A 70,777-nucleotide genomic window follows, 5' to 3' on the forward strand; every position below is an offset into this window, starting at 1 on the left:
TAGGTCAGTTCAGCAAACCTGTAATATGTCAGTTATGCAAGAAAATAATCTGTACCAAAAATTATAATTTATGAATCAAATACATAAAACAATTTCATATCTTTGTGAAGACAAAACCAAAATCTATCTTTCTTGATTTTTCATTGGGGGAAAAACAGATAGGCTAGCCATAAAACTGTTACAAAAGGATATGATACATTTTATTGCGTGGCAGCAACAGACAAATGTACGATTCTGACAAGGGTAAACAGTGAATGCCTTAAAGTTAATGTGTCAGCATTTTCAGCCGTTGGGAAAGAAGTACTCTTACAGGCAGCGAAATTCATTGAAGATTTACATTGCCAGCCCCACACAATGTGTGAGCTTGACTTTTGGTTGACATTACATTTACATTTAAGTCATTTAGCAGACGCTCTTATCCAGAGCGACTTACAAATTAGAACTGCATGCCACAAAAGGCCAAATTACTAAAAACTCAAGCATTAAGTTAGAGCATATTGAGTATAAATATAGTAATCACAACATAAATACTCTGTTCATTCATACACAGACTGTGGTGGTTAATGAAGACCAGGTGAAGCCTTCACATATGCAACAAGAGTTCATGTATTTTCAGGGGGGCCAAAATTTAACACAACACTCCAGCCAGACTTCCCCTATGATGCAGCAACTTGGGTTAAAGGTTCCTCCAGGTACAGTACCAGCGCTTCAGCCTAAAAAATACCACACAGACAGGAGAAATATGCTTAGTGTGGTATGCAGACATGGTCTGTGCTCATGGCTCTTTAAAGGACAGACATGCTTGGTCTCTTCAGGAATTAGTCAATAGTGTTTTGTAGTTTCAAATACAGCACCTCACAACACAATTCGTACACCAATGCCATCCGCACTCAAAGTATTCCTCCTCACCTTGGCTTTAAGCATTCCAAAGCCCACAGTCTCTTTGGCATACATGCACAGGAGTAGGTTAGCTACCCGTGTGATGGCCACCCTGCCTTCCTGCAAAGAGAAGATAAAAAAGGAATTGATAAAAATGCATGCACATTATATTTCAATTGACCTTTGATGGTAATACAACTTGCCAAGGTGCCAACTAGCCTAGGTCATTTTCTACCACTTTTTAACTGACGTTATAGGGCATACAACAGATTTTCTCTGGAGCCTCTGGTGACTGTGATACTCAATGGATAACCAATGTAAGGCAGAATGATGTAACAAACATTTGGTTCATGCATAGTAACTAGACAATATAGTCCAAGCTCTCTAACCATGCAATCCATCAGAATAAATTTGAGTTTGTCTTCGTTGAAAGCTTGATGCCCATTCTTGTCATAGGCCGCCCAGATGTTGCTTGCGATTGCAGCGGTCACTCGAGCGTCAGTGTCCCCGTAGCCAGAGTAAGCCAAAAGAGACCCCTCATTGTTTAACAATCTGCGGGGAGAACATGTAAATAAGTTAGCCAGGCAGAGTGTTAGCTAAGACTTACCTACATGTAGGTAGCTGTCGTTACAAGTCTTCTTAAGAACAACTCATTAGCTAACTTAGCTAGCTAGCAGAAAATAACGCTATATTCACGTGCCTCTGCCACTAGATACTTACAGTGTGCTTTGTACCCCGCTTGTATTTGCCTGGCTGAGAACTTGCGTCAACGCTTTTGGCCGCAACATGGTTGGAGTGAGCAATACTTCGCAGCAACTCGATTAATTTAGACGAAATTATCAAGAAGTGTATCTTATCATCCAGTTCAGTGACTTCTTCAACAACAACACAACCGCAATCCAGTCAGCTGACTCTTCTTCTTCTTCGGTGGGGTTTATCGGCGGTTGGCATCCAACGTTATGGTGCATTACCGCTCCCTACTGTACTGGAGTGTGGGCCAGAGACGGGGAGAAACTAAATCCAACCTGCCAGCCCAGTTGCTATTAAAAAATATAACATATTTGACTATATCTAATGAAGTTCTACTCAATATACTCTTTAAACTAATTTCCTGTATCCCTTTCTCCCTCATACTAGATCTCAGCCTCTTTCTTTCCCTCTGATACTGCCCACATGGTAGCAATACATGCTCCACGGTCTTTGTTTCCTGGCAATAATCACACTTTCCGGTTAGATTCTTTCCTATCACATTTAAAGTCTTGTTCAACCGGCTGTGTCCCACCCTTAATCTTGTAAAAAATAGCCTCCTCTCTTCTGTCCCTTCCTGATGTCCTCCCCTCCGCGACTTTCCTCTGTACTTGAAATAAATGGCTGTTAAGGGCTTGTAAGTAAGCATTTCACGGTAAGGTCTACACCTGTTGTATTCGGCGCATGTGACAAATAACATTTTATTTTCCCTTAGCATCTCTATTCCACTGCTCCTGCCATCTCTGCACCATCACTGCCCATATCAGGCTTTTTGCCTCTGCCTTGCTCATTAAAACTACAACATTCCCACTACTAAGTGCTTGTTTAGCCAGTACATCAACTGCCTTGTCCCCCTCCACCCCAACATGGGCTGGGACCCAAGTAAATATTATCTGTATACCCATCTGTCTAATCCTGCAATGGGTTTGTAGTACTTTATAAAGCAGGTCTTGTCTGCTATGTGAGCTAAAGGACTGCAGACAAATCAACACTGCACATTAATCAGAAAAAATAACTACTCTGTTTGTCTTGACTTCCTCCACCAACTGCAAGGCCAACAGTATGGCCATCAGCTCCGCCGTATATACAGCCAGATGATCTGTAATACGTTTTGTGACTGCAACTCCACATTCCTGCACTACAAACGCTGACCCAGTACGTCCTGTCCCTGAATCTTTTGAACCATCTGTGTAAATGGCCACAAAATCCTGATACACAGTATCCAGACGTCTATTTAACAAATCAGATGGATCAACACCCTCCCTATCTTTCTGTAGTCTCTCCAACACTTTTAGATCAACTACTGGAGGCGGGAGTAGCCATGGTGGATTTACAGGAATAGCTACCGTTGGACTAAACTCCCTTCCATACAGTCCCATCTCCTTCGCCTGGGTATTACCCACCCACCCCAAGCTTGTGTTCTGTCCTCACTCATGTTTCCAGCATGGCTGTAAAATCCCTTTCGCAGGATGAGACACCCCATGTCCCTGTAGGTTGACCCAATAATTAATTGCCAGCTGCTGTCTCCTAATCTGCACTGGCATACCCCCAATCTCCACCTGTAATGCAGCCACTGGGGAGGTCCGAAACGCCCCACTACATATTCTGAGTCCTTGTCCCTGTATGACATCTAGCCTTTCCAGTGAGGTTCGGGCTGCCGAACCATATGCTATACTGCCATAGTCTATTACAGATCGGATCAATGCAACATACATGGTCCTCAATGAGGAACGCCCAGCCCCCAACTCCTTCCCCGTTAGACAGTGCATCACATTTAGCACCTTCTTACACTTTCCCACCACTGTTTTAATGTGTTCTGCTCAGGTCAGTCTAGTGTCAAAGTATACCCCAAGGAACCTGAAGGACCCCACCCTCTCCAAGTTTTTTTCCATATAACCTCAAGCATACCTCATATCCCACCTTCCTCCTGGTAAAGAACACTGCGTTTTCTCTACAGAGAACCTGAATCCTCACATTAACGCCCACCGCTCTACCGCATCAATTGCTTCCTGTACCTTCCTGACTATCTATGGCACATTTCTTCCCCTCTTCCGTAAAGCCCCATCATCTGCAAATAACGACCTCCCAATATCCGGCCGTAACTGAGAGTAAACATAATTGATCATAATTGAGAACAGAGGACTAATCACGCTCCCCTGCGGTGAACCGTTATCCACCAGGTAGCTGCCTGATAGTCTTCCCCACCCTCACCTGGATAGACCTTCCAAACAGGAAATCCTTTATCCAGTTGTATGTTCTTCCTCCTACCACCATAATATCAAGCTTGATTAACAACCCCTCCTTCCACATCATATCATACGCCTTCTCCACATCAAAAGACAGCTACAACAGTCTCCTTGTTCACCTGAGCTTTCCTGACCTATGCTTCTAAGCAGAGCACTGGGTTCATAGTTGCCCTACCCTTCCTGAACACACTCTGATGTGGCGATACTAGCCCCCTGCTCTCCAGGAAGTAAGTTAGCCTCTCCGTAATCGTACATTCCATAATCTCACATTCATGTGAAGTCAGCTGACTCCTTCAACTTCCTAATACAAATCATAATGCATTATGAGAATGGCACTGGCAGTGGGTTCCAGACCATTGAAACCAGTCACTGGAATAATATATATATATATATATATATATATTCAAAGTACACCAATTCTGCACCAATTATAGTATTGATATCCCTTTCATGTTGCTCCTGAGATGTTAAACACTTGTCAGAGTAAAGGGACTGGGGGAGAATCTGTGTTAGAAGAACAGAGTTAGCTGCAGTTATTGAACAAAGGCACAAGATGGTATATCTAGGGCACAAAATGGCATATATCCCCATATTTCCAGACATGGGATTCCAACCAGTTAAAAGTTCTTAATAACTACCCCAAGTAAACTCTTTGCGGTAGGCCCGGATTAGTCTAACAATTGCATTGCTTTCAACTTCACAGCCCAAGCATAATTGATGAGACTGAACTAGCCCCAGTCATTTCTTTATAACTTACACAGCTTTCTTTTAGCCATAAATTTAAACCAGGATCTTCAAAGTTATATGAAATGATCATAAATTGAAGATCTAAGAAATCCATGCTTATTATACATTTTGTCATCATGGAGGAAAATGAAGGAATCCAAGCTCCACTCTGGTGGATGTTAAAACAGCTTAATGCTTAATTGCCATTAAGATACTTCAATGTTTATTACAGTTCACAATTTATATTTTCAAGCTTGGTCCTTTAATACTCTACCAAGTATGCATGGTCACCACTATAACTTTCCCACCTCTCAGACTACACACAACAATTCCCATACAAGTTGAACAAATCATCCATATCAAGTTCATATAACTTCATAACATACACAATGTAGACTAGTGTTCATCACGCCTGGTCCTAGAGGGTTGCAGTCAGTGTGAACAGGCTTAGTCTATGTCTACAACACCAACTACTCATCAAGAATAGCTGAATCACATTTGTTTGTGCTGGGTTTGCACGCAATTCCTGTTTTCTTTGCCAAAAGGGTGCGGATTGGTGTAAGCATGGGCTAAATGGAGTTTCCACCACATTTCTCAATGTAGTCCAGTGCTTTTAAATCTGAGGTGGTGAACAAGTGTGCATTTTGAGAAGGATTGAGAATCTGAATTCAGCATAGGACATAGGGTGGATCCCTCCAGGATCAGGAGTGAAGACTACTGGTGTAGACCATGCTTCTGAACTAAAAGAATCACCACCACACACTTGATCACATTTCTTGAAAGGTATTATTAGAATAGATAACAGAGTGAAGGGACTCCAAGAAAAAGGCAGAGCTGAACAGATGTTCTTTAACTGTAGGTACTACAACTAATACGTATGGGTTTAACAAAAACAATCTATGCCCTTAGTACACTTTTTGTTACTATTGATTTCACAAATGATTTGAATATATTGCTGAACCCAACACATACATTTTTATCAGGCACTACACCACTGCTTGTATGAAAAAACACAAAATGGTTAATGTAAAAGGTGTCTGCTTTTTTTTAATCATTGCTCAGATTAAAAACATTGAGGTCTTATCACTTAACCCATAAATCAGAGCCTAAACTGTAGAATAATTTACACTCAATAGCATTCATTGACTCAATGTAGCTTTGACTGCAGAGCTCACCAGCTACCTTGCTTGACCTTCCATTCTGAAAAACATCCCTTCCAAAAAAGCTGAAAGTGTAAGCAAACAGCTGAACCAGGGGCGCTATAGTGCTCAAACTGAGAATCCAACAGCCTATCTGTTTTGAAGGAACACGTCAAATGTCAAGAAATTCTTCCAAGCAGAAGGTAAGTTGAAGATGAGTGATAAAGAAAAGAGAACGTAACTTCTACAGCTCTTGTAATAAATACTAGTCAATCAGGCATTATAGAGTGAAATTAAGTAAAAACAAGCAGGTTCTCATGACAATGAAAGAATTAGGGATTCCTCTGACCTATGATTTCAACACTCATATTCCTCCAAATGTCAACTTGTTACCAGCTAAACACAATCCATTAGGATGAGTCAATTCGGCAACCTCATGCATGTCCAGCAAATGGGCACAGTCATTTCGGAAAGAATCTCCCGTAGTCAACAGAGGAAGTAGTGGTGTTAGTGGTGGTGTCATTTTGCAGCGATGTCATCATTCCACAGGGTTGATATGAGATCTTTCCAATAGAAACTTGAATCTGCACACCCACATCCCTCTCCTTCCCGCCTTCTTATCTTTCCTATGATTCACAGATCAGCCAAAGAGATGAATAGTAATTGGAATTCAATTGAGTCTATCTGAGGGGCTTGTCAGACTGTGTGATGAAGGACTGTGTTCATTTGTAATCTCCCCCTCCAGCCCTCACCCCCCCCCCCTCCCACCTAACCTCTCTCCCAGTAATCTCAGGGGGCTAAGGGAGTTAGGAGGGCTGGGAGCCCAGCAGTCTCTCAATGGCAGCGTTGATGTCTCCCCCCGTGGCGATGAGGGCCTGCAGGTTGGCCTCGCGGTTGATGAAGCCCATGGCGCTGAGCTGGTCCAGCTGCTGCTGAAACCGCACCTCCGGGGTTACGGTTTGGGTCTGCAAAGGGGAGCATAGCCAAAGTCATTTTTTAGATGAACCTGCATGGAAAATGTTGCTGGGGTCCTATTTGAGTGACTGTTAGGAGACAAGTCTCACTTCCAGTATTCATTGGCTTTAGGTCAATGAAGTCAGTAGAAACACAAAGCTAATGCTAACCCACTGGACAACAGCAAAGTATAGTTACCAAGTAGAAAGTCAAAACTTACCGATGAGCCGCCTCCTCCTCCAGCAAACATCTGTAACATCTGCTGCATGAGCTGCTGCTGTTGCTGGGATGGGTTGGTGGCAGCGGTGGGATTTGAGCCCTGTGTTGGGGGAGGAAGGTTTTCTGGGGCCACACTGCCTCCTGTGGTTGGAGGAATCACTGGGATCCCACCAGGAGCCAAACTAGGAGAAGAATCATAGTTTAAGTGCCATGATAATCATCAATAAAATCAAAGGTATAAAGCACGAGTCTGGCCAGTAAGCATCTACTGGATAACAGATGGTCCAGTACCTGGGCATGAGTCCGGGGGCTTCCGTTTGTAGGGTCTGCAGGCCCTGCTGGATCTGCATGAGAGCCTGCATGGCCCGGGGGTTAGTCATCACGGACAGTGACTCAGGATTCTGCATCTGTAAGATAACCATCTAGTTGGTTAATCCAAATTGTGTTCCATTTAGTCACAACAGTCAGAAACTCAATGCCTTCCATAACAAGAAAAAAATAAAGATGACAGTGTTATCAGTATGTGGAACTAAAATGTATAACTGGAGACAGAAATCGGACCTGTTGGAGAAAGACCGGCATCTGATGTCTCAACTGCTCCTGTAACTGGGGGTTTCCGGCAAAGAGGGGGTTGTTCAGCATTGCCTGAGGGAATGAGTAAAGGATTAAGCAATGATTCTACTCTTCACACAAAATAGCCTAGAATATTCCATTTATCAGTAGGATTCAGGACTTCTGTTTCTTTCAATAAGCAGAGAGGGCTGAAGTTGTGCAGACCTGTGAGGCAAGGTCGGGGTTCTGCGCCAGCGACTGCATCATACTGCGCATGTAGGGTGCAGACAGCATGTTCTGCATCAACTGGGGGTTCTCGGAGATCTGCTGCATCAGACTATGCATGCCAGGGCTACCGAACCCACCTGGACAGATTATAGGGAGTGGAGTGAGAGAAACAGACCAAGGATCAGCTAAGCAGGAAAACAAGGGTTATACTTAAGGTTGGTTTGTTAATACAGGTGTAAGGGGAAATATAGTTTTGCAGATTGACTAAAAGGTGAAAGTTCTTCTGAGGTAGTTTTATTACCGTTGCCCAGCCCAGAGGCGTTGATGCCCAGGGGGTTGGAGGCACTGGGTGCAGTCCCGCCAGCGGAGGAGGTTGTTGTTGTTGTTGTCGTGGAGGCGCCAGTCCCCCTGCTCTCTGAGGGGGTCGTTCCAGGGGGTCCCCAGGGGTTTGGTAAGGGCTCCCTGTTCTCTGTTCTGGAGGGCTGCACGCCAGAGTCCAAGTTGCCCCCCAAAGCAGAGAAGGGATTGTTTCCAAACTATGGATGGAAGAAAAGTGGACTAAGTCACAACCTGACTTGATTCAAGATGATTGTATTTCTACATATGGTATTCGCAGGAATAATAGCTACCTGCTCTCTAGCGGCACTGAACATAGGCTCCTGGATGTCTGTGTACATCCTCCGGAGGGCGTTGTAGCCCCCAGGGATGCTCTCCAGGTTGCTAAGCGCCCGGTCCTGGTTACGCATCATCTCTTGCATCATGGCTGGGTTCCTTGCCAACTCCATGGTCTGAAGAGAGGAAGGGAGTTAACGTTATGCATCTGTGCAAGAGCCTCCTCACATCCATTCCTCCCAACGTTTTGGGAGTGGTGCGGTCTAGTTTAAGGGTTTGAGCCTATGTACATTTGCCCTGTTACATAGGCCCCTTTTTACATTTAAACTACATTGCAAGCTAACTACATAAACAAGCAAAATGGATCTAAGTAATGTGCTCTTCAAGCGTAGGTTCTTTTAGACTGATTAAATAAAGACAAGACACATAATGATTCCCCAGAACCAAGCCTATGACACCTCTAGCAAAGGACCCATCTGAGCTCCAGACCTGTCTCATGAGCTCAGGGTTGTTGAGCATGTGGGAGATCTCAGGATTGCGCTCCATCAGCTGCTGCATCTGAGGGTTGGTCACGATCATCTGCCTCATCAGGTCTGGGTTGGACATCATGTTCTGCACCAGAGGGTTGTCCATGATCTGAGACAGCATCTCCGGGTTGGACATCAGCTGTCTCTGCATCTGCTGCTGCATCTCCATGAAGTTGGCCGAGCCCATGCCCATGCCTGACAGGTTAGATAGGTCACCAAACCCACCTATGCAGACACAAGGGGGCGGTGGATTAATGGCAGGATATACGTTAGTGCCTAGTTGTGTGGATGTTGAGTAGTTGTATGGCAATATGGCCATCTTTCTGTGAGACTGTTTAGTGGGGACTGGGTCACTAACTCAGTAAGTTGGGTGGCTGTGTGGAGGCTGGGGTAGGCCCAGTGCCTGGTGTTGTGCTGGCATTGGGCGCTGGGCTGGGGTTGACGCTGCTGTTGGCCTGGGGGTTCCCAGAGCTGGATGCTGAGGCCTGGGATGTGCCACCACCTGTGGCCCTGGATAAAAAGCGAGGTCATCAACAACCTAAATGTTCCTATTATCACACACACACAAAATCTTGTAACAAGAATAGTGGGCAAGAAATGGTAGAGAACCAACATCTTCTTACTTGGGAGCAGTCTTGATGACAAGGTGAACAGTGAGTCCGTCCTTGATGCCGTGTTGGTTCAGTGTGTCCCCATCCTTTAAGATTTTGCCAGCAAAAATCAACACCAGCTGGTCCTGCTTGGCATTAAACCTTTTGGATATCGCCTCTTTAAACTGTATGCACGAGACAGAATGAAGTGGCCGGTGAAGACACATGGGAATAAAGAGGATAGATACACATCCAAATGATTCAGTCTTGGAAAAAAAAGTTATCTTGACTTAGCTATCTCGACAGTTAACGTTAGCTAGCTAACTATGTGAATCTGCTAGCTGACGCTTTAAGTTTTATAAGGACCATGAAGCCAAATGTTAATGGTTTAGGAAGTCACCAAATACAGCATTAACCATGTCGCTAGCCGTAAGATTACGATCAGTTTCCCGATTGGCTTTCGCAATGGCCGGGTACTCCGTTGGCTAGCCGGTTATCAGCTAGCCTGATCGCGGCTAACGTTAGTTAGCTATATGAGCCTGACAGCGACAAACGTAACTGTCTCGTTTGCTGGCTCACAAGCTAACGTTAGCTAGTTACGTAGTTAGCTAACTCATGCTTCCTATAATATGTCTTTACACAGTACCGATTATGTACGAAAACACAAGTCAACTACTATTAGGAACCTATTTTCAAGGAAATGGACAAGCTGAAAAGAAATATTACTAGTCGGGAAATTGGGATAATTCTCCCACCTAACGTCGTAAACTAGCTAGCTACTAGTTAGCTAGCTAACTTCGATTTATGCTTGTTAGCCACAGCATGACTTGCATAACTGAATGTAGATATAAATGCGAATACCTGTGCGACAGAAGAATCCTCCGAGATCGCTATCTCCTCTTTATCTTTCGGAGTTTTTACCGTGACCACGATCATGGTCCCGTCTGAGGCAGCATTTTCAACAACGTTGGAATCCACAGTGGGATCTGTGCCGCTGTTCTCCGCCATCTTTACTCCTCTTCAAATTCACTACATCCAGAGAGGAAGAGGAGAAGCGAGAGGTTTTACTCAGCCCAAAATGTGTCCACGAAAATAAGATTGGTCAACAGAAATTAGTATTTTTTATTTGCTATGTGAGGATTATTTGATCAAATATAAGTTTCGTAATGGTGTACGGACGTGGCATTTCAGCAACTTTGGAAAAAAAACTACTTTACATCGGAGTTGTGCCTGTGGTCATAGAGATAGAGGACTCATCATATACACGTTCAAACATGGACATTGCCATTGTGGGTTTCCACCATTAAAGCGGTCAACTGGGTGGGGATTCCTATGAGTTGGGAGCAATCAGCCGATGAAGAAGAAGGGCATTTACTACTTTTAAATGGAGATAGCCTCAAAGGTGCTGCCCATGCTGTCACAGACGTTATAATGGCACATACACAAATATGAGTCCTCTATCTATCTCTATGACCTGTTGTTCACACTCGTATCGGCCCTTTCATTGGCTAGAATGGTTCCACCTGCTCTCGCCTCCTCCCGCCCGCGAATTTTGAGGACATGTATTTCCATTGTTATAGCGGTCACTTTACTATCTTGTCAATATAATAAACAATCTTTGCTACATCACAAAACGACCTAACAAGACTCTCAAGCTGAGATAAAAGCAGTATTACCTGAGGTTTTTGGAACGTTGACGTCTAGTGGTGTGGGGGTGTCATTGCATTTGACCAAAATGTATGTGTGCTACTCAATGATGTACAGTACCATTCAAAAGTTTGGACACACCTACTCATTCAAAGGTTTTTCTTTATTTTAACTATTTTCTACATTGTAGAATAATAGTGAAGACATCAAAACTATGAAATAACACATATGGAATCATGTAGTAACCAAAAGTGTTAAACAAATCAAAATATGTATTTGATATTTGATATTCTTCAAAGTAGCCACCCTTTGCCTTGATGACAGCTTTGCACGCTCTTGGCATTCTCTCAACCAGCTTCACCTGGAATGCTTTTCCAACAGTCTTGAAGGAGTTCCACATATGCTGAGCACTTGTTGGCTGCTTTTCCAGCACCCCATCACTCTCATTCTTGGTCAAATAGCCCTTACACAGCCTGGAGGTGTGTTGGGTCATTGTCCTGTTAAAAACAAATGATAGTCCCACTAAGCCCAAACCAGATGGGATGGCGTATCGCTGCAGAATGCTGTGGTAGCCATGCTGGTTATGTGTGCCTTGAATTCTAAACAAATCACAGACAGAGTCACCAGCAAAGCACCCCCACACCATCACACCTCCTCCTCCATGCTTTACGGTGGGAACTACACATGCGGAGATCATCCGTTCACCTACACTGCATCTCACAAAGACACAGCGGTTGGATCCAAAAATCTCAAATTTGGACTCCAGACCAAAGAACAGATTTCTACTGGTCTAATGTCCATTGCTCGTGTTCCTTGGCCCCCCAAGCAAGTCTCTTCTTCTTATTGGTGTCCTTTAATAGTGGTTTCTTAGCAGCAATTCGACCATGAAGGCCTGATTCACGCAGCCTCCTCTGAACAGTTGATGTTGAGATATGTCTGTTACTTAAACTGTGAGGCACTTATTTGGGCTGCAATTTCTGAGGCTGGTAACTCTAATGAACTTATCCTCTGCAGCAGACGTAACTCTTGGTCTTCCATTCCTGTGGCGGTCCTCATAGCGCTTGATGGTTTTTCGACTGCACTTGAAGAAACTTTAAAAGTTCTTCACATTTTCCGGATTGACTGACCTTCATGTCTTAAAGTAATGATGGACTGTCATTTCTCTTTGATTATTTGAGCTGTTCTTGCCATAATATGTACTTGGTCTTTTACCAAATAGGGCTATCTTCTGTATACCCCCCCCCCCCCACCTACCTTGTCACAACACAACTGATTGGCTCAAATGCATTAAGAAGGAAAGAAATTCCACAAATCAACTTTTAACAAGGCACACCTGTTAATTGAAATGCATTCCAGGTGACTACCTCATGAATCTGGTTGAGAGAATGCCAACCGTGTGCAAAGCTGTCATCAAGGCAAAGGGTGGCTACTTTGAAGAATCTCAAATATAAAATATATTTTGATTTGTTTAACACTTTTTTGGTTATTACATGATTCCATTTGTGTTATTATTTCATAGTTTTGATGTCTTCACTATTATTCTACAATGTAAAAAAATAGTAAAAATAAAGACAAACCCTTGAATGAGTAGGTGTGTCCAAACTTTTGACTGGTACTGTATACAGTTGAAGTCGGATGTTTACATACACTTAGGTTGGAGTCATTAAAACTTGTTGTTCAACCACTCCGCAAATTTCTTGTTAACAAATTATAGTTTTGGCAAGTCAGTTAGGACATCTACTTTGTGCATGACACAAGTAATTTTTTCAACAATTGTTTACAAATTATTTCACTTATAATTCACTGTATCACAATTCCAGTGGGTCAGAAGTTTACATTTACATTTACATTTACATACACTAAGTTGACTATGCCTTTAAACAGCTTGGGAAATTCCAGAAAATGATGTCATGGCTTTAGAAGCTTCTGATAGGCGAATTGACATCATTTGAATCAATTGGAGGTGTACCTGTGGATGTATTTCAAGGCCTACTTTCAAACTCAGTGCCTCTTTGCTTAACATCATGGGAAAATAAAAATAAATCAGCCAAGATCTCAGAAAAAATATTGTAGACCTCCACAAGTCTGGTTCATCCTTGGGAGCAATTTCCAAACGCCTGAAGGTACCACGTTCATCTGTACAAACAATAGTACGCAAGTATAAACACCATGTGACCACACAGCCATCATACCGCTCAGGAAGGAGACGCATTCTGTCTCCTAGAGATGAACGTATTTTTGTGCGAAATGTGCAAATCAATCCCAGAACAACAGCAAAGGACCTTGTGAAGATGCTGGAAAAAACAGGTACAAAAGTATCTATATCCACAGTAAAACAAGTCCTATATCGACCTAACCCGATAGGCCGCTCAGCAAGGAAGAAGCCACTGCTCCAAAAACGCCATAAAAAAGCCAGACTACGGTTTGCAACTGCACATGGGGACAAAGATCGTACTTTTTGGAGAAATGTCCTCTGGTCTGATGAAACAAAAATAGAACTGTTTTGGCCATAATGACCATCGTTATGTTTGGAGGAAAAAGGGGGCTGCTTGCAAGCCAAAGAACACCCTCCCAACCGTGAAGCATGGGGTGGCAGCATCATGCTGTGGGGGTGCTTTGCTGCAGGAGGGACTGGTGCACTTCACAAAATAGATGGCATCATGAGGAAGGAAAATTATGTGGATATATTGAAGCAACATCTCAAGACATCAGTCAGGAAGTTAAAGCTTGGTCGCAAATGGGTCTTCCAAATGGACAATGACCCCAAGCATACTTTCAAAGTTGTGGCAAAATGGCTTAAGGACAACAAAGTCAAGGTATTGGAGTGGCCATCACAAAGCCCTGACCTCAATCCTATAGAAGATTTGTGGGCAGAACTGAAAAAGCGTGTGCGAGCAAGGAGGCCTACAAACCTGACTCAGTTACACCAGCTCTGTCAGGAGGAATGGGCCAAAATTCACCCAACTTATTGTGTGAAGCTTGTGGAAGGCTACCCGAAACGTTTAACCCAAGTTAAACAATTTAAAGGCAATGCTACCAAATACTAATTGAGTGTATGTAAAATTCTGACCCACTGGGAATGTGATGAAATAAATAAAAGCTGAAATAAATCATTCTCTCTACTATTATTCTGATATTTCACATTCTTAAAATAAAGTGGTGATCCTAACTGACCTAAAACAGGGAATTTTTACTAGGATTAAATGTCAGGAATTGTGAAAAACTGAGTTTAAATGTATTTGGCTAAGGTGTATGTAAATTTCCGACTTCAACTGTGTAAGCCTAGATGTAAATCATTGGTCCTGTACTGTCAAATCTAAAATTGCAATGCTGAGAAAAAAAGTGGGCAAATAATTGTATATATTAAATATTATATTTAAAGGGGCAATCTGCATTTGCTACATACATTTTTGGACTAATGAATTAATGATATAAATAAAAAATAAAAAATACAATTTTATTTGTCACATACACGTGTTTAGCAGATCTTATTGTAGGTGTAGCAAAATGCTTGTGCTTCAAGCTCCGACAGTAATGTCTAACAAGTAATGTCTAACAATTTCACAACATATACCCAATACACACAAATCTAAGTAAGGAATGGAATTTAAGAATATATATATATATGGACAAGCAATGACAGAGCGGCATGGACTATGATACAGTAGACTATATATACATTGATTCTTGAAGGATATAACTTATGCCTCATGAGCTTAGTTCAACTGTCACACCCTATCAAAACCCAAAATATAAGCTTGTTTTACTCCAATGTTTGTAAACAATGTAAATATAAAGAAAAACTGCATCCTCAAAACTTGGTAAAAAATAAAATGTTAACATCATGGATGGTCAGTCCGTTTATCGTTATATTAATTAATGTGAGAGTGGTTACATTTTTCCAGGCCCATCCCTCAGCTTTTTACCATACCATAACAGAGGCGGGGTGTCTACTTAGTTATTGTTTCAACTACAGATCAGCCCTTTAAATTATTGGAGTTTTATGTGCGGTAATGAGTATAAAATCCCACATGCATTCATTTCATTCTTTGATGACATGATAATTAGGTTTTGAAGGTGAATAATAGCCTATTAGGCCTAATAACTAAATCAAAGCATTCACGACCCTAATGTAGGGCGGCAGGTGGCTTAGTGGTTAAGAGCGTTGTGCCAGTAACCGAAAGGTCGCTGGTTCTAATCCCCGAACCGACTAGGTGAAAAATCTGTCGATGTGCCCTTGAGCAAGGCACTTAACCCTAATTGCTCCTGTAAGTCGCTCTGGATAAAAGCGTCTGCTAAATGACTAATTATTATTATTATAATGCATTTTACCTAAAGTCATATCTTATAAAAATAATTCATGACAGCTGTAATGGAAACAGGAAGTTTCGGTAGGATACAATTTTATAAATTCCAACAGATAATTTTTTCATTGGACATGGTGGGATCTTTTTGTGTAGGTAAAATTAGTTACCAGAGAAATGGCGGTGGAAACGCCTTTATGAACAAATATTGATTTGATATAATAATTATCACATGAAAGTACATTTGGATGTGGCGCGCGCGCGCAGGGAGGCCCCGAGTGTTCCCCAATGCTGGATGAACATTTTGGGATTCCCTGGTGTAGAGAATCATTGTACCATCTAAACCAGGGGTGTCAAACTCATTCCATGGAGGGCAGAGTGTCTGCAGGTATTTGTTTTTTCCTTTCAATTAAGACATAGACAACCAGGTGAGAGGAGTTTTATACTAATTACTGACCTTAATTAATCAATCAAGTACAAGGTTGGAGCGAAAGCCCGCAGACACTCGGCCCTCCGTGGAATTAGTTTAACACGTGATCTAAACTGCTGTGAAATATATTTTCCATAACCAAAAACATTGTAGCCTAAAAGATGCACACACAAATCTTAAAACCGGGAGCCATAGCGCACATAAAACAGTTCTACCGCTTCTTAGTATGAAAAAGTATGAAAATGTATGCATTCACTACTGTAAATCGCTCTGGATAAGAGCGTCTGCTAAATTACTAAAATGTAAAATGTCTTAGCCTTGTTTTCAATGAGAATGACAGTAACATGTGACATATTGCAGCTTTAAGCGAAAAGGTACATTTTGTATGCACTACATCCTCAGGCACTGACTTTTATCTGGTGGGAAAATTGGCATATATTCGCATGAAAATCTGTATACAATTGGGTGGAAACCTAGCTAATGACATCCTTAACGAGGCTCATCTCACATTGGTGACTGCAGATCAAGGCTGAGAAGTGTGCTTAACCTTTCTCAAAGTCAATGAAAACGGTAGGTAAACACTAGGAGACCACGCCTATCCTTTATCAGTATGCTATAATTTAGTTGCCAATCTGCAGAGGTCATACCACCAGAACTTGTGTGAAACTCCTTGGGCCAGAGCTATATGTGAGTATCCCAGTCTTTAGCCATATGAAACATTTTATTTCAGTCTTGGTATAGGAAAGCCATTTAGAAAAGGTAGGCTATATGGAAAATCAGGAGTAGGATTTTTGGATTTGCATTATTATGTTATTCACGTTCCAAAATTTTTTGGCAGGTTGTTGCATGTTTTTCTCCTTTAACGTGACCATGAGGACAACTGAGAAAGGTCTGTTTTGCCACCTCTACATGTTACTGCTTTTTGTGTAAGTATGGCTACAGGTATTTAAAATAAGTTCCCATTAATTCCAGAATATATACTTTAGGGGTTTACATTGTCCACTCTAAATTGAACCTACCATTTCTTCCTTTAGTTTTTAAAAAAGTTTATGAAAAGTGAGCAAAATGTTGTGAGTCAGTTCATGTTTTTGTGGTATACCATACATATGGCTTTGGTGCAATGACTTGTAATTCACAGGGATACATAGATATTTAAGAAAAAGTAAGCATAGTCTGGACTGATTGTAATATATATATATATATATATATATATATAGATTAGTATTTTAAATCAAGGTTTCTTTATTTGGCTTTTCAATATTTACAGACGCTCATGCCCCCCCAATCCCATGCTCCATTGACTGATTATTTTCTCCCATCTGTGTATGATATCTGTTGAAACAGCATGGTACCTGAGTAAAGCCTCTCGTCAACATTTCAGTCTCTATTATCTAGCTGATGACCTTTGATAAATGGTACGACATTAATTGCAGAACAAGGTGACTTTGGTAAAGTGAATACACTGCTTAGGGAAGTGCAAGGTGGCACCAATATCTTTTTTTACTGTGAGTTTATACACCATTCATAACCCTCAAACACCAATATTTAGATTTCAAACAAATGATGAGTCAATCCTTTGTTGTATGATTTACTTTTAGAGGTTTTTGCCAAGGAAAGGACCTCTTCTTCAATGACTATAAAGGACTCCTACTCCCAGAATCCTACAAGATTGGCTGGATGGAGGACATTGATGACAACAAGTTAATCTCTGACATCACCATCCCTGGTACCCATGACACCATGGCTCTCTATGGAGGCCCAGCGGCAGAGTGTCAGGCCTGGGATTTGGGGGATCAGCTGAGGGCCGGCATACGCTATCTGGACCTCAGGATATTTGCCTTTGAAAACAAACTCTATATCATGCACTGGGTTGTCTACCAACACACGTCGTTCAATGATGTCCTTGACACGATCAGAGCATTTCTGTCCGAATTCAGAAGTGAGGCGGTTCTCATTAGAGTAAAGCCTGATTTGTTTGATAAAGAGAATGTTGAGGAGCTGGTTGGAAAAATGATTAGTGATGATAAAGATGTATGGGTGAAGTCTGACATGCCAACTATGGCTGAGGCAAGAGGAAAGGTGATATTTGTACAGAAATCCAGCTTTAAGCTGGGCATTCCTCTCTTGGAAACCGACAGCAAGGGTGACTATGAAGTTACTCATATTGCAGACAAGGAGAACAAAATTGTGAAACACTTGACACAAGCTTCAGGCGATTGTGGTGGTGATTATCTAGTTCTTAGCTACTCCAGTGGCACTGGCATTGGCACACTGTTGGGCATGTTTCTAACTCCCAAGAAGGTGGCTGAAAAGATTAACCCCTGGCTCGATCAGTATCTGAGACAGTTCTCCAGTGACCACACCAGGGAATGTTTCGGGGTGATTGCCATGGACTTTCCTGGTATCGACCTCATTCAAACAGTCATTAAGCTCAATGATTGGTGAAGTGTTCACCCATGGAAGTCATAATTATATTGCTTTCTGAAATAAATGTTAGTTGACAGCATTAGATTAAGTCAAGCAGCAACACATGACATATACTATACTTGATTGTGCTTATATTGAAAAGGAGCGAGATAGAAAAATATGACCAAGTAAAGACTTTAGTGATTGTAACGTGGTATTGGCATGTTACAATCAACAATAATGAAGACTTGGCACTGTAACGTCTTTGTACTTTTCCCCTGCTTTCTGTATTAAAAACAAAGAAAATCATTAAAATGGCAAAGAACAACTGTGGAGTCCTTGCTTTGTATGTGTGGTGGGGGGGTTCTTCAGTTTGTCAGGAAATGATAGGAATCCATTATATGTTTATTATTCAGTGAGGGAAGGGTTAACCTCTCAGGTCCTCTTTAAACTGAGAAGGAGGTACTGCTGGGATCTAGCTGAAACTGGCTGAGCCCTCCCTACCAGCTACTTCCTTGTAAGGAAACCAAACTGCGCAACAAGCAGACTGGTCTGCCACTGTGATTACACAGGACCTGTAGAGGGGTCCATCTCAATTGCCAGGAACGGGTGAGCTCACCTTCTGTAAAATATGTGTTTGTTGTTGAAGAATACGTTTTGAGTGAATTTAAATGGGTGTGTAGTTGTTTCATGCTCTCAAAAAGAAATGATGTAATCAAATGTAATTACAAAATAGTAAATAAATAGATTATATGGAACAATTCATACTGCAAATTGAAGTTCAACAGTTATAAAATCTATGCAAACATTTGTCATGGTTTGTTTACATTCTCTCGTGAGTCAGGGGGAGGGATTTGAGTGTTTTTCGGGAACACCCAATGGTTGAGTTCGTTTTGCATGGCTGGGTGCCCCTGGTGGGCAGACTTTGCTTATTTTCGACTATTCCATTGGTCCTTAAGTGAAATCTCCACTCACCCAGGGCACCGGGCCACGCAAAACAAACTCCACCACTGACAGAGGGATGTGTAACTCCTGGATAGTACTTTATTTCACAGTACTGTTTAAGCTCCTTTACTAGGACATTATATGGTATGGGTACTTTCTGCTGCTAACTAAAAATAATGAAACACTATTTGTAAATACATGTAGCCTACTTGGTACAAAATGGGTGGAGAGCTTTCTAATGCAAAATGGCTGCCATTGATGGCATCACCCAGGTGAGTGCTACACATTGTAAGTGGATGATGTGAGTTTCCCCCATATATATCTAAGTAAACAATCGGTAGCCTAAATTCTTTACCCTAAGGTGCTGCTGTACTGAATTAATTGAATGCATAAGTTAATTGAGCAACATGGTCATACAATTGCTGTTTCAAGTCATTTCCCAGAAGAGGGGGTTTTATGTTGTGCACTTCCTGCTCAGATGTAGCAGAGGCTCTACACCCACTCATCACCACACTTAATGACATGCCCTATCTCCTATCAGCTTTCAATGAGGCAAGAGATTACCACAATGAGGGATGGAACCTGTTTGTCACTATAACCCAATAAACACAGTAGCAGTGACAGTAAGAGTGCCCTTATTTAGGGCAGGTTCAGAGTGTGCTGTACAATGCAATACATCCTCTAACGAAATGCATAGGTGGTCCTTTAAAAAAAGTTGTATCCTACAGATACAACACAGACATGATCAGATGTTATTGGGATGAATGTGCACCTTTTAACATCATGACTCATAAGGCAACACAGTTCTTTTAACATGAAGATTATTGTTCTGCCTTCCCTTTTATCTTAGAGCTGTGTAACCAAGAGTGACCAGCATGTCAGTGACTGTGACCAAAGGCGAAGGGGTGACTGTGTTCACCGTGAACTCTAAAGAAGGAAGCAGTTGGCCCCTGCTGTGTCAAATACTTGGGACCCTGTGCTACAGCCCAGCATGCTCTGTGTCCCAGGGATTGAGGAGGCTCCAAGCAAGTTCCCAGTCAGCTCTGGGGGTGGGTGAACTAAAATAACACACAGACCAGATGTGCGCACACACACCACAACATACATGTCTATCATCAGTATTGTCTATCATCACTGGGTCACAATTGTCATCGGAAGTGAGAGAGATTTATCGAAAATTATTATTTTCTTATTTCACAGACTATACAGATCATGGTGGGAGTACTCAACATTGGCTTGGGAGCGATCCTTGTTAGCACTGATTATTCTGGCCTACTGCGATGGAATGGGACCCCTTATTGGCTTGGTGGTGTGGTAAGCTTACTTTATTTTGTTATCTTTTACCATGTTATCATGTTTAGTATGAAAGCACATGATTTCACTTGGAGTTATAACCACAATAAACAAAGGAAACATATAAGTCACTTTATTTATTTTTTAATTTCGGCCTTCCTACCCACACTTAAGTAGTCTTTTTTATCAAATGAAAGGTTAAAGTCAAATGTCTGTGTATTTTCTTGCGAAATGTTTGTTAATTATCAGGACAAATAATGTGTCGGTTGTGTGTATTTGATTTTGATATTTGTGTGCCCTCTCCTTAGTTTATAGCAGTTGGCATCATGTGTATCTTGGCTGAGAAGTTCCCCAGTCCCTGCTTGGTGAGTTGTTCACTGATGCACATACCTTAACTCTTTCCTGTCATTCCTTAGCCTCATTCCCTTCCTTCATTGAACAATCATTCAATCTGATCCAGTTGAATTATAATCATCAACTGAATATCTGAGACAACTGGTACTTAGTGGTTTACTCAATTGAGTCAAACTGGTTTTGTATTCCCTGATTGTGTTTTAGGTGGGCATCAATGTGTTAATGAACCTGTCAGGTGCTGCTCTGGCCATTACTGGGATTGTGCTGTATTCTGTAGACCTAGCAAACAACCATTTCTGGTGGATTTGCAATGAGGACAACTACAACTGGCGAGATGAATACTATAGCGGCCAGGTGACAAAACCACCCAATGATCAGCAGAGGGATAGACTCTTGGAGAAATGCAAAGATGCCAAGCAGATTGCACAGGTGAGTGCTTTTGAATTAAGTTTTTTGATTAGATGGTTAGATGGATCAAACTGCTTAATTTAGTAATGAACATGTGTGTCCTTAAACAGCGCTAGTGGGTACCATGTTAAAAGCACACTCTAATAGCTGGGATGCCAGTCTTTCTGTATTTTCCAGTGTTCACCAACACAGCTATCTTGCTAAACAATCCAGTCAACTGTCAATATGTTCAAATCCTCCTCCATGTGTTTCCGTTCTACCATTAGATGTTGATGAATGCCTTGGACATCGTGCTCATCGTCCTTGCAGTCCTTCAGCTTTGTGTTACCATCAGCTCTGCTGTCTTGGGTCTCAAGGCTTTGCACAAGAATGGAAAGGAGGGAAAACAGGTATGAACAGAGAACCCTTGAACAGAGCGAATAAAACGGCCATACAAATGGAAGTAGAATACGGATTTGTAGATACACACACACACAACCAAGGTAATGTTTGTTGTGTCCTGCCAAGTAATGTGTAACTTTGCACTGATATGTTGCAGAACATCCAGGACCTGGAGCAGTACAAGCCTCTGCTGGAGGAGGTCACCACTAACCCTGCAGCTTAAAGACAGCACTGATCTGATATACTTTATTGTCTCAGAGGGGAAATTTGTCATGGACGATTAAAGAGTGCTGCTGCTTCCACATGGAATACATAAATACATAGAATCAAATGTATTCAACATACATAGAATAACATCATCATCATACACCCCCGCCACACCCACAAATGTTTTTTTTATATACACACAGTATGTAGTACATGTAGTTTACTTACTTCCTTAATTTACTGTAAAGCCTACTGTGACTTGCTTTGTTTAAATGATAACTGACACTGATTGTATGTCTTCATGCAGTTTTAGTCATGTTTTTTGTATTTGTCATTTTTTAAAAACTGGACAGTTATAAAGGGGAATATATCAAGTTAATTACTGAATTGACTGTTGTATATGATTTTTTTTGTTGGAGTATTTCAATATTTCCTTACCTTATCTTTTATTCTGTTCCCCCCAAAAAATAAACAAACTGTCTTAGCTCATCAGTTTCAAAATAGTTTTACTTAACTTTGCCATCAGGTGGCAGTCATTCCCCTACAAACCTACACCATTGGTTGCTCATGTTTAAAATAAAGGGAAACACCAACATCAAGTGTCTTAAGGTCTAAGCCCCTAGGTTGCAATATCTACTAAGCTAACACATGGAATTGTTTTAAGATGGTCATAAAATTGATAATTTAGCCATTTGATTTGGAATTTTAGGACCCCTGTAGGGATATAAAATATATATATATATTTGATGAAACATTGAATTTGGCCTTTACTGCTATAACCCATAGAAACACATTGATTAACACATTTGTAAATGGCAAAACAGACAGTCCAAAAATAAATCATAAGGAATACGTTTTTGAAGTGTCTGTCCTATACACTGGCATAACACAGTTTCTCTGGACCCCCGCAAGGTTGGAGTGGACCAGAAACATAGAATGCGTCAGCCAGAGAGCCACTCAAAGTTTAGACTACCAACCACTGTCCATGGTTCTGAAATTGGGACATATCTATGCGGCTGCCTTTCGAATCGATGATAGGCTTTCTGTGGTGCCAGGGCATGTAGCCTATAGCTTTGCTTTAGCTAATGGATAAATGTTTATTGGTAGGCCTATTTGGTCGTCATGTTCTCATGTTAAGCTTAACATTTCACGAAGCTATACACGGTGTCGCAAGGCTGCCATGATTTAGACTTCTGGCTCGTGGCAATAATGTAACTACTTGTTCAGTAATTCAAGTTGGAAATTCAAACATTGCAGATTGTAAAATGTATTTTCGATACAACAGAATACCAATTTATTTAAAAAACATACAAATGTCCTGTATAGCCTACTTGAACCTGCATGACATGAGCCTTCCTCGTGCTCTCTCCCAGCTTGGATAGAAAGTTGTTGTGTGTAAAACCAGTCTATTAATGCCAAATAATACAGTCAGTCCACCCTCAAAACACTAGCTTACAATGGATTGTTTCATTATGCAGTGTAGCCTACTATCTATAGCTACAGTGCATTCAGAAAGTGTTCCGACCCCGTCCCTTTTTCCACATTTTGTTTCATTACAGCCTTATTCTAAATCGGATTAAATGCAATATTTTCTTCATCAATCTACACACAGTACCACATAATGACAAAGCGAAAACAGTTTTAGAATTGTTTGCACATAAAAACAAAACAAAAAACAGATACCTTATTTACATAAGTATTCAGAACCTTTGCTATGAGACTCGAAATTGAGCTCAGGTGTATCCTGTTTCCATTGATCATCCTTGAGAGGTTTCTACAACTTGATTGGACTCCACCTGTGGTAAATTCAATTGATTGGACATAATTTGGAAAGGCACACACTGTCTATATAAGGTCCCACAGTTGACAGTGAATGTCAGAGCAAAAACCAACCCATGAGGTCAAGGAATTGTCCGTAGAGCTCTGAGACAGAATTGTGTCAAGGCACAGATCTGGGGAAGGGTACCAAAAAATGTCTGCAGCATTGAAGGTCCCGAGAACAAAGTGGCCTCCATCATTCTTCAATGGAAGAAGTTTGGAACCACCAAGACTCTTCCTAGAGCTGGCCGCCCGGCCAAACTGAGGAATCGGGGGAGAAGGGCCTTGGTCAGGGAGGTGACCAAGAACCCGATGGTCACTCTGACAGAACTCCAGAGTTCCTCTGTGGAGATGGGAGAACCTCCCAGAAGGACAACCATCTCTGCAGCACTCCACCAATCAGGCCTTTATGGTAGAATGGCCAGACGGAAGCCACTCCTTAGTAAAAGGCACATGACGGCCCGCTTGGAGTCTGCCAAAAGGCACCTAAAGGACTGTCAGACCATGAGAAACAAGATTCTCTGGTCTGATGAACGGTTTACCTTCCAACAGGACAACGACCCTAATCACACAGCCAAGACACGTCTCTGAATGGTCTTGGGTGGCCCAGCCAGAGCCTGAACTTGAACCCGATAGAACATCTCTGGTGAGATCTGAAGATAGCTGTGCAGCAACGCTTCCCATCCAACCAGATAGAGCTTGAGAGGATCTGCAGAGAAGAATGGGAGAAATTCCCCAAATACAGGTGTGCCAAGCTTGTAGCGTCACACCCAAGAAGACTCGAGGCTGCGAAAGGTGCTTCAACAAAGTACTGAGTAAAGGGTATGAATTCTTATGTAAATGTAATATTTCAGTTTTATTTCTTATACATTTGCTAAAATGTCTAAAGCTGTTTTTGCTTTGTCATTATGGGGTGTTGTGTGTAGATTGGGGGGGCGGGAAAAACAATTTGCTCAATTTTAGAGTAAGGCTGTAACGTAACAAAATGTGGAAAAAGTCAAGGGGTCTGAATACTTTCCGACTGCACTGTAGCTGTAAGTGATATTTCACATTTCCACAGTATATTTTTTTAGGGCAGTTGAATTGTGGGTACATACCACAATGTTGTAATTTTAATCAGACAGATTCCCATTCTGTTTGATTTTAATAAATACTTTAGGATCAGAAGGAGCAAGCTGCAAAGCGACAGGCTCCTGCCACTAGCCTTGCCCCTGTCCAATGGATAGAGGGACAGCAGAGGCAACATAATTCACCAAAGACCTGGACGAAAAAGGTCTAAGAAGGCCTCGAGACAAGGTAAGTGTTATGTACCTATTTCGTTGTTTGTTTACGCATGTAAAGTGTAACCATTTTTTCTAAATAGGTACCATATGCCAGTCCTGGCTGCCTCATGTTCATTGTATATTATTGTCATCAAAAGTCACGGCGGAGGACTTGGACCTTACCGGAACAGGTGACCATATTGCAGCTAATGGCAGGGGTGAGTATCGCCCTAAATAGAGCTTTACCTTGGGGCATGACCCTAAAACAAGGTTGTCCACCGGCCCCCCCCCAGAAGTTTCACATTTTAGTTTTCATAAAACTATTTTTATTTTGAACCTGTATCTGCTTTCTCATTCTTGTTTATCTGTTTCTACATGTCTGATCTTCTGTCTGCAATCCTGGCGCAGCTTTTTATTATTTTTACTACTCATCTTGATCTAGGAAAACCTCAAGATGACTGTGTACATTAAAGTCTAATCTTTTAGTGTGATTCACTTGAAAAATTAGAACCTTCACCTATGTTATTCCTCATTTTAATTATTTTTTTCAGAACGTCAAAAGACTGAAGGAGACCAGCTTCCTTGAATAAAAGCAGGCAGAGCTGGACATCAACGACGCTGTGCTTCAGGAGTGGGCTGCTGAGGTGCAGCAGTGGCCAGAAGGTATGTTAGGTTCTGAACAAAACTCTAAATGGACAACCAGAAAAAGCTCAAGTTTATTCGACCCACAAGCATATACACTGCTCAAAAAAATAAAGGGAACACTTAAACAACACAATGTAACTCCAAGTTAATCACACTTCTGTGAAATCAAACTGTCCACTTAGGAAGAAACACTGATTGACAATACATTTCACATAATAATAATAATATGCCATTTAGCAGACGCTTTTATCCAAAGCGACTTACAGCATGCTGTTGTGCAAATGGAATAGACAACAGGTGGAAATTATAGGCAATTAGCAAGACACCCCCAATAAAGGACTGGTTTTGCAGGTGGTGACCACAGACCACTTCTCAGTTCCTATGCTTCCTGGCTGATGTTTTGGTCACTTTTGAATGCTGGCGGTGCTTTCACTCTAGTGGTAGCATGAGACGGAGTCTACAACCCACACAAGTGGCTCAGGTAGTGCAGCTCATCCAGGATGGCACATCAATGCGAGCTGTGGCAAGAAGGTTTGCTGTGTCTGTCAGCGTAGTGTCCAGAGCATGGAGGCGCTACCAGGAGACAGGCCAGTACATCAGGAGACGTGGAGGAGGCCGTAGGAGGGCAACAACACAGCAGCAGGACTGCTACCTCCGCCTTTGTGCAAGGAGGAGCAGGAGGAGCACTGCCAGAGCCCTGCAAAATGACCTCCAGCAGGCCACAAATGTGCACGTGTCTGCTCAAAGGAGGAGCACATGTGACAGACGTGACAGAGTCTGGAGACGCCGTGGAGAACGTTCTGCTGCCTGCAACATCCTCCAGCATGACCGGTTTGGCGGTGGGTCAGTCATGGTGTGGGGTGGCATTTCTTTGGGGGGCCACACAGCCCTCCATGTGCTTGCCAGAGGTAGCCTGACTGCCATTAGGTACCGAGATGAGATCCTCAGACACCTTGTGAGTCCATATGCTGGTGCGGTTGGCGCTGGGTTCCTCCTAATGCAAGACAATGCTAGACCTCATGTGGCTGGAGTGTGTCAGCAGTTCCTGCAAGAGGAAGGCATTGATGCTATGGACTGGCCCGCCTGTTCCCCAGACCTGAATCCAATTGAGCACATCTGGGACATCATGTCTCGCTCCATCCACCAACGCCACGTTGCACCACAGACTGTCCAGGAGTTGGCGGATGCTTTAGTCCAGGTCTGGGAGGAGATCCCGCAGGAGACCATCCGCCACCTCATCAGGAGCATGCCCAGGCGTTGTAGGGAGGTCATACAGGCACGTGGAGGCCACACACTACTGAGCCTCATTTTGACTTGTTTTAAGGACATTACATCAAAGTTGGATCAGCCTGTAGTGTGGTTTTCCACTTTAATTTTGAGGGTGACTCCAAATCCAGACCTCCATGGGTTGATATATTTGATTTCCATTGATAATTTGTGTGATTTTGTTGTCAGCACATTCAACTATGTAAAGAAAAAAGTATTTAATAAGATTATTTCATTCATTCAGATCTAGGATGTGTTAATTTAGTGTTCCCTTAATTTTTTTGAGCAGTGTATTTATACCTTCCGACTAAGTGGCGTCACCGCCTTGCATGTCTAAGGTAAACAATCCTCTGTTAGGCAGAAACACAGTATGTTCCTCTCACTGGTATTGTCATGGCCTGCTTAAGTCTAGGACCCTCATGGGCGTGGAAGTATGTGTATGGGATTGGACTGTAGTCAGACTGAGGTTGTGGACAGGTGTCTTTTATACTGATAACAAGTTCAAACAGGTGCCATTAATACAGGTAACGAGTGGAGGACAGAGGAGCCTCTTAAAGAAGTTACAGGTCTGTGAGAGCCAGAAATCTTGCTTGTTTGTAGGTGACCAAATACTTATTTTCCACCATAATTTGCAAATAAATTCATTAAAAATCCTACAATGTGATTTTCTGGAGAAAAAAAATCTCAATTTGTCTGTCATAGTTGACGTGTACCTATGATGAAAATTACAGGCCTCTCATCTTTTTAAGTGGGAGAACTTGAACAATTGGTGGCTGACTATATACTTTTTTTCCCCACTGTACAGTACTGATAGTAAGATATAATTATTAGGCTCCCAATTCTGCCCTACAAATGCAAAACGCAGGAACTACTAATTTTTTTTTACTGCTAAATCTGACTTCAAATTATTTTTCTGTCTAGACAGAAAGCAATTTCTGATAATCCATGATATATTCTGATCAACTGGCTTGTTCCTGTGTCAGGAAACCATTACAACAGATAAAATATGTTTAACCAAATTCGTAGTTACTGCGTTTTGCCTTTGTAGGGCAGTCTTGCCAAAGTAATATAGTGTTATTGGTTGCACTATTGCCGGGTCACATCCCTGTTGCCCCTGTAGAATTGGACAGTAAGCCTTCCCAGTCTAGTCCACTGATGCTGCCACTGATGCTGTCCCAGCGCACAAATTTAGGCTACAACAGTCATTCTGTGTTTTACCTGATCGTCAATAAAGACCGTGAGCTGTGGGACAATTAATAATCTACACTCTTAGAAAGAAAGAGTTGTATCTGATTTAAATGGCTCGATCTGGAACCTTTTTTTTTTTAGAGGGTTCCCCTACAGGCACAAATGGTGCCACAAAGCACTCTTCTTTTTTTTTTCTGAGTGTACTGTGAATAACATCTCAATATACAAGCTTACGTTACAGCTACAACGTTGGCCAGAGCGAATAAAGATCACTTCCAGTATACAAGATCATAAAGCACTACACATAACTAATTAAAATAAAATAATAGTCTAGAATTATGCTGGCTGAAATACAGAAATGACTAGATTATTGGTCATTTCTTCTCCGATAATTTACCTCGCTTTCACTTTAAAATAGCTAGCTAGCTACGTCCAAATAAGCAGATATGCTTTTTTTATACTAATAGCACAAACTCCGAGAGCATCAAGTTAAGGGCTTCAGAAGGGGCGTGGCATTGATGGAGTTCGATGCGCCATGAGTTTTTGCAATTAGTACATTAAAACATTGTGCTAATTTGTACATATAGTACATAATTAATGAGACTGAGTTGGAGATTCTCCCCTTTGGTGACATATTACTTTGTAGCTCCAACAGTTCGGTCTGGACAGTCGGTTTCGTAAAATGACCTCTTCGAAATGAGGAAGTCTGCGACAGAGTTCAGACGACTGGCGTAAAGCTTGTGGATGTCATAGATCCAAACAACCGACACTGTCGTGAGTATCATCTGTCGATGGTGGTGACTTATTAGTTGTAGCTCAAATGGTTCACGTTTTACACACGATTTTGTGACGAATGTCTTCTTCGGATCCTCTCATGTGTAGAAAAAGACCGCTTCCACAAGCCCCATTATTTGGAATAGGCGCAAACTTTATATGGGCGGAAAGAGGGGATTGAGCTGCAGCCACTACAATAAACTGTAAGTGTCTAGCATAAAAACACAGGGGGCGCTATTCAAAATGAAGTCACTGTGTGATGCACGGGTGCGTCAATCGACTGTAGGGGTTAATATGGTGTTGGGCCTTCACGAGCCGCCAGAACAGCTTCAATGCGCCAAGGCATAGATTCTACAAGTGTCTGGAACTCTATTGGAGGGATGCGACACCATTCTTCCACGAGAAATTTGATAATTTGGTGTTTCGTTGATGGTGTTGGAAAATGCTGTCTCAGGCACTGCTTCAGAATCTCCCATAAGTGTCCAATTGGGTTGAGATCTGGTGACTGAGACACACACAAACCTTTTAAACCCCCTATGCTCCTTTTATAATTTTTGTACATAACCCTAAGCATGATGGAATGTTAATTGCTTAACCCGAAACGTTTGACCCAAGTTAAACAATTTAAAGGCAATGCTACCAAATACTAATTGAGTGTATGTAAAATTATGACCCACTGGGAATGTGATGAAAGAAATAAAAGCTGAAATAAATCATTCTCTCTACTATTATTCTGACATTTCACATTCTTAAAATAAAGTGGTGATCCTAACTGACCTAAGACAGGGAATTTTTACTAGGATTAAATGTCAGGAATTGTGAAAAACTGAGTTTAAATGTATTTGGCTAGGGTGTATGTACATTTCTGACTTCAACTGTGTAAGCCTAGATGTAAATCATTGGTCCTGTACTGTCAAATCTAAAATTGCAATGCTGAGAAAAAAAGTGGGCAAATAATTGTATATATTAAATATTATATTTAAAGGGGCAATCTGCATTTGCTACATACATTTTTGGACTAATGAATGAATGATATAAATAAAAAATACAATTTTATTTGTCACATACACGTGTTTAGCAGATCTTATTGTAGGTGTAGCAAAATGCTTGTGCTTCAAGCTCCGACAGTAATGTCTAACAAGTAATGTCTAACAATTTCACAACATATACCCAATACACACAAATCTAAGTAAGGAATGGAATTTAAGAATATATATATATATATATGGACAAGCAATGACAGAGCGGCATGGACTATGATACAGTAGACTATATATACATTGATTCTTGAAGGATATAACTTATGCCTCATGAGCTTAGTTCAACTGTCACACCCTATCAAAACCCAAAATATAAGCTTGTTTTACTCCAATGTTTGTAAACAATGTAAATATAAAGAAAAACTGCATCCTCAAAACTTGGTAAAAAATAAAATGTTAACATCATGGATGGTCAGTCCGTTTATCGTTATATTAATTAATGTGAGAGTGGTTACATTTTTCCAGGCCCATCCCTCAGCTTTTTACCATACCATAACAGAGGCGGGGTGGCTACTTAGTTATTGTTTCAACTACAGATCAGCCCTTTAAATTATTGGAGTTTTATGTGCGGTAATGAGTATAAAATCCCACATGCATTCATTTCATTCTTTGATGACATGAGAATTAGGTTTTGAAGGTGAATAATAGCCTAATAGGCCTAATAACTAAATCAAAGCATTCACGACCCTAATGTAGGGCGGCAGGTAGCTTAGTGGTTAAGAGCGTTGTGCCAGTAACCGAAAGGTCGCTGGTTCTAATCCCCGAACCGACTAGGTGAAAAATCTGTCGATGTGCCCTTGAGCAAGGCACTTAACCCTAATTGCTCCTGTAAGTCGCTCTGGATAAAAGCGTCTGCTAAATGACTAATTATTATTATTATAATGCATTTTACCTAAAGTCATATCTTATAAAAATAATTCATGACAGCTGTAATGGAAACAGGAAGTTTCGGTAGGATACAATTTTATAAATTCCAACAGATAATTTTTTCATTGGACATGGTGGGATCTTTTTGTGTAGGTAAAATTAGTTACCAGAGAAATGGCGGTGGAAACGCCTTTATGAACAAATATTGATTTGATATAATAATTATCACATGAAAGTACATTTGGATGTGGCGCGCGCGCGCAGGGAGGCCCCGAGTGTTCCCCAATGCTGGATGAACATTTTGGGATTCCCTGGTGTAGAGAATCATTGTACCATCTAAACCAGGGGTGTCAAACTCATTCCATGGAGGGCAGAGTGTCTGCAGGTATTTGTTTTTTCCTTTCAATTAAGACATAGACAACCAGGTGAGAGGAGTTTTATACTAATTACTGACCTTAATTAATCAATCAAGTACAAGGTTGGAGCGAAAGCCCGCAGACACTCGGCCCTCCGTGGAATTAGTTTGACACGTGATCTAAACTGCTGTGAAATATATTTTCCATAACCAAAAACATTGTAGCCTAAAAGATGCACACACAAATCTTAAAACCGGGAGCCATAGCGCACATAAAACAGTTCTACCGCTTCTTAGTATGAAAAAGTATGAAAATGTATGCATTGTTGGTGAAACCATAATATGGAGAGGAAGTACAAAACCAACGACGCTAGACGGAGAGGAATTTGCTTAAGCAAAAGGCAGTTTATTAAACACAGAGATAGCTGGTACTGCTCAAGCTACATGCATGGGATCCTGCTAATTAACATGCATGGACCTAATCATATGCCACGCTAATGGTGTCAGCTGAGAAGGATAAAAAACAGAGTTTACATCATTACTTTATACAATGTAACACAAAGGAAGGGGTCCTTCTTCTAGTCCCTTGATTGGTTCCCGAGGCGTAGGAGGCGGGTCTGCTCTGTCCAGAGTAGAAGCCCCATTGGTGCACGGCAGAGTCCTCTGCCCTTGGCACCCGACCAGTAGAAAGAAGTGGAGTTTGTGTGTGCGTCCACGAACTCGTGAGGCATGAGAATGAGTGTGCGTATGCATGGAGATGTGTGTGTGAATGTGTGTATGTTCTCAAGGGAAAACTCGTGGGGAGCAATCAGTGATTGTGGCCTGTGGCGTGGGTGTTGTCCTTGACAAGATATGGTCCTCTGTCCATTGTTCTTGCATAGGAACAGCATTGATTGAAAACAAGCTCCTAACACAAAATGGGTCATGCACAACATTTTAGTCAGACCAAGCTATAACATTTTATATTTACTACGACAAATCCCCCTCTTCACGTCTACTAGACGTGATCCATTAATTATGTTGACATTAAGCATAGTTGAATCAGTCTTAAAAGAAAAACAATAATGTAGAAAAGAAAAACAACACATGATAACGCATAATGCAATTTGTAAAAAAAAAAAATAACCAGCCCCCTCTAGCATACTAATTATATGGGCAGTTAATGAAAGAATGTTAGTCCCCCTCTAGTGCACGATTAAATACATTAAAGCTGTTGTTCAAATTCTATTTCATCTTCATTTTGGTGTCAAATTGTGGTTTTGGCTGCTCAATTCAGCCCTGACTTCTGTCAGTGTTCTAGAAGGAGTGGGGGCTGGTGTGCAATGTGTTAGATGGTGCCAGGGTGCGCCTGATTTACCTCTGACCTGGACTGAGTGTGAAGTAACCTCCTTCACTTCGTACGGTCCAGTCCACCTGGGTTCCAGCCACTTTCTCTTGTGGACTTTAACCCTCACCCAGTCTCCCACGTTTACCTTCAGTGTCAGCATACTTCCCGACAGCTCCCCCTCTTGGGCCTTCTGCGCCTGAGAAGAGAGTGCTGCAGAAAATTCCGTCAATTTCTTCACATAATCAGTCATTTCTATCTGTTGTACATCAAGGGAGGGCATATGACCTCCCTCCCTTGGTGGACCTATGTTAATTTTGTTCCTTCACAAACCTTTGTTATTTTAGCTTTAAATGTTTGGTTGGGACTGTGGATGTTACTGAACCGAATCTGTGCATGATTCCGAATCTTACCTCCACCTTTTTCAGGTGTTTGTTGCTAAAAATGTGTGGTTGTCAGATCTTATCTGCCTTGGTATACCATATCTGGGTATTAACTTAGTTTGTAGCCACTTAATGACTGACCTATCATCCTCTAATTCTGTAGTTTTCTGTAGTAATTGCCTCTACCCATTTTGAAAACCTGTCTACAGTTTCTGTCATGTGAGGGTGCCACCAGATGTGTGGGACTGGGCAGAGTCTAGCTGGTTCAAGTAGTCTTCCATCATTTCGTCCTGTCCTCTGCCGCCCCCTCCTGGGCCCAGACTGAATGTTCATAGGGTCCTGCTGAGCTCTGTAACTGTGCTATATCGCCTTGGTTGAGTTCAGTCTGTGATGTGGGTGGTAGTAGTATTGGATGAGGATCAAGCCTTCGGGCACCTGGAGTTCAGACAGGTGGGGTTATGGTTGTTGTGGGGGTCCTCCCCTTCCTCTACCTCTCCATTGTGGTGTACCTCTGCCTCTTCCCCTCCCTGGGGGTTGATGGTTAGATTTCTGCAGATCCCAACAATCACGCTTGAAATGTCCAGTTCTTCCACAATGGTAGCACAGGTAGTTCCCTCTTCTAGGAGGACCCGGTGGAGTGCCCCGCTGAGGCCATGGTTGTGGTTGTGGGCCAAAAGTCATGGTGCCTTTTAGGCTGTATAGTGAGGTGGGGCCAGGAGTGGTGCTGGTGTCTGGGGCGACTGTAGGAGACCCTTTCACACACATTGTGACAGATTTTTTAGGTTGCACCCTCCTACTCTCCTCTATTTCCCATGTCCCTACTCTCAACTCTTCCTCTGCTCTCTCTGTCATTCGTTGTTCTAGGTATTCATTAAATTTGGGTTTAGTTATGTTTGGCCCTGCCATCTTGCTTTCTCTATCTTTATACACTTATCCCGTCCCTGGTGTTTTATTTCCAAGGATGTATTATCGGTATCAAATACAGACTTATCTCATGTATGACACCCTCGCATATAAAGAGGCTAATTTATATAATTTGTAATGCAATTATTATCATAAGAATAAGAATTCCAATCACATACACCAATGCAGTAATTTCTACACACAGCACACACCACGCTTTAGTTATCTAACGCTTGTTCTAGAATCATGCACAACTTCAATATCAGTTTCCCCAGTCCCTGGTTCCTGAAAGCCTAGGTCAAATTCACTCAGTTCAACAGATTAGTATTCAGTTTCATAAGTCTCACTATAACTTCCCATCATCCATTACACGTTATAATACATCAAAACACAGACACGTTAAAATATAAACACAGCAAAACAAAACTGCCAATTAGAATACAATACCTTAAAAAATTTAGGTTACCAGAGCGTCCTAAAACATAGTCTCAGTTCAACTGCCACCCTTCACACAACCTTATACTTATGTGAAATCACAGAAGCAACTGGATCCCTATCAAAGGATTTTCTTTAGACAACTCAATCACTAGGAAAGACTTAGTCTCAGCTTAATTGTACCTTTCACACAACCATTTATATGGAACGTTTTAAATGTGAAATCACAAAGATAACTGGCATCCCCGGGAATTTAGTACCTCTGGTCAATTTCGGTGATTCTCCCCCATTTTAATTTCTAGAACACTGCCACAGTTTAACTTCACCTCTCTCGCAACCTATAGGGTAGGACCTCCCCTATAGGATATATTTTATGCGAGAGATTTCAGAACAAACTGGGTCCCTTAGGAATCTAGATTTATGGGTCAAATCTTATCCACCAATGCGTCAATCCGTAGTTTGACACATTCTGGATACGTTTATTCCTTTATTCCTTATTCCTTATTCCTTTATTCCTTATTCCTTTATTCCTTATTCCTTTATTCCTTATTCCTTTATACAGTATAAAACACAGTACCAGATATCTAATGTATGCCTTAATTCATTAGGATGGAAAATTATTTAACAAGTATTCATACTCACACTCAGTACTTCTGATCAAAATTTGGTATTGGTCTATAATACAATATGCAAGATTTCGTTTTAACAGGCTCTGCATACCTTTTTAGAAGAGCGCTCTGATCAGGTTCCTGAGGCAAGACGAATAGTTGATGTCTCCTGGATTTTCAGGTCACTCTTCCGTCTGTTTTTAGATCGATGATTTGCCTTTTCCTCTCGCACCAACTTTTAGATCGAATTAAAAACCATCCTCTGCTACCATTTTGTTGGTGAAACCATAATATGGAGAGGAAGTACAAAACCAACGACGCTAGACGGAGAGGAATTTGCTTAAGCAAAAGGCAGTTTATTAAACACAGAGATAGCTGGTACTGCTCAAGCTACATGCATGGGATCCTGCTAATTAACATGCATGGACCTAATCATATGCCACGCTAATGGTGTCAGCTGAGAAGGATAAAAAAACAGAGTTTACAGCATTACTTTATACAATGTAACACAAAGGAAGGGGTCCTTCTTCTAGTCCCTTGATTGGTTCCTGAGGCGTAGGAGGCGGGTCTGCTCTGTCCAGAGTAGAAGCCCCATTGGTGCACGGCAGAGTCCTCTGCCCTTGGCACCCGACCAGTAGAAAGAAGTGGAGTTTGTGTGTGCGTCCACGAACTCGTGAGGCATGAGAATGAGTGTGCGTATGCATGGAGATGTGTGTGTGAATGTGTGTATGTTCTCAAGGGAAAACTCGTGGGGAGCAATCAGTGATTGTGGCCTGTGGCGTGGGTGTTGTCCTTGACAAGATATGGTCCTCTGTCCATTGTTCTTGCATAGGAACAGCATTGATTGAAAACAAGCTCCTAACACAAAATGGGTCATGCACAACATTTTAGTCAGACCAAGCTATAACATTTTATATTTACTACGACAGCATTCACTACTGTAAATCGCTCTGGATAAGAGCGTCTGCTAAATTACTAAAATGTAAAATGTCTTAGCCTTGTTTTCAATGAGAATGACAGTAACATGTGACATATTGCAGCTTTAAGCGAAAAGGTACATTTTGTATGCACTACATCCTCAGGCACTGACTTTTATCTGGTGGGAAAATTGGCATATATTCGCATGAAAATCTGTATACAATTGGGTGGAAACCTAGCTAATGACATCCTTAACGAGGCTCATCTCACATTGGTGACTGCAGATCAAGGCTGAGAAGTGTGCTTAACCTTTCTCAAAGTCAATGAAAACGGTAGGTAAACACTAGGAGACCACGCCTATCCTTTATCAGTATGCTATAATTTAGTTGCCAATCTGCAGAGGTCATACCACCAGAACTTGTGTGAAACTCCTTGGGCCAGAGCTATATGTGAGTATCCCAGTCTTTAGCCATATGAAACATTTTATTTCAGTCTTGGTATAGGAAAGCCATTTAGAAAAGGTAGGCTATATGGAAAATCAGGAGTAGGATTTTTGGATTTGCATTATTATGTTATTCACGTTCCAAATTTTTTTGGCAGGTTGTTGCATGTTTTTCTCCTTTAACGTGACCATGAGGACAACTGAGAAAGGTCTGTTTTGCCACCTCTACATGTTACTGCTTTTTGTGTAAGTATGGCTACAGGTATTTAAAATAAGTTCCCATTAATTCCAGAATATATACTTTAGGGGTTTACATTGTCCACTCTAAATTGAACCTACCATTTCTTCCTTTAGTTTTAAAAAAAGTTTATGAAAAGTGAGCAAAATGTTGTGAGTCAGTTCATGTTTTTGTGGTATACCATACATATGGCTTTGGTGCAATGACTTGTAATTCACAGGGATACACAGATATTTAAGAAAAAGTAAGCATAGTCTGGACTGATTGTTATATATATATATATATATATAGATTAGTATTTTAAATCAAGGTTTCTTTATTTGGCTTTTCAATATTTACAGACGCTCATGCCCCCCCAATCCCATGCTCCATTGACTGATTATTTTCTCCCATCTGTGTATGATATCTGTTGAAACAGCATGGTACCTGAGTAAAGCCTCTCGTCAACATTTCAGTCTCTATTATCTAGCTGATGACCTTTGATAAATGGTACGACATTAATTGCAGAACAAGGTGACTTTGGTAAAGTGAATACACTGCTTAGGGAAGTGCAAGGTGGCACCAATATCTTTTTTTACTGTGAGTTTATACACCATTCATAACCCTCAAACACCAATATTTAGATGACAAACAAATGATGAGTCAATCCTTTGTTGTATGATTTACTTTTAGAGGTTTTTGCCAAGGAAAGGACCTCTTCTTCAATGACTATAAAGGACTCCTACTCCCAGAATCCTACAAGATTGGCTGGATGGAGGACATTGATGACAACAAGTTAATCTCTGACATCACCATCCCTGGTACCCATGACACCATGGCTCTCTATGGAGGCCCAGCGGCAGAGTGTCAGGCCTGGGATTTGGGGGATCAGCTGAGGGCCGGCATACGCTATCTGGACCTCAGGATATTTGCCTTTGAAAACAAACTCTATATCATGCACTGGGTTGTCTACCAACACACGTCATTCAATGATGTCCTTGACACGATCAGAGCATTTCTGTCCGAATTCAGAAGTGAGGCGGTTCTCATTAGAGTAAAGCCTGATTTGTTTGATAAAGAGAATGTTGAGGAGCTGGTTGGAAAAATGATTAGTGATGATAAAGATGTATGGGTGAAGTCTGACATGCCAACTATGGCTGAGGCAAGAGGAAAGGTGATATTTGTACAGAAATCCAGCTTTAAGCTGGGCATTCCTCTCTTGGAAACCGACAGCAAGGGTGACTATGAAGTTACTCATATTGCAGACAAGGAGAACAAAATTGTGAAACACTTGACACAAGCTTCAGGCGATTGTGGTGGTGATTATCTAGTTCTTAGCTACTCCAGTGGCACTGGCATTGGCACACTGTTGGGCATGTTTCTAACTCCCAAGAAGGTGGCTGAAAAGATTAACCCCTGGCTCGATCAGTATCTGAGACAGTTCTCCAGTGACCACACCAGGGCATGTTTCGGGGTGATTGCCATGGACTTTCCTGGTATCGACCTCATTCAAACAGTCATTAAGCTCAATGATTGGTGAAGTGTTCACCCATGGAAGTCATAATTATATTGCTTTCTGAAATAAATGTTAGTTGACAGCATTAGATTAAGTCAAGCAACAACACATGACATATACTATACTTGATTGTGCTTATATTGAAAAGGAGCGAGATAGAAAAATATGACCAAGTAAAGACTTTAGTGATTGTAACGTGGTATTGGCATGTTACAATCAACAATAATGAAGACTTGGCACTGTAACGTCTTTGTACTTTTCCCCTGCTTGCTGTATTAAAAACAAAGAAAATCATTAAAATGGCAAAGAACAACTGTGGAGTCCTTGCTTTGTATGTGTGGTGGGGGGGTTCTTCAGTTTGTCAGGAAATGACAGGAATCCATTATATGTTTATTATTCAGTGAGGGAAGGGTTAACCTCTCAGGTCCTCTTTAAACTGAGAAGGAGGTACTGCTGGGATCTAGCTGAAACTGGCTGAGCCCTCCCTACCAGCTACTTCCTTGTAAGGAAACCAAACTGAGCAACAAGCAGACTGGTCTGCCACTGTGATTACACAGGACCTGTAGAGGGGTCCATCTCAATTGCCAGGAACGGGTGAGCTCACTTTCTCTAAAATATGTGTTTGTTGTTGAAGAATACGTTTTGAGTGAATTTAAATGGGTGTGTAGTTGTTTCATGCTCTCAAAAAGAAATGATGTAATCAAATGTAATTACAAAATAGTAAATAAATAGATTATATGGAACAATTCATACTGCAAATTGAAGTTCAACAGTTATAAAATCTATGCAAACATTTGTCATGGTTTGTTTACATTCTCTCGTGAGTCAGGGGGAGGGATTTGAGTGTTTTTCGGGAACACCCAATGGTTGAGTTCGTTTTGCATGGCTGGGTGCCCCTGGTGGGCAGACTTTGCTTATTTTCGACTATTCCATTGGTCCTTAAGTGAAATCTCCACTCACCCGGGGCACCGGGCCACGCAAAACAAACTCCACCACTGACAGAGGGATGTGTAACTCCTGGATAGTACTTTATTTCACAGTACTGTTTAAGCTCCTTTACTAGGACATTATATGGTATGGGTACTTTCTGCTGCTAACTAAAAATAATGAAACACTATTTGTAAATACATGTAGCCTACTTGGTACAAAATGGGTGGAGAGCTTTCTAATGCAAAATGGCTGCCATTGATGGCATCACCCAGGTGAGTGCTACACATTGTAAGTGGATGATGTGAGTTTCCCCCATATATATCTAAGTAAACAATCGGTAGCCTAAATTCTTTACCCTAAGGTGCTGCTGTACTGAATTAATTGAATGCATAAGTTAATTGAGCAACATGGTCATACAATTGCTGTTTCAAGTCATTTCCCAGAAGAGGGGGTTTTATGTTGTGCACTTCCTGCTCAGATGTAGCAGAGGCTCTACACCCACTCATCACCACACTTAATGACATGCCCTATCTCCTATCAGCTTTCAATGAGGCAAGAGATTACCACAATGAGGGATGGAACCTGTTTGTCACTATAACCCAATAAACACAGTAGCAGTGACAGTAAGAGTGCCCTTATTTAGGGCAGGTTCAGAGTGTGCTGTACAATGCAATACATCCTCTAACGAAATGCATAGGTGGTCCTTTAAAAAAAGTTGTATCCTACAGATACAACACAGACATGATCAGATGTTATTGGGATGCATGTGCACCTTTTAACATCATGACTCATAAGGCAACACAGTTCTTTTAACATGAAGATTATTGTTCTGCCTTCCCTTTTATCTTAGAGCTGTGTAACCAAGAGTGACCAGCATGTCAGTGACTGTGACCAAAGGCGAAGGGGTGACTGTGTTCACCGTGAACTCTAAAGAAGGAAGCAGTTGGCCCCTGCTGTGTCAAATACTTGGGACCCTGTGCTACAGCCCAGCATGCTCTGTGTCCCAGGGATTGAGGAGGCTCCAAGCAAGTTCCCAGTCAGCTCTGGGGGTGGGTGAACTAAAATAACACACAGACCAGATGTGCGCACACACACCACAACATACATGTCTATCATCAGTATTGTCTATCATTACTGGGTCACAATTGTCATCGGAAGTGAGAGAGATTTATCGAAAATTATTATTTTCTTATTTCACAGACTATACAGATCATGGTGGGAGTACTCAACATTGGCTTGGGAGCGATCCTTGTTAGCACTGATTATTCTGGCCTACTGCGATGGAATGGGACCCCTTATTGGCTTGGTGGTGTGGTAAGCTTACTTTATTTTGTTATCTTTTACCATGTTATCATGTTTAGTATGAAAGCACATGATTTCACTTGGAGTTATAACCACAATAAACAAAGGAAACATATAAGTCACTTTATTTGTTTTTTAATTTCGGCCTTCCTACCCACACTTAAGTAGTCTTTTTTATCAAATGAAAGGTTAAAGTCAAATGTCTGTGTATTTTCTTGCGAAATGTTTGTTAATTATCAGGACAAATAATGTGTCGCTTGTGTGTATTTGATTTTGATATTTGTGTGCCCTCTCCTTAGTTTATAGCAGTTGGCATCATGTGTATCTTGGCTGAGAAGTTCCCCAGTCCCTGCTTGGTGAGTTGTTCACTGATGCACATACCTTAACTGTTTCCTGTCATTCCTTAGCCTCATTCCCTTCCTCCATTGAACAATCATTCAATCTGATCCAGTTGAATTATAATTATCAACTGAATATCTGAGACAACTGGTACTCAGTGGTTTACTCAATTGACTCAAACTGGTTTTGTATTCCCTGATTGTGTTTTAGGTGGGCATCAATGTGTTAATGAACCTGTCAGGTGCTGCTCTGGCCATTACTGGGATTGTGCTGTATGCTGTAGACCTAGCAAACAACCATTTCTGGTGGATTTGCAATGAGGACAACTACAACTGGCGAGATGAATACTATAGCGGCCAGGTGACAAAACCACCCAATGATCAGCAGAGGGATAGACTCTTGGAGAAATGCAAAGATGCCAAGCAGATTGCACAGGTGAGTGCTTTTGAATTAAGTTTTTTGATTAGATGGTTAGATGGATCAAACTGCTTAATTTAGTAATTAACATGTGTGTCCTTAAACAGCGCTAGTGGGTACCATGTTTAAAGCACACTCTAATAGCTGGGATGCCAGTCTTTCTGTATTTTCCAGTGTTCACCAACACAGCTATCTTGCTAAACAATCTAGTCAACTGTCAATATGTTCAAATCCTCCTCCATGTGTTTCCGTTCTACCATTAGATGTTGATGAATGCCTTGGACATCGTGCTCATCGTCCTTGCAGTCCTTCAGCTTTGTGTTACCATCAGCTCTGCTGTCTTGGGTCTCAAGGCTTTGCGCAAGAATGGAAAGGAGGGAAAACAGGTATGAACAGAGAACCCTTGAACAGAGCGAATACAACGGCCATACAAATGGAAGTAGAATACGGATTTGTAGATACACACACACACACAACCAAGGTAATGTTTGTTGTGTCCTGCCAAGTAATGTGTAACTTTGCACTGATATGTTGCAGAACATCCAGGACCTGGAGCAGTACAAGCCTCTGCTGGAGGAGGTCACCACTAGCCCTGCAGCTTAAAGACAGCACTGATCTGATATACTTTATTGTCTCAGAGGGGAAATTTGTCATGGACGATTAAAGAGTGCTGCTGCTTCCACATGGAATACATAAATACATAGAATCAAATGTATTCAACATACATAGAATAACATCATAATCATACACCCCCGCCACACCCACAAATGTTTTTTTGTATACACACAGTATGTAGTACATGTAGTTTACTTACTTCCTTAATTTACTGTAAAGCCTACTGTGACTTGCTTTGTTTAAATGATAACTGACACTGATTGTATGTCTTCATGCAGTTTTAGTCATGTTTTTTGTATTTGTCATTTTTTTTAAACTGGACAGTTATAAAGGGGAATATATCAAGTTAATTACTGAATTGACTGTTGTATATGATTTTCTTTTTGGAGTATTTCAATATTTCCTTACCTTATCTTTTATTCTGTTCCCCCCAAAAAATAAACAAACTGTCTTAGCTCATCAGTTTCAAAATTGTTTTACTTAACTTTGCCATCAGGTGGCAGTCATTCCCCTACAAACCTACACCATTGGTTGCTCATGTTTAAAATAAAGGGAAACACCAACATCAAGTGTCTTAAGGTCTAAGCCCCTAGGTTCCAATATCTACTAAGCTATGGAATTGTTTTAAAATGGTCATAAAATTGATAATTTAGCCATTTTATTTGGAATTTTAGGACCCCTGTAGGGATATAAAATATATATATATATATATATTTGATGAAACATTGAATTTGGCCTTTACTGCTATAACCCATAGAAACACATTGATTAACACATTTGTAAATGGTAAAACAGACAGTCCAAAAATAAATCATAAGGAATACGTTTTTGAAGTGTCTGTCCTATACACTGGCATAACACAGTTTCTCTGGACCCCCGCAAGGTTGGAGTGGACCAGAAACATAGAATGCGTCAGCCAGAGAGCCACTCAAAGTTTAGACTACCAACCACTGTCCATGGTTCTGAAATTGGGACATATCTATGCGGCTGCCTTTCGAATCGATGATAGGCTTTCTGTGGTGCCAGGGCATGTAGCCTATAGCTTTGCTTTAGCTAATGGATAAATGTTTATTGGTAGGCCTATTTGGTCGTCATGTTCTCATGTTAAGCTTAACATTTCACGAAGCTATACACGGTGTCGCAAGGCTGCCATGATTTAGACTTCTGGCTTGTGGCAATAATGTAACTACTTGTTCAGTAATTCAAGTTGGAAATTCAAACATTGCAGATTGTAAAATGTATTTTCGATACAACAGAATACCAATTTATTTAAAAAACATACAAATGTCCTGTATAGCCTACCTGAACCTGCATGACATGAGCCTTCCTCGTGCTCTCTCCCAGCTTGGATAGGAAGTTGTTGTGTGTAAAACCAGTCTATTAATGCCAAATAATACAGTCAGTCCACCCTCAAAACACTAGCTTACAATGGATTGTTTCATTATGCAGTGTAGCCTACTATCTATAGCTACAGTGCATTCAGAAAGTGTTCCGACCCCGTCCCTTTTTCCACATTTTGTTTCATTACAGCCTTATTCTAAATCGGATTAAATGCAATATTTTCTTCATCAATCTACACACAGTACCACATAATGACAAAGCGAAAACAGGTTTAGAATTGTTTGCACATAAAAACAAAACAAAAAACAGATACCTAAGTATTTAGAACCTTTGCTATGAGAGTCGAAATTGAGCTCAGGTGTATCCTGTTTCCATTGATCATCCTTGAGAGGTTTCTACAACTTGATTGGACTCCACCTGTGGTAAATTCAATTGATTGGACATAATTTGGAAAGGCACACACTGTCTATATAAGGTCCCACAGTTGACAGTGAATGTCAGAGCCAAAACCAAGCCATGAGGTCGAAGTAATTGTCCGTAGAGCTCTGAGACAGAATTGTGTCAAGGCACAGCTCTGGGGAAGGGTACCAAAAAATGTCTGCAGCATTGAAGGTCCTGAGAACAAAGTGGCCTCCATCATTCTTCAATGGAAGAAGTTTGGAACCACCAAGACTCTTCCTAGAGCTGGCCGCCCGGCCAAACTGAGCAATCGGGGGAGAAGGGCCTTGGTCAGGGAGGTGACCAAGAACCCGATGGTCACTCTGACAGAACTCCAGAGTTCCTCTGTGGAGATGGGAGAACCTCCCAGAAGGACAACCATCTCTGCAGCACTCCACCAATCAGGCCTTTATGGTAGAATGGCCAGACGGAAGCCACTCCTTAGTAAAAGGCACATGACGGCCCGCTTGGAGTCTGCCAAAAGGCACCTAAAGGACTGTCAGACCATGAGAAACAAGATTTTCTGGTCTGATGAACGGTTTACCTTCCAACAGGACAACGACCCTAATCACACAGCCAAGACACGTCTCTGAATGGTCTTGGGTGGCCCAGCCAGAGCCTGAACTTGAACCCGATAGAACATCTCTGGTGAGATCTGAAGATAGCTGTGCAGCAACGCTCCCCATCCAACCAGATAGAGCTTGAGAGGATCTGCAGAGAAGAATGGGAGAAATTCCCCAAATACAGGTGTGCCAAGCTTGTAGCGTCACACCCAAGAAGACTCGAGGCTGCGAAAGGTGCTTCAACAAAGTACTGAGTAAAGGGTATGAATTCTTATGTAAATGTAATATTTCAGTTTTATTTCTTATACATTTGCTAAAATGTCTAAAGCTGTTTTTGCTTTGTCATTATGGGGTGTTGTGTGTAGATTGGGGGGGGGGCGGGAAAAACTATTTGCTCAATTTTAGAGTAAGGCTGTAACGTAACAAAATGTGGAAAAAGTCAAGGGGTCTGAATACTTTCCGACTGCACTGTAGCTGTAAGTGATATTTCACATTTCCACAGTATATTTTTTTAGGGCAGTTGAATTGTGGGTACATACCACAATGTTGTAATTTTAATCAGACAGATTCCCATTCTGTTTGATTTTAATAAATACTTTAGGATCAGAAGGAGCAAGCTGCAAAGCGACAGTCACCTGCTCCTGCCACTAGCCTTGCCCCTGTCCAATGGATAGAGGGACAGCAGAGGCAACATAATTCACCAAAGACCTGGACGAAAAAGGTCTAAGAAGGCCTCGAGACAAGGTAAGTGTTATGTACCTATTTTGTTGTTTGTTTACGCATGTAAAGTGTAACCATTTTTTCTAAATAGGTACCATATGCCAGTCCTGGCTGCCTCATGTTCATTGTATATTATTGTCATCAAAAGTCACGGCAGAGGACTTGGACCTTACCGGAACAGGTGACCATATTGCAGCTAATGGCAGGGGTGAGTATCGCCCTAAATAGAGCTTTACCTTGGGGCATGACCCTAAAACAAGGTTGTCCACCGGCACCCCCCCCAGAAGTTTCACATTTTAGTTTTCATAAAACTATTTTTATTTTGAACCTGTATCTGCTTTCTCATTCTTGTTTATCTGTTTCTACATGTCTGATCTTCTGTCTGCAATCCTGGGGCAGCTTTTTATTATTTTTACTACTCATCTTGATCTAGGAAAACCTCAAGATGACTGTGTACATTAAAGTCTAATCTTTTAGTGTGATTCACTTGAAAAATTAGAACCTTCACCTATGTTATTCCTCATTTTAATTATTTTTTTCAGAACGTCAAAAGACTGAAGGAGACCAGCTTCCTTGAATAAAAGCAGGCAGAGCTGGACATCAACGACGCTGTGCTTCAGGAGTGGGCTGCTGAGGTGCAGCAGTGGCCAGAAGGTATGTTAGGTTCTGAACAAAACTCTAAATGGACAATCAGAAAAAGCTCAAGTTTATTCGACCCACAAGCATATACACTGCTCAAAAAAATAAAGGGAACACTTAAACAACACAATGTAACTCCAAGTTAATCACACTTCTGTGAAATCAAACTGTCCACTTAGGAAGCAACACTGATTGACAATACATTTCACATAATAATAATAATAATATGCCATTTAGCAGACGCTTTTATCCAAAGCGACTTACAGCATGCTGTTGTGCAAATGGAATAGACAACAGGTGGAAATTATAGGCAATTAGCAAGACACCCCCAATAAAGGACTGGTTTTGCAGGTGGTGACCACAGACCACTTCTCAGTTCCTATGCTTCCTGGCTGATGTTTTGGTCACTTTTGAATGCTGGCGGTGCTTTCACTCTAGTGGTAGCATGAGACGGAGTCTACAACCCACACAAGTGGCTCAGGTAGTGCAGCTCATCCAGGATGGCACATCAATGCGAGCTGTGGCAAGAAGGTTTGCTGTGTCTGTCAGCGTAGTGTCCAGAGCATGGAGGCGCTACCAGGAGACAGGCCAGTACATCAGGAGACGTGGAGGAGGCCGTAGGAGGGCAACAACACAGCAGCAGGACTGCTACCTCCGCCTTTGTGCAAGGAGGAGCAGGAGGAGCACTGCCAGAGCCCTGCAAAATGACCTCCAGCAGGCCACAAATGTGCACGTGTCTGCTCAAACGGTCAGAAACAGACTCCATGAGGGTGGTATGAGGGCCCGACGTCCACAGGTGGGGGTTGTGCTTACAGCCCAACACCGTGCAGGACGTTTAGCATTTGCCAGAGAACACCAAGATTGGCAAATTCGCCACTGGCGCCCTGTGCTCTTCACAGATGAAAGCAGGTTCACACTGAGCACATGTGACAGACGTGACAGAGTCTGGAGACGCCGTGGAGAACGTTCTGCTGCCTGCAACATCCTCCAGCATGACCGGTTTGGCGGTGGGTCAGTCATGGTGTGGGGTGGCATTTCTTTGGGGGGCCACACAGCCCTCCATGTGCTGGCCAGAGGTAGCCTGACTGCCATTAGGTACCGAGATGAGATCCTCAGACACCTTGTGAGTCCATATGCTGGTGCAGTTGGCGCTGGGTTCCTCCTAATGCAAGACAATGCTAGACCTCATGTGGCTGGAGTGTGTCAGCAGTTCCTGCAAGAGGAAGTCATTGATGCTATGGACTGGCCCGCCTGTTCCCCAGACCTGAATCCAATTGAGCACATCTGGGACATCGTGTCTCGCTCCATCCACCAACGCCACGTTGCACCACAGACTGTCCAGGAGTTGGCGGATGCTTTAGTCCAGGTCTGGGAGGAGATCCCTCAGGAGACCATCCGCCACCTCATCAGGAGCATGCCCAGGCGTTGTAGGGAGGTCATACAGGCACGTGGAGGCCACACACTACTGAGCCTCATTTTGACTTGTTTTAAGGACATTACATCAAAGTTGGATCAGCCTGTAGTGTGGTTTTCCACTTTAATTTTGAGGGTGACTCCAAATCCAGACCTCCATGGGTTGATATATTTGATTTCCATTGATAATTTGTGTGATTTTGTTGTCAGCACATTCAACTATGTAAAGAAAAAAGTATTTAATAAGATTATTTCATTCATTCAGATCTAGGATGTGTTAATTTAGTGTTCCCTTCATTTTTTTGAGCAGTGTATTTATACCTTCCGACTAAGTGGCGTCACCGCCTTGCATGTCTAAGGTAAACAATCCTCTGTTAGGCAGAAACACAGTATGTTCCTCTCACTGGTATTGTCATGGCCTGCTTAAGTCTAGGACCCTCATGGGCGTGGAAGTATGTGTATGGGATTGGACTGTAGTCAGACTGAGGTTGTGGACAGGTGTCTTTTATACTGATAACAAGTTCAAACAGGTGCCATTAATACAGGTAACGAGTGGAGGCCAGAGGAGCCTCTTAAAGAAGTTACAGGTCTGTGAGAGCCAGAAATCTTGCTTGTTTGTAGGTGACCAAATACTTATTTTCCACCATAATTTGCAAATAAATTCATAAAAAATCCTACAATGTGATTTTCTGGAGAAAAAAAATCTCAATTTGTCTGTCATAGTTGACGTGTACCTATGATGAAAATTACAGGCCTCTCATCTTTTTAAGTGGGAGAACTTGAACAATTGGTGGCTGACTAAATACTTTTTTCCCCACTGTACAGTACTGATAGTAAGATATAATTATTAGGCTCCCAATTCTGCCCTACAAATGCAAAACGCAGGAACTACAAAATTTTTTTTACTGCTAAATCTGACTTCAAATTATTTTTCTGTCTCAGAAAGCAATTTCTGATAATCCATGATATATTCTGATCAACTGGCTTGTTCCTGTGTCAGGAAACCATTACAACAGATAAAATATGTTTAACCAAATTCGTAGTTACTGCGCTTTGCCTTTGTAGGGCAGTCTTGCCAAAGTAATATAGTGTTATTGGTTGCACTATTGCCGGGTCACATCCCTGTTGCCCCTGTAGAATTGGACAGTAAGCCTTCCCAGTCTAGTCCACTGATGCTGCCACTGATGCTGTCCCAGCGCACAAATTTAGGCTACAACAGTCATTCTGTGTTTTACCTGATCGTCAATAAAGACCGTGAGCTGTGGGACAATTAATAATCTACACTCTTAGAAAGAAAGAGTTGTATCTGATTTAAATGGCTCGATCTGGAACCTTTTTTTTTTTTAGAGGGTTCCCCTACAGGCACAAATGGTGCCACAAAGCACTCTTCTTTTTTTTTTCTGAGTGTACTGTGAATAACATCTCAATATACAAGCTTACGTTACAGCTACAATGTTGGCCAGAGCTAATAAAGATCACTTCCAGTATACAAGATCATAAAGCACTACACATAACTAATTAAAATAAAATAATAGTCTAGAATTATGCTGGCTGAAATACAGAAATGACTAGATTATTGGTCATTTCTTCTCCGATAATTTACCTCGCTTTCACTTTAAAAAAGCTAGCTAGCTACGTCCAAATAAGCAGATATGCTTTTTTTTATACTAATAGCACAAACTCCGAGAGCATCAAGTTAAGGGCTTCAGAAGGGGCGTGGCATTGATGGAGTTCGATGCGCCATGAGTTTTTGCAATTAGTACATTAAAACATTGTGCTAATTTGTACATATAGTACATAATTAATGAGAGACTGAGTTGGAGATTCTCCCCTTTGGTGACATATTACTTTGTAGCTCCAACAGTTCGGTCTGGACAGTCGGTTTTGTAAGATGACCTCTTCGAAATGAGGAAGTCTGCGACAGAGTTCAGACGACTGGCGTAAAGCTTGTGGATGTCATAGATCCAAACAACCGACACTGTCGTGAGTATCATCTTTCGATGGTGGTGACTTATTAGTTGTAGCTCAAATGGTTCACGTTTTACACACGATTTTGTGACGAATGTCTTCTTCGGATCCTCTCATGTGTAGAAAAAGACCGCTTCCACAAGCCCCATTATTTGGAATAGGCGCAAACTTTATATGGGCGGAAAGAGGGGATTGAGCTGCAGCCACTACAATAAACTGTAAGTGTCTAGCATAAAAACACAGGGGGCGCTATTCAAAATGAAGTCACTGTGTGATGCACGGGTGCGTCAATCGACTGTAGGGGTTAATATGGTGTTGGGCCTTCACGAGCCGCCAGAACAGCTTCAATGCGCCACGGCATAGATTCTACAAGTGTCTGGAACTCTATTGGAGGGATGCGACACCATTCTTCCACGAGAAATTTGATAATTTGGTGTTTCGTTGATGGTGTTGGAAAATGCTGTCTCAGGCACTGCTTCAGAATCTCCCATAAGTGTCCAATTGGGTTGAGATCTGGTGACTGAGACACACACAAACCTTTTAAACCCCCTATGCTCCTTTTATAATTTTTGTACATAACCCTAAACATGATGGAATGTTAATTGCTTAATTAACTCAGGAACCACACTTGTGTGGGAGCACCTGCTTTCAATATACTTTGTATCCCTTATTTACTCAAGTGTTTCCTTTATTTTGTCAGTTACCTGTACATACAAAGTGAATAGATCAGTGAAACTTTGCAGTCGTGTGACTAAGGAATTCAAATAATTTTGAAAAAGTACTCATTACAAAAGTAACCATGACCATTACAGAATAACAGTGAAATCCAACAAGGCAACAAAGATTGAAGTTATGACAACAGATGGAGGCCGGGAATGAAATGACACCTTGGCTTCTATAAATGTTATTGCCATTCTGCACATTGCTTACAATCCCAGAACACAGGGTGTAGCAGGATCTATGATAAATATTGTCTGTAGTGAAGAGGAAATGAAAGGAGAGGAAATTAATATAATATCAATATTGTGTTCATAGCTGTTTGTGTAAAAGACTAGTCTAGTAAAGCCCAGTTAAAAATGTAAGGAAGGATAATCCAAAAATCCAACACCAGATTTGTTAGAAGCCTCCCACATTCAAGTGCTACGCATATGTGGGAAAAATTCACATGATGGTATATCTAACTAATTCATACAGATGTAGGATCTTAATTTGATCACTCTTTTGTTGCTGAGAATTTCCCTATGATTTGCTTCAGTCAGTCATCATGATGAGCCCTTCCCAGCTAGCTACAGTATGTGCTAATTTATGCTTGTGGCTAGAATCTTCAGCAATAATTTGAAACTTGTCTGCCAAAGTTGGGACTTTGGAAAGTGTTCAGAGTCATTCAGTTTTTATCAGAGTTTACTGCTCATCACTAAACTCAGGTCCCTGGGACTGAACACCTCCCTCGGCAGCTGGATCCTGGACTTCCTGACGAGCCACCCCTAGGTGGTGAGGGTAGGCAACAACACATCCACCATGCTGACTCTCAACACAGGGGCCTCTTAGTGGTGAGTGCTTAGTCCCCTCCTGTACTCCCTGTTCACCCACGACCGCGTGGCCACCCATGACTCCAACACCATCATTAAGTTTACTGACAACACAACGGTGGAAGACCTGATCACCGACGATGATGAGACAGCCTATAGGGAGGAGGTCAGAGACCTGGCAGTGTGGTGCCAGGACAACAACCTCTCCCTCATGAAACGGAGGGCCGAGCACGCCCTCATCCACATCGACGGGGCTGTAGTGGAGCGGGTCGAGAGCTTCAAGCTCCTCAGTGTCCACATCACTAAGGAATTAACATGATCCACACACACCAACACAGTCGTGAAGAAGGCACAACAACGCCTCTTCCCCCTCAGGAGGCTGAAAAGATTTGGCATAGGCCCTCAGATCCTCAAAAAGTTATACAGCTACATCATTGAGAGCATCTTGACTGGCTACATCACCTCTTGGTATGGCAACTGCTTGGCATCAGACTGCAAGACGCTACAGAGATTAGTGCATACGGTCAATACATCACAGGGGTCGAGCTCCCTGCCATCCAGGACCTCTATAGCAGGCGGTGTCAGAGGAAGGCCACCCAAGTCAGACTGTTCTCTCTGCTACTGCATGGCAAGTGATACTGATGCACCCAGTCTGGAACCAACATGTAAAACATATTTTGGAAGCTATAGAAATGCATTTATTAAAGTCTAAATTTGTTTTTTCCACTTTTATTCTATCACAGACACCTTAATGCATACTTTTAAATTATATTATGTGAGCTAAACATATACATTTAAAATGAAAAAATATATTAAAACATTTTCCTTAAAGTGTACTTTTTTGAAAGTTCTAATGTTACTGTTCCCACTACAACTCCCAAAATACTTAAATACATGTAATTTTGTCCTTGAAACATTTAGTTGAAATACTGTAGAATTGCATTAATTCCTATGGAGGGCTGCTCCTTCTGGGGAGTGCCAATATGGCCGACCGGTGGCCTCAAACCTCCCACTGGGCCAATACATAGCAATCCAGGGTTTATATACATCATTGGTTCAATCCCAGTGTGCTACTACTAGGCACTCGTTTTGTGTATAGTTTGAGTTTTTCAGTTTTAACCCTAACCCATACCCAAATTAAAAGACAACACATTTGCTAATCTCTGTTGCCTGCAGTTACAACAACTGTCTCCATTTTAGAAATTGTGTTGAGGTTATCGTGCCAACTAATCTTCCTGGTGCCTGAGTCAGCTGTCACTCAAACTCTGGTAGGACAACCAATATTGGAAAACAATTACGAGTTTTATAAACAGTGACATTTATCATAAAACTCAAGGCTGTTAAGATATGTTATCCAAGCAAACTGCTGATAACAAAACTACAACTAACTACATTTTTCTCCCAAAATGTAACCAACAACCCTGAATGTCTCAGATACACCTGTCATGAATTGCACAATCTGGAGCAGATCTCTCCACACACCTTAAAATGTATCTAGTGTGTCTGTAACAGGTGCCTGCATTGGCTCCAGTGTTGTAGGTAGTAAATCCAAAGACAATCCATTTATAATAAGACAGTTTGAGTGTGGCTTTAGGCGTGACCACAGGTATGTCTGTGTGTCTCCAGAGCTTTTTCAAGGAACGGTTTGTCTTCTTTAGTCTTCAGACACAATTATCTGGAGGGATTAAAATCATGACGTACCAGTCCCCAAAGGTGAAATGTGTCTGCCTCTGTGTTCAACCTCTCACATTTAGTCAAAGTGAAGCTATGGGTGGTTACATGTATTTCTAAGAAAAATGCCTTGGCATTGAGTCAAAGCTTCCAAGGAAGGACCCAATATTGAGTTTTAGTGCAGTCATGGTCTCCTTCAGACGTCTGTGCTTTCATGAGCTGAAGGTTATTAAGCCGCCCTTGTAGCTAGTGTTAGACTTTAGCTTGAAGTGTACTGATTCATGGTACCATATTAGAACGCATTAATTACTTTACATGTATAAGGAATGTATATGTTGGGTCCATGAAGGGTAGATGAGACTAGGAATATGGAAAGTTACTGAGCTTCATATTCTGTTCCATGTTTCTGAGAAGAGAGGTGAAAGGCAATTGTTAGTGTCTGATAAGGCAGGCCGGCTGCGGAACTAGGGAGGAGTAAGGAATGCGTCGAAGTCAAATCAACAGATGAGGTGAGAAGAAACCTCTGGGAGGAGGGCCAGTGAGGCCCACCACAATGCCTCTCCTGCTGCAGTACTATCTCACACATACATTCCACGCCCATTCCACGACTACACCAGTGAGAGGAACCAATTAAATTCCTGCCTAGCAACAGAGATCTATTGGTTGTCTAGATGTGTAAGGAGTTGACCACGCCTATTAGAAGGTTATAAATATATGTGCTTGTGTAATCATGCCTTGTCTTTGCAGCTGTATGACGCAGTGGGTGAATAAACTTGGTTTGAGCTTTTTCTAGTTGTTCGTTTGAGTTTTTACTCAGTTTGTTCAGAACCTAACACTAGGATACAATAGCCTGACAACATGAAATGCGTAGTGTATCAGCCTCAGGGTATCTTTTGTTACCAATGCTTCCTTTGATTCACACTATAATATTCCATTGTGGGAAATGTCTTTGAGGTAGTCAGATGGCTGTTCCAGATAAGATTGTTGAGTCATGTAATGTTGGGAGATTGGTATGCAAGAAGGAGTCAATCTGAGGATAGGGATACCATAGGCAAGTAGGGGGTGTGCTTCTGGGGGAGGGGGGAGGGGGGAGGGGGGGGGGGGGGGGGGTGCTACGGCAGTGATGAAACTACACATTTCAATTTTCAAACATCTAAATGTTTTTCACATGTGAAAATACAATTCCACATGTGAAAGTTAGATTTTCACATGTGAATGCAAATTTCACATGTGAATCTGCAATTCACCTGTGAGGTGAAAAATTGTTTTTCTCCTCATGTGAAAAGGTGGTGTTAACATATTTAATACATGTGAACATATGAACATCACATGTTTTGTTTGTAAGGGAATTAATTAAATGGAATGGGGGTTTTAAGGTAAGTGGTACACTGTTCAGCTACATTTGTGAAAACATCTTTAATCAATATAATTCCATTCAACATTATCACTTAGTGCAGTTTTCAATATGACCCCCCAAAAAATAAAATCCCTGAGCCGGCAAGGTGGAAAAATCTGTCGTTCTACACTTGAGCAAGGCAGTTAACCCCCAACAACAATTGCTCCCAGGGCACCGATGTGGATGTCAATTAAGGCAGCCCGCTGCACCGCTCTGATTCAGAGGGGTTGTGTTAATTGCGAAATTGTATTTTCACATGTATTATATTTAGAGTACTATATCACGTATTAGATCACATAAAAATACAACTTTTTCATTACCGTGTAGTTTACCAATAAAATTGTATGACGGTGAAGTAGACATACTCGGTATTCATATCCCGAAAGAAAGAAATGATCGCAATGCAATATATTTTTATAGAAAGTTAGCAAAAATAGCTAAGGTCTTGCTACCGTGGAAAGGAAAAAACCTGTCTATTTGTGAAAAAATCACCCTGATTAACTCTTTAGTCATATCCACAACACAGAGTTACATATGGGGTAAAAAAAAACAACGTCAAAAAATACAAAAGAAAATATATATATACAGTGTGTGCAAATGTAGCAAGTTATGGAGGTAAGGCAACAAATAGGCTATAGTGCAAAATAATTACAATTAGTATTAACACTGGAATGCTAGATGTGCAAGAGATTATGTGCAAATACAGATACTGGGGTGCAAAATAGCAAAATAAATAACAATATAGGGATGAGGTAGTTGGGTGGGCTAATTTCAGATGGGCTGTGTACATGTGCAGTGATCGGTAAGGTGCTCTGACAACTGATGCTTAAAGTTAGTGAGGGAGATAAGTCTCTCCAGCTTCAGAGATTTTTGCAATTCGTTCCAGTCATTGGCAGCAGAGAACTGGAAGGAATGGCGGCCAAAGGAGGTGTTGGCTTTGGGAATGACCAGTGAGATATACCTGCTGAAGCGCAGACTACGGGTGGGTGCTGCTATGGTGACCAATGAGCTAAGATAAGGCGGGGATTTGCCTAGCAGTGATTTATAGATGGCCTGGAGCCAGTGGGTTTGACGACGAACATGTAGTGAGGACCAGCCAACAAGAGCGTACAGGTCACAGTGGTGGGTAGTGTATGGGGCTTTGGAGACAAAACGGATGGCACTGTGATAGACTACATCCAATTTGCTGAGTAGAGTGTTGGAGACTATTTTGTAAATGACATCGCCCAAGTCAAGGATCGGTAGGATAGTCAGTTTTACGAGGGCATGTTTGGCAGCATGAGTGAAGGAGGCTTTGTTGCGAAATAGGAAGCAGATTCTAGATTTAACTTTGGATTGGAGATTCTTAATGTGAGTCTGGAAGGAGTTTACAGTCTAACCAGACACCTAGGTATTTGTAGTTGTCCACATACTCTAGGTCAGACCCGTCGAGAGTGGTGATTCTAGTCGGGTGGGCGGGTGCCAGCAGCGTTCGATTGAAGAGCATGCATTTAGTTTTACTAGTGTTTAAGAGCAGTTGGAGTGTTGTATGGCATTGAAGCTCGTTTGGAGGTTTGTTAACACAGTGTCCAATGAAGGGCCAGATGTATACAAAATGGTGTCGTCTGCGTAGAGGTGGATCTGAGAGTCACCAGCAGCAAGAGCGACATCATTGATATACACGGAGAAAAGAGTCGGCCCAATAATTGAACCCTGTGGCACCCCCATAGAGACTGCCATAGGTCCAGACAACAGGCCCTCCGATTTGACACATTGAACTCTATCTGAGAAGTAGTTGGTGAACCAGGCGAGGCAGTCATTTGAGAAACCAAGGCTATTTAGTCTGCCAATAAGAATGCGGTGGTTGACAGAGTCGAAAGCCTTGGCCAGGTCGATGAAGACGGCTGCACAGTACTGTCTATTATCGATCGCGGTTATAATATCGTTTAGGACCTTGAGCGTGACTGAGGTGCACCCATGACCAGCTCGGACACCGGATTGCATAGCGGAGAAGGTACGGTGGGATTCGAAATGGTCGGTGATCTGTTTGTTAACTTGGCTTTCAAATACTTTCCAAAGGCAGGGCAGGATGGATATAGGTCTGTAACAGTTTGGATCTAGAGTGTCACCCCCTTTGAAGAAGGGGATGACCGCGGCAGCTTTCCAATCTCTGGGGATCTCAGACGTTACGAAAGAGAGGTTGAACAGGCTAGTAATAGGGGTTGCGACAATTTCGGCGGCTAGTTTTAGAAAGAAAGGGTCCGGATTGTCTAGCCCAGCTGATTTGTAGGGGTCCAGATTTTGCAGCTCTTTCAGAACATCAGCTGTCTGAATTTGTGTGAAGGAGAAGCGGGGGGGGGGGCATTGGCAATTTGCAGCGGAGGGTGCAGAGTTGGTGGCCGGGGAAGTGGTAGCCAGGTGGAAAGCATGGCCAGCCGTAGCAAAATGCTTGTTGAAATTCTCGATTATTGTAGATTTATTGGTGGTGATAGTGTTTCCTAGCCTCAGTGCAGTGGGCAGCTGGGAGGAAGTGCTCTTATTCTCCATGGACTTTACAGTGTCCCAAAACTTTTTGGAGTTAGTGCTACAAGATGCAAATTTCTGTTTGAAAAAGTTAGCCTTTGCTTTCCTGACTGCTTGTGTATATTGGTTCCTAACTTCCCTGAAAAGTTGCATATCGCGGGGGCTATTTGATGCTAATGCAGTACGCCACAGGATGTTTTTGTGCTGGTCAAGGGCAGTCAAGTCTGAGGAGAACCAGGGGCTATATCTGTTCTTAGTTCTGTATTTTTTGAATGGGGCATGCTTATTTAAGATTGAGAGGAAATTACTTTTAAAGAACAACCAGGCATCCTCTACTGACGGAATGAGATCTATATCCATCCAGGATACCTGGGCCAGGTCAATTAGGAAGGCCTGGTCGCTAAAGTGTTTTAGGGAGCGTTTGACAGTGATGAGGGGTGGTCGTTTGACCGCGGACCCGTTACGGACACAGGCAATAAGGCAGTGATCGCTGAGATCCTGGTTGAAGACAGCGGAGGTGTATTTAGAGGGTAAGTTAGTCAGGATGATATCTATGAGGGTACCCATGTTTATGGATTTAGGTTTGTACCTGGTAGGTTCGTTGATAATTTGTGTGAGATTGAGGGCATCTAGTTTGGATTGTAGGATGGCCGGGGTGTTAAGCATATCCCAATTTAGGTCACCAAGCAGTACGAACTCTGAGGATAAATGGGGGGCAATCAATTCACATATGGTGTCCAGGGCACAGCTGGGGGCTGAGGGGGGTCTGTAGCAAGCGGCAACAGTGAGAGACTTATTTCTGGAAAGGTGGATTTTTAGAAGTAGAAGCTCAAACTGTTTGGGCACAGACCTGGATAGTATGATAGAGCTCTGCAGGCTATCTCTACAGTAGATTGCAACTCCACCCCCTTTGGCAGTTCTATCTAGATGGAAAATGTTATAGTTGGGGATGGAATTTTTAAAAATATATTTACAACAAATATATACGGGAGATTGGAAATGATGCAGACAATTACATTGATGGAAGACACAATCTATCTGTAATATTAAAGCTGATTCACCCCCCTAAAAAAAAAGAGCGGCACCAGAACATCCAATTCGTTCCAGCAATGAGGTGCTTTAAAACTAAAAGTGGATTTACTAGTTCAGTGGAGACCCGAGTAACCTCAAGAGATAACCAACCTTTTCAACATGTTTGGTATCTCATGTTTTTATATTTTAACAGCAAAGTTAGGTAAGTCGGATGATTGTGTAGTAGAGCTTTGTAATGAAAAATAAAATAGTGAAGTGATCTATGGGACTTTAATGAGTACCCGCTAACCTTTTGCTACAGGATACAGTGGTGAGTTTTAAAATGGTCACCTGGGATAAAGCGAAAGGCGCTATGGTAGACGGCATCCAAAGGTTTAAGTGTAGTGGCTGCTGCAATCTGTCCGGAACTGGCCGGAAAATTGACTACACAATCTGCTTGCTGCTATTTATGAAGAGGCAAGATCTGTAAATGTTTGCTTTTTAACTTATCCATATGTTTAAACATTACATATTTTTCAATCCAAATGTCCAGATATTTATAGGCGGGAACCCGATCAATGGGAGAACCATCCAATTTATAAATATGTAGTCCTTCTAAAACAGTTTTGCAAGAATTAGAGAACAACATATATTTAGTCTTGCCCGCATTAAGTACAACTTTTAAACCAACCAGGGTTTTCTGTAAGGCAACAAAGTCAGATTGCAGCTCTAACATAGCCTGGTCAACAGTTGGGGCAATGGCATACATAAATAACAGTGTCATCTGCATACAGATACATATTACAAGTTTTAACAGATAGACCAATATTATTTATATAAATAGTAAAGAGAACAGGTCCCAATACCGGCCCCTGCAGGACAGCTTTTATAATATCCAGGAAACTACACTTGACACCACCAGAAATCCCGCATTGTGTCCTATCTGACAGATAATTCTCAAACCACTTGGAGGAAGCTTGATCCAGGCCTATTTCAGTCAGCCTTTGAATTAGAATGTAATGATCAACAGTGTCAAAGGTCTATGAATAATGCAGCACAATGGTTTTTATGATCTAAGCAATTTAACACATAATCTAGAACAAGCGTAGCAGCTGAAACGGTGCTATATCCAGGTCTAAAACCAGATTGGTGCACATTTAGAATAGAATGAGAAGTTAAAAAACGTTGGAAAGGAAAGACAACTTGGAAATCGGACGGTAGTTATGTTGTTTCAGAGATTTCAGTACTTTCCAGAAGTTCGCTGGATTCTCACCATTCTCAGATACACAGTTCAAGAAGTATGTTGACTTTGCTTTTCATCTATTTCTCAAATGTCTGAAGGACTGCCAGTCAGACGTAGTATCAGTCAATCTAGCCTTAGCCCAAGCAAAATGTATTTCCTGTAATTTTTCAGACAATTCATGCGTGAACCAAGGGTTTGATCTATCTGTTACTCTTAGTTTTTTATATGGAGCATGCTTATCTGCAACATTGTTAATAAACAGAGGGGCCTGATCCGAGTCAGAGATAGTTGACATTAAAATGTGAAAATGCACATGTTAAAGTATAGTGGGGGTTACCTCATTACGTGACCATGAGCAACCATGAGCAACTCATGTCCACTATACTTTAACATGTGCATTTTCACATTTTAATGTCAACTATCTCTGACTCGGATCAGGCCCCTCTGTTTAATAACAATGTTGCAGATAAATGAGTTGGTCATGGTTGCTCATGGTCACGTAATGAGGTAGCCCCGCCTGCGAATTCAAAATTAGTGTAGGTCCTCTTGGTCTAATGATGATGGATTCTCCTGTGGGAGACTGGGGTTCTAATCCTGCCAGTTACAAAAGCACACGTGAAATTCATAATATCACAATGGGAAATGTCGGGAAATTATGTTTTTCACGTGTCCGAAAACCACGGGTCTGACTTGTGAACATTTTCAGGTGATTTGTTCATGTGTTCACATGTCCGAAAACCATGTTTTTTTGTTTTGTTGTAAGTGTGGTGGGCCCTATTATTCTGTTTTAATGTTACTCCTGAATCACTATGATAAATATAATAGTTTTTCTTGAGTGTATTTTTAACAAAACTGGGATTTACTTTGAAGTCCAAAGTGTAGGAATACAGGTGAAATCAGTTATTGACACAGACATGGTGGTGTAGCAGGAAGATCAGAATGCCTTGAACAAAGAGGTTGTGAGTTCAAATCCCAGGCGAGGACGTGTTGAATAATAATGACTGTATAAATAAACATACACAATATATGTCAAATATGTAAGTTGAAGACTGTGTGAAAAACATGCTGCACATAATTTTTCCTCCAACAATCTTCCTACCTTAAAGAAGCATTGGCAGAACATTGAAAAAGCGAGCAAAAAACTAATAAAAAGAGAGAAGAAAAGAAAATGAATGGAAGGTTGGAGGTAAATCACCCAACTATATTCTGTTCACATGGATTATTTGGATTCCTCCTTACATAAATAGACTGTCAGGTTCCTCATAGTGAAAACTCAATATATTCTCTGCAAAGGGTTTTAACTTGGCTGTACTTAGTCTCATAACACTGTGATACATCTCAGAAATCCTTAACTTCCTAGTTTCTCTATGCAGTGCCTCTGTGAGGGCCTTGTAATGCTGCCAGTGAATTTCTGGAGCCCACCATCTGATAACCATTCATGGGTTTCTTTTCACCAGGACAAAATAAAGTTATTTCCACAGCGACGAGATTAAACAAGAGACAGGGAGACGTTAAGGTGATAAGTGCCAGCACAATGTATCCCTGCATGGCGGACGCATCTTTTCGTTGCCTCGTGATGTTTTTCTGCGTTCCTGAGGTCACCTGATGGGCCGGCTCAATTACGGACTGTGTGGACAAATCATATTTATGGAAGAGTAATTTTGGTCTGATTGAAAGCATCTCTCAGCCTATTCACCAGTCTTGCATGGTCAGCCCCCTCCTGAGTATAGACAAAGTCTAGCCTGAGAGTGGAGCCATCCCATGAATGCGGAGGACACTTTGTGTTAGGTCAGGGATGGGCAACTCCAGACCTCGGGGGCCTGATTGGTGTCACACTTTTAACCCAGCTAACACACCTGACTCTAATAATTAACTAATCATGATCTTCAGTTTAGAATGCAATTAATTTAATCAGCTGTATTTGCTAGGGATGGGGGAAAAGTGTAACACCACTCTGGCCCCTTAGGACTGGAGTAGCCCATCCCATTGTTACATAAAGAAATTAAATAAAAAATAAATGCAGATGTCCATAGAATATTGTGTCACAATTCCATTCAGATTGTTCAAGAGTTGTTGAAGAAGCGATGAGAATGGTGTCACAATATGGACACAATATGAAATCAAAAGGCAGACATTAAGTCAGTCTAATCAACACTCTTCTTGATTTCAAATCAAATCAAATCACATTTTTATTGGTCACATCCACATATTTAGCAGATGTTATTGCGGGTGTAGCGAAATGCTTGTGTTCCTAGCTCCAACAGTGCAGTAGTTTCTAACAATTTCACAAATCTAAAAGTAAAAGAATGGAATTAAGAAATATATACAGTGAGGGAAAAAAGTATTTGATCCCCTGCTGATTTTGTACGTTTGCCCATTGACAAAGACATGATCAGTCTATAATTTTAGTGGTAGGTTTATTTGATCAGTGAGAGACAGAATAACAGCAAAAAAATCCAGAAAAACACGTCAAAAATGTTATAAATTGATTTGCATTTTAATGAGGGAAATAAGCATTTGACCCCTCTGCAAAACATGACTTAGTACTTGGTGGCAAAACCCTTGTTGGCAATCACAGAGGTCAGACGTTTCTTGTAGTTGGCCACCAGGTTTGCACACATCTCAGGAGGGATTTTGTTCCACTCCTCTTTGCATATCTTCTCCAAGTCATTAAGGTTTCGAGGCTGACATTTGGCAACTCGAACCTTCAGCTCCCTCCACAGATTTTCTATGGGATTAAGGTCTGGAGACTGGCTAGGCCACTCCAGGACCTTAATGTGCTTCTTCTTGAGCCAGCTTTGTTGCCTTGGCCGTGTGTTTTGGGTCATTGTCATGCTGGAATACCTATCCACGACCCATTTTCAATGCCCTGGCTGAGGGAAGGAGGTTCTCACCCAAGATTTGACGGTACATGGCCCCGTCTATCGTCCCTTTGATGCGGTGAAGTTGTCCTGTCCCCTTAGCAGAAAAACACCCCCAAAGCATAATATTTCCACCTCCATGTTTGACGGTGGGGATGGTGTTCTTGGGGTCATAGGCAGCATCCTCCTCCTCCAAACACGGCGAGTTGAGTTGATGCCAAAGAGCTCAATTTTGGTCTCATCTGACCACAACACTTTCACCCAGTTCTCCTCTGAATCATTCAGATGTTCCTTGGCAAACTTCAGATGGCCCTGTATATGTGCTTTCTTGAGCAGGGGGACCTTGCGGGCGCTGCAGGATTTCAGTCCTTCACGGCGTAGAGTGTGACTATGGTCCCAGCTGCCTTGAGATCATTGACAAGATCCTCCCGTGTAGTTCTGGGCTGATTCCTCACCGTTCTCATGATCATTGCAACTCCACGAGGTGAGATCTTGCATGGAGCCCCAGGCCGAGGGAGATTGACAGTTATTTTGTGTTTCTTCCATTTGCGAATAATCGCACCAACTGTTGTCACCTTCTCACCAAACTGCTTGGCGATGGTCTTGTAGCCCATTCCAGCCTTGTGTAGGTCTACAATCTTGTCCCTGACATCCTTGGAGAGCTCTTTGGTCTTGGCCATGGTTTGGAATCTGATTGATTGATTGCTTCTGTGGACAGGTGTCTTTTATACAGGTAACAAACTGAGATTAGGAGCACTCCCTTTAAAAGTGTGCTCCTAATCTCAGCTCGTTACCTGTATAAAAGACACCTGGGAGCCAGAAATCTTTCTGACATTAAAATGCAAATCAATTTATAACATTTTTGACATGCTTTTTTTTGTTGTTATTCTGTCTCTCACTGTTCAAATAAACCTACCATTAAAATTATAGACTGATCATTTCTTTGTCAGTGGGTAAATGTACAAAATCAGCAGGGGATCAAATACTTTTTTCCCTCACTGTAAATATTAGCTCGAGCAATGTCGGAGTGGCATTGACTAAAATACAGTAGAATAGAATACATTATATACATACAGTGGGGAAAAAAAGTATTTAGTCAGCCACCAATTGTGCAAGTTCTCCCACTTAAAAAGATGAGAGAGGCCTGTAATTTTCACCATAGGTACACGTCAACTATGACAGACAAATTGAGGAAAAAAAATCCAGAAAATCACATTGTAGGATTTTTTATGAATTTATTTGCAAATTATGGTGGAAAAAAAGTATTTGGTCACCTACAAACAAGCAAGATTTCTGGCTCTCACAGACCTGTAACTTCTTCTTTAAGAGGCTCCTCTGTCCTCCACTCGTTACCTGTATTAATGGCACCTGTTTGAACTTGTTATCAGTATAAAAGACACCTGTCCACAGCCTCAAACAGTCACACTCCAAACTCCACTATGGCCAAGACCAAAGAGCTGTCAAAGGACACCAGAAACAAAATTGTAGACCTGCACCAGGCTGGGAAGACTGAATCTGCAATGGGTAAGTAGCTTGGTTTGAAGAAATCAACTGTGGGAGCAATTATTAGGAAATGGAAGACATACAAGACCACTGATAATCTCCCTTGATCTGGGGCTCCACTCAAGATCTCAGCCTGTGGGGTCAAAATGATCACAAGAACGGTGAGCAAAAATCCCAGAACCACACGGGGGGACCTAGTGAATGACCTGCAGAGAGCTGGGACCAAAGTAACAAAACCTACCATCAGTAACACACTACGCCGCCAGACTTAGTGCCAGACGTGTCCCCCTGCTTAAGCCAGTACATGTCCAGGCCCGTCTGAAGTTTGCTAGAGTGCATTTGAATGATCCAGAAGAGGATTGGGAGAATGTCATATGGTCAGATGAAACCAAAATATAACTTTTTGGTAAAAACTCAACTCGTCGTGTTTGGAGGACAGAGAATGCTGAGTTGCATCCAAAGAACACCATACCTACTGTGAAGCATGGGGGTGGAAACATCATGCTTTGGGGCTGTTTTTCTGCAAAGGGACCAGGACGACTGATCCGTGTAAAGGAAAGAATTAATGGGGCCATGTATCGTGAGATTTTGAGTGAAAACCTCCTTCCATCAGCAAGGGCATTGAAGATGAAACGTGGCTGGATCTTTCAGCATGACAATGATCCCAAATACATCGCCCGGGCAACGAAGGAGTGGCTTCGTAAGAAGCATTTCAAGGTCCTGGAGTGGCCTAGCCAGTCTCCAGATCTCAACCCAATAGAAAATATTTGGAGGGAGTTGAAAGTCTGTGTTGCCCAGCGACACTGCTCTAGAGGAGATCTGCATGGAGAATGGGCCAAAATACCAGCAACAGTGTGTGAAAACCTTGTGAAGACTTACAGAAAACGTTTGACCTGTGTCATTGCCAACAAAGGGTATATAACAAAGTATTGAGAAACTTTTGTTATTGACCAAATACTTATTTTCCACCATAATTTGCAAATAAATTCATTAAAAATCCTACAATGTGATTTTCTGGATTTTTTTTTCTAATTTTGTCTGTCATATTTGACGTGTACCTATGATGAAAATTACAGGCCTCTCTCATCTTTTTAAGTGGGAGAACATGCACAATGGGTGGCTGACTAAATACTTTTTTTCCCCACTGTATGAGCTGAGTAAAGCAGTATGTAAACATTATTAAAGTGACTAGTGTTCCATTATTGAAGTGGCCAGTGATTCCAAGTCCAAGTTAGGGCAGCAGCCTATAAGGTGCAGGGTTGCGTAACCGGGTGGAAGCCGGCTAGTGACGGCTATTTAACAGTCTGATGGCCTTGAGATAAAAGCTATTTTTCAGTCTCTCGGTCCCAGCTTTGATCCACCTGTACTGACTTCGCCTTCTGGATGACAGAGGGGTGAACAGGCCGTGGCTCGGGTGGTTGATGTCCTTGAAAATCTTTTGTGACATCAGGTGCTGTAGGTGTCCTGGAGGGCAGGTAGTTTTCCCCCGGTGACGTGTTGGGCAGACTGCACCACCCTCTGGAGAGCCCTGCGGTTGCGGGCGGTGCAGTTGCCGTACCAGACGGTGATACAGCCCGACAGGATGCTCTCAATTGTGCATCTGTAAAAGTTTGTGAGGGTTCTAGGGGCTAAGCCAAATTTCTTCAGCCTCCTGAGGTTGAAGAGGCGCTGTTGCGCCTTTTTCACCACACTGTCTGTGTGGGTGGACCATTTCAGATCGTCAGTGATGTGTACGCCGAGGAACTTGAAGTTTTCCACCTTCTCCACTGCGGTCCCGTCAATGTGGATAGGGGCGTGCTCCCTCTGCTGTTTCCTGAAGTCCACGATCAGCTCCTTTGTTTTGTTGACGTTGAGTGAGAGGGTATTTTCCTGGCACCACTTTCCAAGGGCCCTCACCTCCTCCCTGTAGGCTGTCTCGTCATCAGGAAGTACAGGACTCAGTTGCACAGGGCGGGGTTCAGACCCAGGCCCCCGAGCTTAATGATGAGCTTGGAGGATACTATGGTGTTGAATGCTGAGCAATAGTCAATTAACAGCATTCGTACATAGGTTCAGATTGTTTATGAGAAGGAGAAATGAACAATGAGTCTAGAGGTAGACACAAAACGGTCTCAAGAATGTTAGGACAGAACGTGAAGTCCGATCAATAGAGAAGAGTCCAAATTACTGTCTAACAGGTAAAGAGAAATTAACCAGGATTCAGAGGGGAAAATAAATTGGCCTTCAACAGAACCCTGGGGTGCTCCACAATCTCCATCATGATATTAAATTGCTGTGGTTTATGTCCTGTTGGATTACACACAGGGACGGACTGGGACCAGAAATCATCCCAGGCATTCCTAACACACAAGCCCATTTTTTCCCTAGAGGACCCCATTATTAGGCAAATAATGACCATTCTGCACAATTCCCCCCATTTAGACAGGCCCACTGGGCTTAAGATGGACCAGCCCTTCTGGCATTTACCCAAACTGTCAGTTTCTGATTACACATTGCCACATTTAGATTATTCCTATCAAAGAATATCATGTTCAAACGTCTTGATATGTGGAGTTCATTATTAGCCTGTTTGCAAGTCTATCTCTGATTTGGCCAATTTCTTGCCAAAAAACGTCAATGGTGCTGTGCAGCATTGTTGAATTCTAGAGACTATTTGCACCCATGCTTAATCATGGATTTTTTGTTGTTGCTGAAAATAAACTTCACAGCAAGGTTATTATAGTTTTGTGATTTTCTATTTTATTTTTTAAATTAGAAATTCAGTTTAGTTTCAGTTAGTTTTCAGACTTGGATTTATTAGTTTTTATTTATTTTAAGTTTTATAAAATAATTTATATTTTGTTTTTATATTATTTATTTTCAGTTTTTGTTTTAGTGTTAGGGACAGAAAGTAGCCTTATGCGTGGGAGGCTAGGAGCCATTTATGTGTTGTAGGCCTATAGTTTGTGTTTTTTGGGGATGTCATTTCTTGCCACTGGGGTTCAGTAATACATAAGGCAATGGGTCAAGTCATAGGTTTGATAATGTTTAAATTATAAATCAATCTTAATATCACGTGTATTTAAAATGATAATTGTCGGTGTCCCATTCAAATTCAGATATTCTCTGGTTGATGTTGGTCATGGATATTCTCTTGCCTGTTCTGTAATAGCTTAATAGCCTTAACTATGTTCGCCACATTGTCAGTTACTACGAGTAAGATCTTCTCTTCTGGTATGTCCCATGCGTCCAATGTGCGGTCAATTACCTCTCCGGTGTGTGGATGCTAAATCCGATGGAGGTTGAGCAACGCATGCTGTGCCTTGTTGGAAGAGGGGTGATAGATGCAAGCTGATATGCCCATAGACGAAGCAGTCAGTCCTTTCTTGCTCCATCTGTCTATTTTTCATGCCTCTTTCAGAATCTCCTTAACTTTCTGTGTTGCTGTATCCATTTGCAAAGCAATCAACCCATTTAGTCTAGCAACACCATGAGTTTTACATTTGGGATCAAGTGTTGGGTTGAATTTTCTGAAGGATGGCTCATCGAGTGGACTTGCCAGACTGGATGAATAAATTAACCAGTGCTGCTTTTTTAAAACTAATTTGAATTAGGTTGCCATGTTTCTGCTCCTTTCATGCAAACAGCTAAAGTTGGTTGTCCTAGTGATGCCGTTGACGTGCAGCTCCTAATAGCTGGTGTCTATTTCACCATGTCTTTATCCTGAAATTGTTTGTATGATTCTTTGTGGGCGCAGTTCAGATGAACTTTGAGTTTGGTAGAGTTTTCCCATTTATCTCTGTTCAACACACGCTGCTAACCCTACAATACATTTGCTTTTGTCTTTTCCAGCAATGTACTCAAAAACAATCCCATACAGGGCTTTACCTTTTGCTGCCGCCATTGTTCACGCTCACAGTCAGCGATCGCCCTCAGATTTCTTCCCTGTTAGCTACTGATAGCTAGTGATAGTGATGCACAAGCTAGGCCTATTTGAAACATTGCCATCTACTGGCAGCATTTATCCGGCAGATTCAGAAGCCTGAAAACCCATCAGAAAAAACAAACTTGAAAAACCTATTTGAGAACGAAAAAAACTACAATTAAACATAATTTATAATGGCTTGTATTTTATTTTTGTTCGTTTTGCAGTCAAAGATAATAGTTTCAGTGTAGTTTTAGTTTTTCAAATGTTTTTCTTAATGATTTTATTTCAGTTTACTAAATAGTTTATCCAGTTGTTGTTTATCCAGTTGTTTTTATTTTAGTTTCAGTTTTTGTTGACTATAATAACCTTGCTTCACAGGTTTTGCAAATATTATACATAGGAACTAAAACATATTTGATGTGAGTTAGTTATTACACTATAGATATAGTAGTTTATATAACATAATAACAGTTAATGATACATTTGTTTCTTAGTTATGCTAGGAAGATAGTTATGCTAGGAACTAGCTAGCTGGTGTGCTAGTAGTAGCCATTGTGCAATAACTTCACATCCCCTGAGACCTGAAGTGGTGTTGCCTCCAGTCTACCACAACCATGGGTTTGGAAGGCTAGTGCAATATACTGTACACTGACTGTACAAAACATTAGGAACACCTTCCTAATATTGAGTTGCACCCCCCTTTACCCTCAGAACAGCCTCAATTCATCGGGGCATGGACTACAAGGTGTCAAAAGCATTCCACAGCGATGCTGGCCCATGTTGAATCCAATGCTTCCCACTGTTGTGTCAAGTTGGCTGGATGTCCTTTGGATGATGGACCATTCTTGATACAAACGGGAAACTGTTAGGCGTGAAAAACCCAGCAGCGTTGCAGTTCTTGATACACTCAAACCGGTGCGCCTGGTACCTACTACCATAATCTGTTCAAAGGCACTTAAATATTTTGTCTTGCCCATTCACCCTCTGAATGGCACACAAACAATCTACAGTGGCTTGCGAAAGTATTCACCCCACTTGGCATTTTCCCTATTTTGTTGCCTTACAACCTGGAATTAAAATTGATTTTTTTGGATGTTTGTATCATTTCATTTACACAACATGCCTACCACTTTGAAGATACAAAATAATTTTTCTTGTGAAACAAACAAGAAATAAGACAAAAAAACTGAACACTTGAGCGTGCATAACTATTCACCCCCCCAAAGTCAATACTTTGTAGAGCCACCTTTTGCAGCAATCACAGCTGCAAGAGTCTTGGGGTATGTCTCTGTAAGCGTGGCACATCTAGCCACTGGGATTTTTGCCCATTCTTCAAGGCAAAACTACTCCAGCTCCTTGAAGTTGGATGGGTTCAGCTGGTGTACAGCAATCTTTAAGTCATACCACAGATTCTCAATTGGATTGAGGTCTGGGCTTTGACTAGGCCATTCCAAGACATTTAAATGTTTTTTCTTAAACCACTCAAGTGTTGCTTTAGCAGTATGCTTAGGGTCATTGTCCTGCTGGAAGGTGAACCTCCGTCCCAGTCTCAAATCTCCGGAAGACTGAAACAGGTTTCCCTCAAGAATGTCCCTGTATTTAGCGGCATCCATCATTCCTTCAATTCTGACCAGTTTCCCAGTCCCTGCCAATGAAAAACATCCCCACAACATGATGCTGCCACCACCATGCTTCACTGTGGGGATGGTGTTCTCGGGGTGATGAGATGTGTTGGGTTTGCGCCAGACATTGCGTTTTCCTTGATGACCAAAAAACTCAATTTTAGTCTCATCTGACCAGAGTACCTTCTTCCATATGTTTGGGGAGTCTCCCACATGCCTTTTGGTGGCCACCAAACGTGTTTGCTTATTTTTTTCTTTAAGCAATGGCTTTTTCCTGGCCACTCTTCCGTAAAGCCCAGCTCTGAGGAGTGTACGGCTTAAAGTTGTCCTATGGACAGATACTCCAATCTCCACTGTGGAGCTTTGCAGCTCCTTTAGGGTTATCTTTGGTCTCTTTGTTGCCTCTGATTAATTCCCTCCTTGCCTGGTCCATGAGATTTGGTGGGCGGCCCTCTCTTGGCAGGTTTGTTGTGGTGCCATATTCTTTAAATGTTTTAATAATGGATTTAATGGTGCTCTGTGGGATGTTCAAAGTTTCTGATATTTTTTTATAACCCAACCCTGATCTGTACTTCTCCACAACTTTGTCCCTGACCTGTTTGGAGAGCTCCTTGGTCTTCATGGTGCCGTTTGCTTGGTGGTGCCCCTTGCTTAGTGATGTTGCAGACTCTGGGGCCTTTCAGAATAGGTGTCTATATACTGAGATCATGTGACACTTAGATTGCACACAGGTGGACTTTATTTAACTAATTATGTGACTTCTGAAGGTAATTGGTTGCACCAGATCTTATTTAGGGGCTTCATAGCAAAGGGGGTGAATAAATATGCACGCACCACTATTCCGTTTTTGATTTTTTTTATTTGTTTTTCATTTCACTTCACCAATTTGGACTATTTTGTGTATGTCCATTACATGAAATCCAAATAAAAATCAAATTACATTACAGGTTGTAATGCAACAAAATAGGAAAAACGGCAAGGGGGATGAATACTTTTGCAAGGCACTGTATGTCTCAATTGTCTCCAAGCTTAAAAATCCTTCTTTAACCTGTCTCCTCCCCTTCGTCTACACTGACGGAAGTGGATTTAACAGGTGACATCAATAAGGGATCATAGCTTTCACCTGGAGACACCTGCTCAGTATATGTCAAATTGGTGGTGTTCCTAATGTTTTGTACACTAAGTGTAGATTTAAGAGTACAAAGTGTAATGTGAGTTTGCATACCAGGTCGGCCAAATAGAAACAAACTCCAAAACTGTTTCCTGAATATATAGTCTTGTTTCATGTAGAACACATCATTTGTATCAACAAAACAGAAAAATGTCTATCAGACAGTTTATTCACAGTGAGAGTACAGTCGTGGTCAAAAGTTTTGAGAATGACACAAATATTAATTTTCACAAAGTCTGCTGCCTCAGTTTTTATGATGGCAATTTGCATATACTCCCGAATGTTATGAAGAGTGATCAGATGAATTGCAATTATTTGCAAAGTCCCTCTTTGCCATGAAAATGAACTTAATCCCCCCCAAAAATGTACACTGCATTTCAGCCCTGCCACAAAAGGACCAGCTGACATCATGTCAGTGATTCTCTCGTTAACACAGGTGAGAGTGTTGACGAGGACAAGGCTGGAGATCACTCTGTCATGCTGATTGAGTTAGAATAACAGACTGGAAGCTTTAAAAGGAGGGTGATGCTTGAAATCATTGCAAGGAAACACGTGCACAAAAAGGGCTTCACAGGCAACGATATTACTGCTAGTGAGATTGCACCTAAATCAACCATTTATCGGATCATCAAGAACTTCAAGGAGAGAGGTTCAATTGTTGTGAAGAAGGCTTCAGGGCGCCCAAGAAAGTCCAGCAAGCGCCAGGACCGTCTCCTAAAGTTGATTCAGCTGCGGGATCGGGGCACCACCAGTGCAGAGCTTGCTCAGGAATGGCAGCAGGCAGTTGTGAGTGCATCTGCACGCATAGTGAGGCGAAGACTTTTGGAGGATGGCCTTGTGTCAAGAAGGGCAGCGAGGAAGCCACTTCTCTCCAGGAAAAACATCAGGGACAGACTGATATCCTGCAAAAGGTACAGGGATTGGACTGCTGAGGACTGGGGTAAAGTAATTTTCTCTGATGAATCCCCTTTCCGATTGTTTGGGGCATCTGGAAAAAAGCTTGTCCGGAGAAGACAAGGTGAGCGCTACCATCAGTCCTGTGTCATGCCAACAGTAAAGCATCCTGAGACCATTCATGTGTGGGGTTGCTTCTCAGCCAAGGGAGTGGGCTCACTCACAATTTTGCCTAAGAACACAGCCATTTAAGGCCTTCTGTAGCTCAGTTGGTAGAGCATGGCGCTTGCAACGCCAGGGTTGTGGGTTTCGATTCCCACGGGGGGCCAGTATGAAAAATGTATGCACTCACTAACTGTAAGTCACTCTGGATAAGAGCGTCTGCTAAATGACTAAAATGTAAAAATGTAACACATCCTCCAAGAGCAACTTCTCCCAACTATCCAAGAACAGTTTGGTGACGAACAATGCCTTTTCCAGCATGATGGAGCACCTTGCCATAAGGCAAAAGTGATAACTAAGTGGCTCGGGGAACAAAACATCGACATTTTGGGTCCATGGCCAGGAAACTACCCAGACCTTAATCCCATTGAGAACTTGTGGTCAATCCTCAAGAGGCGGGTGGACAAACAAAAACCCACAAATTCTGACAAACTCCAAGCATTGATTATGCAAGAATGGGCTGCCATCAGTCAGGATGTGGCCCAGAAGTTAATTGACAGCATGCCAGGGCGGATTGCAGAGGTCTTGAAAAAGAAGGGTCAACACTGCAAATATTTACTCTTTGCATAATAAAAGCCTTTGACACTTATGGAATGCTTGTAATTATACTTCAGTATACCATAGTAACATCTGACAAAAATACCTAAAAACACTGAAGCAGCAAACTTTGTGAAGTCCAATACTTGTCATTCTCAAAACTTTTGACCATGACTGTATTTTTGACCCTGCTCAAAGAGGGGATATTAAAGTTATGTGCCTAAGATAGTAAAGCCACATGGCCACAAAATTACAGAGCATGCTGGGT

At 41.8% G+C, this 70,777-nt stretch overlaps 6 protein-coding genes across 7 annotated transcripts; 4 read left to right on the forward strand and 2 right to left on the reverse strand.

Annotated features, from left to right (window-relative positions):
* Positions 1–173: 173 nt before the first annotated feature.
* On the reverse strand, positions 174–1,832 carry LOC311126595 (ragulator complex protein LAMTOR2). The gene is made up of 4 exons (XM_084158538.1): positions 1,600–1,832; positions 1,269–1,431; positions 910–999; positions 174–713 (listed from the first exon to the last, which is right to left on the reverse strand). The coding sequence occupies exons 1-4, from the start codon at positions 1,665–1,667 to the stop codon at positions 657–659; spliced, it is 378 nt and encodes a 125-aa protein (XP_084014664.1). The 5' UTR covers positions 1,668–1,832; the 3' UTR covers positions 174–656.
* A 2,934-nt stretch (positions 1,833–4,766) lies between these two features.
* On the reverse strand, positions 4,767–10,456 carry LOC311126938 (ubiquilin-4-like). The gene is made up of 11 exons (XM_084158655.1): positions 10,281–10,456; positions 9,453–9,604; positions 9,188–9,339; positions 8,792–9,054; positions 8,320–8,478; positions 7,992–8,226; positions 7,688–7,827; positions 7,472–7,555; positions 7,202–7,317; positions 6,912–7,092; positions 4,767–6,702 (listed from the first exon to the last, which is right to left on the reverse strand). Exons 1-11 carry the CDS (start codon positions 10,425–10,427, stop codon positions 6,544–6,546), a joined length of 1,788 nt encoding a protein of 595 aa, XP_084014781.1. The 5' UTR covers positions 10,428–10,456; the 3' UTR covers positions 4,767–6,543.
* Positions 10,457–16,454: 5,998 nt separating this feature from the next.
* On the forward strand, positions 16,455–18,245 carry LOC311106709 (1-phosphatidylinositol phosphodiesterase-like; the record flags this gene model as incomplete). The annotated part of the gene is made up of 3 exons (XM_084149113.1): positions 16,455–16,487; positions 16,639–16,726; positions 17,399–18,245. The coding sequence occupies exons 2-3, from the start codon at positions 16,647–16,649 to the stop codon at positions 18,243–18,245; spliced, it is 927 nt and encodes a 308-aa protein (XP_084005239.1). The 5' UTR covers positions 16,455–16,487; positions 16,639–16,646.
* A 420-nt stretch (positions 18,246–18,665) lies between these two features.
* Positions 18,666–22,283, forward strand: LOC311116563 (uncharacterized protein). The gene is made up of 7 exons (XM_084157429.1): positions 18,666–18,815; positions 20,002–20,200; positions 20,352–20,465; positions 20,753–20,809; positions 21,003–21,227; positions 21,473–21,595; positions 21,745–22,283. Exons 2-7 carry the CDS (start codon positions 20,027–20,029, stop codon positions 21,808–21,810), a joined length of 759 nt encoding a protein of 252 aa, XP_084013555.1. The 5' UTR covers positions 18,666–18,815; positions 20,002–20,026; the 3' UTR covers positions 21,811–22,283.
* A 6,190-nt stretch (positions 22,284–28,473) lies between these two features.
* Positions 28,474–38,059, forward strand: LOC311117240 (1-phosphatidylinositol phosphodiesterase-like). Of its 2 annotated transcripts, none has more exons than XM_084157501.1 (3): positions 28,474–28,747; positions 36,181–36,268; positions 36,933–38,059. In XM_084157501.1, exons 2-3 carry the CDS (start codon positions 36,189–36,191, stop codon positions 37,777–37,779), a joined length of 927 nt encoding a protein of 308 aa, XP_084013627.1. In that variant the 5' UTR covers positions 28,474–28,747; positions 36,181–36,188; the 3' UTR covers positions 37,780–38,059. The 2 variants fall into 2 exon arrangements, with proteins under 2 accessions (XP_084013627.1, XP_084013626.1); XM_084157500.1 differs by lacking the exon at positions 28,474–28,747 and adding an exon at positions 36,011–36,029.
* Positions 38,060–38,198: 139 nt separating this feature from the next.
* On the forward strand, positions 38,199–41,817 carry LOC311123781 (uncharacterized protein). The gene is made up of 7 exons (XM_084158218.1): positions 38,199–38,349; positions 39,536–39,734; positions 39,886–39,999; positions 40,287–40,343; positions 40,537–40,761; positions 41,007–41,129; positions 41,281–41,817. Exons 2-7 carry the CDS (start codon positions 39,561–39,563, stop codon positions 41,344–41,346), a joined length of 759 nt encoding a protein of 252 aa, XP_084014344.1. The 5' UTR covers positions 38,199–38,349; positions 39,536–39,560; the 3' UTR covers positions 41,347–41,817.
* The last annotated feature ends 28,960 nt before the right edge of the window (positions 41,818–70,777 follow it).

The sequence above is a fragment of the Coregonus lavaretus genome (assembly GCF_964263955.1).
Source record: "Coregonus lavaretus genome assembly, chromosome: 3".
Classification (NCBI taxonomy): domain Eukaryota; kingdom Metazoa; phylum Chordata; class Actinopteri; order Salmoniformes; family Salmonidae; genus Coregonus; species Coregonus lavaretus.

What these genes read in the sequence shown, in the direction of transcription:
- LOC311126595 (XM_084158538.1), bottom strand. Translation starts at nt 1,667, where the DNA reads ATGTTGCGGCCAAAAGCGTTGACGCAAGTTCTCAGCCAGGCAAATACA. An exon ending in TTATTCTGATGGATTGCATG is followed by an intron (nt 1,000 to 1,268) that starts GTTAGAGAGCTT and finishes TTCTCTTTGCAG; the next exon opens with GAAGGCAGGGTGGCCATCAC. An exon ending in TTGGAATGCTTAAAGCCAAG is followed by an intron (nt 714 to 909) that starts GTGAGGAGGAAT and finishes GGTATTTTTTAG; the next exon opens with GCTGAAGCGCTGGTACTGTA.
- LOC311126938 (XM_084158655.1), bottom strand. Translation starts at nt 10,427, where the DNA reads ATGGCGGAGAACAGCGGCACAGATCCCACTGTGGATTCCAACGTTGTT. An exon ending in CGCCTCTGGGCTGGGCAACG is followed by an intron (nt 7,828 to 7,991) that starts GTAATAAAACTA and finishes TAATCTGTCCAG; the next exon opens with GTGGGTTCGGTAGCCCTGGC. An exon ending in GAGGAGGAGGCGGCTCATCG is followed by an intron (nt 6,703 to 6,911) that starts GTAAGTTTTGAC and finishes TCCCCTTTGCAG; the next exon opens with ACCCAAACCGTAACCCCGGA.
- LOC311116563 (XM_084157429.1), top strand. Translation starts at nt 20,027, where the DNA reads ATGTCAGTGACTGTGACCAAAGGCGAAGGGGTGACTGTGTTCACCGTG. An exon ending in AGTTCCCCAGTCCCTGCTTG is followed by an intron (nt 20,810 to 21,002) that starts GTGAGTTGTTCA and finishes ATTGTGTTTTAG; the next exon opens with GTGGGCATCAATGTGTTAAT. An exon ending in ATGGAAAGGAGGGAAAACAG is followed by an intron (nt 21,596 to 21,744) that starts GTATGAACAGAG and finishes GATATGTTGCAG; the next exon opens with AACATCCAGGACCTGGAGCA.
- LOC311117240 (XM_084157501.1), top strand. Translation starts at nt 36,189, where the DNA reads ATGTTTTTCTCCTTTAACGTGACCATGAGGACAACTGAGAAAGGTCTG. An exon ending in TACATGTTACTGCTTTTTGT is followed by an intron (nt 36,269 to 36,932) that starts GTAAGTATGGCT and finishes ATTTACTTTTAG; the next exon opens with AGGTTTTTGCCAAGGAAAGG.
- LOC311123781 (XM_084158218.1), top strand. Translation starts at nt 39,561, where the DNA reads ATGTCAGTGACTGTGACCAAAGGCGAAGGGGTGACTGTGTTCACCGTG. An exon ending in GTTCCCAGTCAGCTCTGGGG is followed by an intron (nt 39,735 to 39,885) that starts GTGGGTGAACTA and finishes CTTATTTCACAG; the next exon opens with ACTATACAGATCATGGTGGG. An exon ending in AGTTCCCCAGTCCCTGCTTG is followed by an intron (nt 40,344 to 40,536) that starts GTGAGTTGTTCA and finishes ATTGTGTTTTAG; the next exon opens with GTGGGCATCAATGTGTTAAT.